The 72,089-nt window shown below is 41.4% G+C and overlaps 1 protein-coding gene and 1 pseudogene across 1 annotated transcript; both read right to left on the bottom strand.

Moving 5' to 3' along the window:
- Positions 1–34,684: 34,684 nt before the first annotated feature.
- LOC109275595 (60S ribosomal protein L30-like) lies at positions 34,685–42,885 on the bottom strand. Its single transcript, XM_019463804.2, has 4 exons — positions 42,882–42,885; positions 41,863–42,273; positions 37,841–37,946; positions 34,685–34,790 (listed from the first exon to the last, which is right to left on the bottom strand). The coding sequence occupies exons 1-4, from the start codon at positions 42,883–42,885 to the stop codon at positions 34,685–34,687; spliced, it is 627 nt and encodes a 208-aa protein (XP_019319349.2).
- Positions 42,886–45,147: 2,262 nt separating this feature from the next.
- LOC109275596 (protein NipSnap homolog 3A-like) lies at positions 45,148–55,330 on the bottom strand (annotated as a pseudogene).
- Between the last annotated feature and the right edge of the window lie 16,759 nt (positions 55,331–72,089).

The following is a 72,089-nucleotide window of genomic DNA, read 5'->3' as shown; positions in this document are numbered from 1 at the left end:
AATGGATGAATAGACTATGGCACATCCAGGCAATGAAATATTATTCAGCACTAAAAAGAAATGAACGGGCCATGAAAAGACATCGAAGAATTTTCAATGCATATTGCTAAGTGAAGGAGGCCAATCTGAGAGGGCTGCATACTATATGGTTTCATCTATATGACATTCTGGAAAAAGAGAAACTATGGAGACAGTAAAAATACCAGTGTTTGCCAGGGATTAGGGTAGGAGAGGGATGAATAGGTGGTATAGGATGGTTTTTAGGGCAGTGAAAATACTCTGTATGATACCATAAGGACAGATACATGTCATTAAACATTTTCCCAAACTCATAGAATGTATAACACCAAGAGTAAACTGTAATATAAGCAATAGATTTTAGATGATTATGATGTGTAAATGTAGGTATATCAATCGTTAAAAAAAAAAAAAAAAGTACCGCTCTGGTGGGGGATGTTGATAATGGGGAAGGTTTTGCATGTATGGGGGCAGGGAGTATGTGGGAAATCTCTGTACCTTCTCCTCAATTTTGCTGTGAACTTTAAACTGCTCTAAAAAAACCAAAGTCAAAATAAATAAAATAAAATAAAATAAAATAAAATAAAATAAAATAAAATAAAATAAAAACACTTTGCTTCATACTCTTGCTGCTGTCTGATTACAAAGATGACCACCTCCCTTTGCATAGCACTAACAATGTGAAGGCCTAGTAAAATAAATACAAGTCTTGGTTCCTATTACTAAGGTTCAGACATGTGATTTAATTTCCTCCGATCAGACCCACATGCGAGAGCTTTTGATCTGGCAGCGAGAAAATGAACAATCATGCAACTTCTACTTTGCGACCTAGGGTAGTGACAGAACCAGGTTTGTATGACCAGAAGTAGAGGCGGAGGCAGCAGAGGCCACTTTCTGATCCTGTTTGGGGCAGAGGGATTCTGAGAGTGGCAGCAGAGGCAGCAGCTCCTTCACCAGGACACATCTGCAGGATATTTCTAGGAATTGCTCTGGAAATCAGCCTAGGGTTTCTCTCTAGCCCTCCCAAGCCCTCTGGGAGTTAGAGAACGCAGCCTGGGCTCCAGCCCCAGCTCCACTGCCGACTGTGTGATCTCAGGCAAGTTACCTAACTGCTATGTGCATCAGCTTCTTTGTCTGAAAAAATGGAGCCACTAGGTAGCTACCTTACAGGGCTGTTGTGAAGTACCAAGGAATTCATATATGTAAAGCATGTAGAATACAGTCTGACATGCAGCAAACACATTAATATTGGTCATTATATGATTGCAGTTGCTGCTGTTATAGAGTGCCTTGTATTATAACTCTAACTACCTAGAGTGGATTCTCTTGCCTATAACTAAGCGCACTGATTACAGAGAATTTATGCATTTTATGTACTTGATTTTCCAGGTAAAGAAGTATTAACACACATATGCATTTGTGCCAGAAAAGGCCAAAAACTCAGGATAAAAATGTGCAGGAAATTAGCAGTATTTTGATAGGTCATGCAGTATTTAAAGTATAAAATTGAATAAAGACAAATTTTTTAAAAACATTAAGGGAGCCGAGAGATCACAGGAGGAAATGCAGAATGTAAAACAAAACAAAACAAAACAAACCTAGCTGTGTTACACCTGTAATGCAACTGTATTACTAAAGGAAGTGGGGGAAAAGTGTGGACTTAGGCAACTTTGGAAGTAAACAAAGATTGTAAGACTAAAGGCAGGAGAAACTGTATGTTATTAAGCATTGTATTGTGGTTAATAAGGTTTTTCCTATGAGTTAACAATTCTGATACTGATTTACATGTGTATTGGAATTGAACAATTCCGTAGACAAATGGCAGATGATGGGAGCCAAGTTTTTCTACTTTTGGAGTACAAGATGATAGATAAGGGGAGATGTCTAGAATGATCCATATGGTAATAGATTAGAGTTGGGGACATCAGTCTGAAGTCATGTTTAGCTAATATAGATACAGAGGATCAAATATAGAAATACTTATAAGTAAATGTGTATACATGGGTTATTATATTTAATATATTTCTTTTTTCTGTCAGCAGAGATGTGCTAAAAGAAACAATACCCCACCAGCATACCTAGTACCCTGATCTTGGTTTATAATACCATTCTGCAATAAATGGAATAAACGCTCCATGGAAAAGTGACTGATTCTAGAACTAGTGAGGGAAATATAGAAGATAAACCTGGAGTGGCTTGTAGTGCCAGAAAATAAGAAAGGACTTTAAAAGAAAACAAAACAAAATGATAGGGGCTCTGTCAATAGGACACGAGAGCCAACTTCAAGAGCTCCCACTGGCCAAAGCTGGAAAAACATAAGCACCAAAATAAAGTCATGTTGATTTATAACCCAAAGTGTAAAATAAATATCCATGAGTCTATACTGACATAAATAAATGATTGAATAATACATAACTGAGGGAAAAAAGGATAATCTGCTGTGTTAAAGAATTCTAAAGAATTTGTGTACATACTCCACCTGAAGAAGATAATGAGTAAATCTCTATTCTTTAAGTATGGGCTACATAGAGTGACTTCCTTCCAAAGAGTACACTACGGAAAGGGGAAGGGAAGAGAGTAACTTTATAGTGGAAATTCTTGACAAGTACCACCTTATCCAGGTGATCAAGGTCAACATCAATAGTCATAAGTCAAATTGATAATATGTACCCTAATATGATGTGATGAGAATGTCGGTTACCTCTGTGGTCTTCTTCCCCAAAACTCATAACTCCATTCTAATCATGAGAGAAACATAATACAAATCCAAATTGAGGGATATTCCAGAAAACATCTGATCAGTACTCCTCAAAATTCTCAAAGTCATCAATATTAAGGAAAATCTGAGTTACTATCATAGTCTATAAGAGCCTAAGAAGACATGACAAGTAAATATAATATGGTATCTGGGGTCCTGGATCAGAAAAATAACATTGATAAAAGACTAAGCAGATCTGAATAAAGTATGGACCTTAATTTTTTTTTAAGTGGATGAATAAATTTTGAAAGAGAGGATAGCCAATGACAAAAGCCTTACTGGTATCGATATTTTAAAATCACAGACCCAGCCACTGGAATGGAGAACTCTGTCAGACAAAGAAGCTCTTTTGGATTCTATACCAGATGCACAGAATTCCAGCTGGTGGTGGACTGTATTCTAGTCACAGCTAAAAGTTGTGATTTGAACTGGCAATAAGATGTAAAAAAAAAAAATCTATGTTGACCAAATCCTCTAGTACAAAAGTGGAGTTAAATCTGCTTTAAAGGACACTCAGGAGTTTGGCAGAATACATCTCATTGATAAAATTAGTAGAACCCTGAAAAAGATTGGTAGCTGAGAAAATGCAATAGCAATCACCTGTAGCACTCGGTCAAGACTATTGTGCTGCCCAATCCCAGCTGAGCAGGATAAGAGAGGATGCCATCTAAGAAATGGAGGAAAAATTGAAGAACCAGAATTCTTTCTAAAATCACAGAAGAGTAAATTAGAAATGGAATAAAACATTAGCAGCATTTCTAATAGTATCATTTTGCCAAATATGAAATAGAAACTCAGTTGAAACAACAATTTAGGAGGGCATTAAACTTCTGGGAGGCAGCTCCAGTCAAAATCTAAGGCACAGGGTCCTGCATATAACAATTATTCCAGAATATGCAATGGATGCTTTTTTAAAATATATTATTACTCTTGCTTCTAAACAGTTGCTCTCTCATGCCAGATATAGCTCATTTTGCTTAGTCTTCAAAAACAATTATACCTCATAGAACTGGCTCAAAGTGTGTAGGAATATATATTTATCTAAATATATATGCACACCTGTATAAACATGCATATTGTATGGCAACTAACAAGATTTAAACTTTTGAGCATTAATCAGGCAATGCTTAATGATATTTTAAAAACATAATAGTTCCTCATTTGATCTTCTAAGGAATGTTGTGATGCAGTAACACCAGGTATTAGAATTCTCATTTTACAGAAGGAGAATTAAGTCCAGAGAGGTTAAGTGACTTGCACAAGGTCACAGAGTTACTTCATTAGAAGAGCTTGCAGCACAGTTAGGCTAATAAAAGACATCCAGGCACATAAAACATCCTGAGAATAATTAGAAGCCTGTGATTCTCTGAATCAAATTCCCAAGCTCAAAAGATGTCCTCCTAACTAAAAAGAGGTCCACACAAACAAATCATCCTTGTCTGCCTAAGAAATACAGTTGGTTCTTTTCGAGGATGAAAAACAAACTTGCTTTCTTCAAGCTTGCAGATGAAGTAGAAATATTGGTGCAAGACTTTTACACTTCATTAACTGTCATCCAGAGCAAGGAAGATTTGTGGCTTGCTTAAGGGATCGTTAGGCAGGGGTATGACAAATATGCCAATAGGGTTAACTCTTTAGTAGCAGGCCATGTCAACAGACCAGGAGGCCACCAGCCCCCAAACAAAGGCAATGAGGATGTCAATCACCCTCAGAGTAAATTTTTTTGAGTCCTCAAATTAAGAACTTTTTTCTAGAAAATTGTGTTTTTGGAATGGTTTTTATATGCTTTTTGGTGGTTTCCATTTTAAAATCAATATTTATAAGCCACCTCTGGAAGACCTATGTTGTTAGTATCAGATGCTATAAATTGAGTATTACAGCCATCAGCTCCACATTCCTAGTTCTCTAGATTTATAACCAGCATTTCGCATGTGCCAGAGTGAAGGACAAAAGCTGAACTAAAATCTATGGCAGAAAAGAACAATTAACACATAAAGTGTCCTTTCAGATTCAACAGAATTGGTATTCTGCCCATGACATGTTGTTTACTCCAAAATAAATTTAAAAAGAATTGACTGATTTGGACCAAATTTATAACCAAAGGGCATTGCATTGAAAGAATACCTGAAATGTGATGTGGGGGTCAATCAGTCATCTTGAAAAGAAATAGTAACTCAAGCTTCTCAAACAAACTTATCTTCAGTTGAGATTTTATCTTATTGGTAGTTGTCCTGGATGGAGTTCTAGTTGACAGGAGCAGTGGTTTAGGTCCACTCTGTTCTTCTGTTGATAACATTTGACTTTTCATTTGGGTGAAATAAAGTCTTCTGTGTCCCTTTAAGTAATCAGTGCTTGATATTAAGTGAATTGTACTAGATTTATTCAGAAGTAAGTCAGGAGAGCTTGTATTTCACAGAAGGGATGTAGACAGTTAATATTTCTCCATGCTGAAAACTGCAACCAAGGCATAAGCTGTTATTTATGGTAACAAACAATTACCCATCACAATAGAACTAAAAACAGAAATCTGATTCATGAATATGCTCTCACTTATTCTTCCCTGCTGTGGACTTTATTAGTCCTTTTCAACCCTGGGACATATTGAGAAAGAGTGTTCTGTACATGCACATGAATGGGTGTGTGTGTGTGTGTGTGTGTGTGTGTGTGTGTGTGTACACATGTGTGTGTGCATGTGAGATAGTCAATAACGTGTAATTCCACTCATTTTTTATAATAAATACGAAGTAACAGCATCTAGTGTGTAGCAAATGAGTATGACAAATGTTCTGAAAACTTTAATCTAGAGCAAAGATTATTCTCAAGATTATTACAGATATACTTTTTTTATAGATAAGATTACAAATATAATCTTTCAATGAGTGATACACAAATTATTATGACAATCCTTTGAGACCATAAGTATGTTGTCAAAGATCAATTATTAGGTAGTTATTCACCTCTGATTCAAACTGGTATAGAGAATATTTGTGTTACTTTCTGCAATACAAGTGCATATATTATACCATCTGCCATTGATATTAACTCTCTATTGCAAAATTCTTTTACATGTCTGACCTTGCAATCAATGGTAAAACTGCCAACCAGGTGGCAGTTGTAATGTAGCTACCATTGCATACTCATTCATGAACTTGGCCATGAATACTCTATTATTATTACTTCAATTAAATTGAATAATTTGTTAGGCCCGAAATGAAAAGCAAGTTGTAAAAGACAAAAAATGTCATACAGGACCTTTTCTTTCATTTTTATGTGGTCTAATTAACCAAACTTTTTTTTAGTACTTCATGAGTATTGAATTATCATTAGAAAGATTTTCCCCAAGCTAAGATTTAAAATGTTCCTACATTTTACTTTTTATTTTTATGGTTTTATTTCTTATTCTTAAATCTTTGATATTTTCAGAGTTTATCTTCATATTCTATCATTTCTCCCACTTATTATATTCTAAATTTGCTCATATTCATTTTAAGCCATTTCTGGTCTTTCAATTATTTTCCTTTCATCCATTCATCAATTTATGCACTGGCATCCCACTATTTTAATAATTGGAACTTAATAATAACATTTTAATACATAGAAAAAACTACTGACACCTCGTTTATCTTTTTTTCAGAGTTTTTCCAGCTATACTTATTTTTTAGTTTTTACAAGAGCTTTAAAGCACCTTGTTTCCAAAAACATTTGTAGTGTTAATTTTCTTAAATTTAAAAATTAACATGGAAGAATTGATATTTTTATAATATTGAGGCTGCCTATACAACAACATGAGTGTCAAAGGTGGTTAGCTGTTCACCAAAATAGTTCCAAAGCTGCTACTAGAAAGAGGAATAGAGTAGAGAGAAACTAATAGAAGGAGAGCAAGTTTGCTGTGTCACTTCTAGATCAGAGTATTTAGTAAGAGTGTGTCTTTGCCAGGCTCTCTTTCTCCTTCTACAAGCTGGAATCAGAAGACCAAGCAACTCTAGCAGATAGGAAATCAAAAAGTTGAAAGGAGCCTGGGTCCCACAGTCACTTGGGCATGGCTATTCTCCAACAATAGATACCTGCCTCAGATTGAGCAAGAAATCAGTTTCAATTATATTATTTAACTTACTATACATTTTAGGCTCAAATTTTACGTCAGGTAACACAACATAATTAATACACTATCATATCTCTTTCCATTTGGTCATTTGTTCTTTTGAGTTTTCCAGGATTGTTTTAAGGTTTTCTTCCTATCAGTCAGCACATTTCTAATTAGTTTTATTCATGGATATTTTACCTTTTTAGTTGCTCTTGTAAATGGGATATTTCCTCCATTATGTTTTCTAACTGGCAATTGTTTGTATATATGAAAACTGTAAATTTCTGTACATTATTTTTTTACTCCACTACCTTGGTGAATTTTCTTATTGTTTATTGCAGATTTCTGTTAATTACCTTAGATTATTCATATCAAATCCAAATTTTATAGGTTTATTTTCCCCCACTTTGAGATTTCTAATTTCTCTATCTTGTTGAATTTCATTGAACAGAACCTGCCATATAAATAGTTATAGTAGGGGCACCTGGGTGGCTCAGTCAGTTAAGCACTTGGCTTTGGCTCAGGTCATGATCTCACAGCTTGTGGGTTGGAGCCCCACATCAGGCTCTGTGCTGACAGCTCAGAGCCTGGAGCCTGTTTCAGATTCTGTCTCCGTCTCTCTCTGCCCCTCCCATGATCACACTCTGTCTCTCTCTTTCTCTCTCAAAAATAAATAAATATTTAAAAAATTTTTAAAAACTAAAATAGTCATAGTAGACAGCCATGTCTAGTTTGTGACTTTGGTGGAAATATCTCATGTGTTTCCCTCATTAAGCATGATGTTGGCTTTGGGCTAAGATAGATATACTTTATCATTTTGAAGATACCATTGACTGATTATTTTATCATTTTGAGCAATAATAAATATTAACTTTTATCAAATATTTTTCAGTGTCTAGTTTTCTCCTTGGGTCAATAACTATGATAGGTTATTAATGTGTTATAATACTGAGGACACTGCATTAATTGCATTACTAGAATAAAATTGATTTGCTCATATCTCTGGGTCTTTTAATGTTGTACTAAATCCTTACTAATGATTAACTTAGGGTATTTACATTAATCTTCACATGTGGAATTTATATAGAAAGTTATTTATAACTTTTTTTTCTGTGCAATCATTATCAGGCTTTGATATCAATGATTTCCTCACTTCATTAAGAATATGTGGATTTATTCCTTCTTATTCTTTATTCTTGAAGAGTTGAAATAATGTTCTTTAATTGTTTCATAGAATTCTTCTATGCAAACAAAAAGAACCTAGTAAGTTTATCTACTTATGTTCAAAATAGCATAATAATATATGCTCTATCTCTTCTAAGGTCAGTTTTGATAAATTTTGCTTTCCTTGAAAATAATGGATACAAGCGAAATTTTCAAAATTATTTGTATAAAGTTAGACAGTCAGATTGAAACTTTCCTATCATTCTGTAGTTAATTTCTTCTATCATTTTCTTATATGTTTATCTGTCCTCCCAAAAAAGATATTTTTCCTCTTTGTTTGAATTACCTAGTGCTTTACTTACTCAATTTTTAAAAATTTTATCCTATTTTTTGGACATAGTTCTCTGGTAATTTTTGGTTTTCCAACTCATTAATTTCTGATTTTATTTATAGTAATTTATTTGTTATGCTTTTCTTCAGTTTATTGCTGTTTTGCTAACTTTCTGAATTGGATAGCTCATTATATCATTCTTTTTATTGATATAAATATTTAAAATTACGAGTTTTTCCTTTGGTCACTCCTTTGGCTATGTTTCATATGTTAGGCAGTCTGAATCAGGGTGTTTTAATTATTATTTAGATATTATACAATTTTGATTATATGTCACAACTGATCCTGAAGTTGTATAAGAGCTTTTATTTTCTTAAATTTTCCAGTTGGACGATATTTTTTATCTAATTTTTTTCTTAGAAATTTATTCTTTTTCTTCTTTCTTTTTTAAAAAATTTTTAATGTTTATTTTGGGGGGGGAGAGAGAGAGAGAGAGAGCGCGTGCGCACACAAGTGGGGGAGGGGCAGAAATAAAGAGGCAGACACAGAATCTGAAACAGGCTCCAGGCTCTGAGCTGTCAGCACAGAGCCCGACGCAGGGCTCTAACCCACGGACAGTCAGATCATGACCTAAGCCAAAGTCAGACGCTTAACTGACTGAGCCACCCAGGTGCCCCTGTTAGAAATTTATTCTTTGCATTATGAAAAATTCGTGTTTGTGGGGCACCTGGGTGGCTCAGTCAGTTGAGCATCCGACTTTGGCTCAGGTCATGATCTCAACGTTCTTGAGTTCAAGCCTCACATCAGGCTCTCTGCTGTCAGGGTGGAGCCTGCTTCAGATTCTGTCTCCCTTTCTCTCTGCCCCACTCTGGCTCAAGCTCTCTCTCTCTCTCTCTCTCTCTCTCTCTCTCAAAAATAAATAAACATTTAAAAATTATGTTTGTAAATTTAGAAATTTTTTTTTCCTTTTGTGTATCTCCTTTACTAATATTACTACCATATTTGCAGCATTTCTAACACTTTTAGTCACCAAATGTGTGAGTTTTTTTCCCCCCAACCAAGCAATTCTCTGCAACAGCAGTTGGGTCTCCTTTGTTTAATTCCATTCTGACACCATCTACCTGGAGACAGAGTCTGATCCCACAGGTTAAGGGTGCAGTCCTGAAAGACTACCCACTCCCCTTCAGATGCCAATCAAATGTCCAGGTTGGCACCTGTGCTTCTGACCAATCAGCTATAAATCAGAGGTTATTACTACCCCTCCTTGGGTTTGGTTTTTTTGCTAGAGTGACTCTCAGAACTCAGGGAAACACTTATTTATGTTTACTAGTTCCTTAAAGGATATGATAAAGGATACAGATGATCATCCAGATGAAGAGATACATAGGGCAAAGTCTTGGAGGGTCCTGAGTGCAGGAGCTTCTGTCCCCGTGGAGTTAGCATGTGTCACCCTCCTTGTATGTGAATGTTTTCCTCAGCCTGGAGATTCTGTGAACACTACTATTAGGATTTTTATGGAGGCTTTATCATGTAGGCAGGATCAATCATTAACTCCATTTCCAACCCTTATCCCTTCACAAGAGGTTGTGGGGGTGGGGGGCGGTGGAGCTGAAAATTCCAAGTTTCTCAATCAAGGTTTGGTCTTTCTGGTGACTAGCTCCCATCCAGGAGCCCAACAAGACTCACCTCATCAGAACACAAGACATTGCTATCATCCAGGAAATTATAAGGTTTCAGGAGTCATCGATGGGTCAAAGACCAAACAAAAGATCCTTGTACTCTTATCACTTAAGAAATTACAAGTGTTTCAGGAGCTCTGTGCCAGAAACCAGGGACAAAGACCAAATATGTATTTTCTATTATCTTACAGTCTGTATTACTTATATTTCCTGGAATATATTGATATTTTTCTATAACCTAGTATATGGTCAATTGTTGTTACTATTCTCTAGGCACAGAAAAAAATGTTTATTCTCTATTTTCAGGGAACAGAAATAATTTGAGATATATCCGTCTCATCTACATGTGAATCATACTATTTTGTTTTTCTCAATGTTTTTGATAACTTGTATTGTCAAAGATTGAAAGAGGTGAACTAAAGTCCCTTGTTACTTATGTTTCTTCTTTTCTTTTTATTCCTTGTGATTTCTACTTTATAAACTACGATACCATGTTATCTGATGTGTAGGTAAACATAACCATTAAAGATTCATGAGTTGCATGCTACATGATAAAACTGCCTTTATTTAACCCCTTGTTTTTGCCTGAATTCTACGATTTCTAATACTAGGATCATGACACTTGCTTATTTACTTCCCTTTTTGTTTATTTAGTTTTGAGTGTTTGTTATTGTTTTGGAGAGTTTGGGGGATTTTTTTTTTGGTTGGTTCACTTTTGTTTTTGGCATTTTTTAGCATACCTTTATGCACCTCTCATTTTCAACTTTACTGAATTATTTCATCTTGGCATATTACCTATACAGCATATAGCTTGGTTTGTTTTTCTGACCCACTCTAAAATTCTTTCCATCAGTGAGTTAAGCCTATTTACATTAATATGAAAAGTATGTTTACCTTAGATCTGCCATATTATGTTTTCTCTCCCTTCACTCTCCCTCATTTTAACTAGTGGTATATTTTCTTTTTCTTTTTTTTTTTTTTCAAGTTTAAGTTTATTTATTTGGAGAGAGAGAGTGCACATGAAAGGAGGAAAGGGAGACAGGGAGGGAGAGAGAGAATCCCAAGCAAGTTTTGACCTGTCAGCACAGAGCCTGACATGGGGCTCGAAGTCAAGAACCATGACATTATGACCTGAGCCAGAATCAAGGGTCAGATGCTTAACTGACTGAGCCACTCAGGCATCCCTTACTAGTGGTATATTTTCTTTGCTTCAATTTTGGGACATGTTTCTTTAGACAGTATATATTAATTCCTCATTCTGAGAAACTATAAAATTAACACATTTCCTCTTCCCTGACCACCTGTTTTTAGTTAATATTGTACTTCCTTATGTTTACCTTTGTACACTTAATTATGTCAATTTTCTAATAGCTTGAAATAATAGCTATTGACTATTATTTGTGAGGCAGTAAGCTGAAATATTCTACTCCCCACCTTCTTTTAACCTTTCTCTAAACTTTTGTTAACTGTAACATTTCTATACTGTCAGGACACATGAGACTTATATTATGGTTCATTGCTCTAGTCTCCAAATGTGTACTAGTGTTAATTCTGGAGTAAAATGTATTTGATGTTCCTTGCCTTTTGTTATAAGTTGCCTAGTTATCTGTTGGCTATCTAGAATTTTCCTCAAAAAGGGCTCCTAATAACTGTTTCCTTAGTTTTTACATACTTATAAATTTATGCACAGCCTTTATACTTAAAAGGACAATTTTGGTGCATAGAAAATTCTTGACTTATACTTTCTTCCCTGGAGTTTTTAAGTTTACTTTTTATGTGAGATAGAGTGCAAGTAGGGAGAGGCAGAAAGAGAGAGGGAGAGAGAGAGAAAATCCCAAGCAGGCTCTGCACTGCCAGCACAGAAACTGATGTAGGGATCAAACTAACAAACCATGAGATCATGACCTGAACTGAAGTGGACACTTAACTGACTGAGCTCCCCAGGTGCCCCTCTTCCCTTGAGTTTTTTTTAAGTGTTGCACCATGACACTTTGTCATGGAATTTTGCTGCAATGGAGTTTGAAACCTGCCTAGATTTTAGTTCTTTATATAGGCTTTGATCTTTTGCCCCAATGCCAAGAGAATGTTTTAAAAGTCTTTACATCTAATGAATTCACTTGACTCGGTCTCAGTATTGATCATTCTAGGTCAGTGTTTCTTATCTCATGGTGTGAACTTTTGACATAAGTAAAATGTCATTAAATCACATGTTTTTTTTTTTTTTTGTTTTTGTTTTTTTTTTTAATTTTTTTTTCAACGTTTTTTATTTATTTTTGGGACAGAGAGAGACAGAGCATGAACGGGGGAGGGGCAGAGAGAGAGGGAGACACAGAATCGGAAACAGGCTCCAGGCTCCGAGCCATCAGCCCAGAGCCTGACGCGGGGCTCGAACCCACGGACCGCGAGATCGTGACCGGCTGAAGTCGGACGCTTAACCGACTGCGCCACCCAGGCGCCCCTAAATCACATGTTTTAAATATTTTTTCCCCCCTCGGGGCACCTGGATGGCTGAGTCAGTTAAGCATCCAACTCTTCATTTCAGCTTAGGTCATGATCTCGCAGTTCCTAATATCAAGCCCCGTGTCAGGCTCTCTGCTGACAGCGTGGAGCCTGCTTGGGATTCTCTCTCTCCCTCTCTCTCTCTGGCCTCCCCCATGTGTTCATACACACACACACACACACACACACACACACACACGCTCGCTCTCAAAATAAATAAATAAATTTTTAAAAATATTTTTTCTCTTCCATTTTTTGCTGTCATCTTAAGAGACTCTGACTATGCCAATGTGGAATCTTTTGAGATTCCTAATTACCTAAACATGCATCTATTTTTCAGAGTTGCACTCATTTTTGTGACTTCTCTAATTTCTTCTTCTGTGTCTATGCTTGTTTTTCATAGGGTATGTTCTCCATTGTGCTTCTTACAGTATTGTCTTCATTTCTGTGATGGCTGTTTGTAAGTTTCCTATTTCTCTCCTGAGATCTGACTTCTCGTGTTCTGTCTTCTCTTCTTATCTGGCCATTTCTAAGTTCTTATATTTTTCATTGAATTCTTGATTTGTAGAAGTGATTGTGTGGGGGTTTTTTTCCTCTTTCTCTTTCTTTTTTAATTTGTAGTGAAATATTGCTCACAATTTTCTTCTACTTTGTGGAAACGTTTTTCTGGTAAATGTTCTTTACGTGTTAGTAAGTTTTGATGTCCTTTTGCTTCTTTTATTCTTAAAGTACCTTTGCATTGACTTATTACTTGCTCCTCTTTGTCTTAGTCCTCATTGAATCCCTGGGCCAGCTGTTTGCAGGAAGTCCCTTCACTGGAGGGAAGAGTGCACTTTAGGGGAAGGGGGACGCTAGCAGACGTTTCTAACACAACCCACGCAAATTCAGCATGTTGGTACAATTCTCTACGAAGCCCCCAACCCCCCATTCTCTCTACTGAATCCATTTTGTGACAGTTTCTGCTAACACTTCTGATTAACCCAGTTCTCACCTGGATTATTGTAAACAAAAGGTAGAGTTTATGCATTTGAGGGATTATCCCTCCCTTCAGGAGGTGCTGGGGCATCTGAAGTAGCTGTCACCTACCCTTCTCCATCCCTCTTCTCTTCACGTCCTGCACCATTTCTCCTGGTTCTCAACTACTTTTGGTGACCCTTGACACATATTTTGGGATCCGTGACTTATACAGTTCTCCTAATCTCACCAAAAATAATTTCTAGGTCTTTGTTCCCTTCATTTTGCTTCTGGAATGTTGGTAATTTCCAGGATGATAAGAATAAATGTCAATTTACAAAACCATATTCCTTCTAGAACTGATAGGATATCCTTTTAACCAGAACTCCATTCTCTTCCCCGCCCCCCACCCCACCAGTCCATTTTATATGTTGGTGCCAAGTGCTAATCTTTTTTAAAAAGATCTATTTATCCATTTACTCAAAAGTCCACAGCAACTTCCTGCTGAATTCAAAGTCTTTAACCTGCTATGCAAGGCTGGGTGCCATGTAACCCCAGCCTAAACTTTGAACATCCTTTCTTATTCTCTCATTCCTGTACGTATGCTCCCCATTCAGGCTTTTCTTTTCAACATCTTTATTTTGTGCCATTTCTCTGTGCAAAATACTCTTTTTCCTTCCTTTATCTTTATATGAGTTTGTCCTACCATGAACCCCCAGCAGAAAATAATTTTTATCTTACTCTTAACTCATGTGATGTTTTTTCTATACTTACCTTTGAGACTCTGTCTTTCTCTCTGACATTATAGTTATTCACATTTCTTGTCTTCCCTCTTAGCACAAAGGCTCCAGAGAAAACAATCCTGCCTGATATATCTTGGTTTCCCACAAAACATCCAGCACAATAAAAAATACCCCATAAATACGTGTTGAATGAATGAGGTCACTCTCAGTACTTGACAAGAATAAAAATAAATATTGCCTTAAAGATGAATAGTTTTTCAGGGCTTTAGGGACATCATCTTCCCACGTGGTAGGGATTGAGAATTATCTGTGGTTTGGTCTTTTCATAAAATAGAATTTTTAAAAGAACCATTTATCATTGAGGATGCCAACTCATTGAGCTCCAACTATCTGTAGTTTGGCGGGTCTACTAGACCTATGCCTCTCCAGTGAGATTCCTCCCTTCTTCCCTGGGTCTGCCTTCTCCACCCTCTCTATTTCCATAATCCCATTAAGATCCAAGTGGGGCCTTTCCTTCACTCAAAGCTTCCTCACCCTCAGGACTCCGGAACAGGCTTTGTTATGAACTCTCAGGGCAAATAGGTTGAAAGTGAGACTCTTAGCAGAGATTACCTTACTCCAATAACACAACTGTAGTAACTAAACTTCTTATCTTCCCAAGTAGACTGGATTCTTTGAGGACAGGGACGGTATCTTACATCTTTTGTCTTGAGCTCTAATAGCTGGATCACATCCAATACTATTACCATGAGGCTTCTAAAAGCCTTAGTCAGATCAGCCCTACAGACAGCTTCCCCAGAGAGAATGGCCATATAAAATTCAGTCACAACATCTCAGGCACATACAGTTCTTGACATCCTCCCTCAAGGACAAGTTTACCATCATCGTTTTCCCCTCTGGCACTTCCTGAGGCTACCAATTCAAGCCTTTAATGGACATGAATACTGAAAAGGTAATCCTGCACTGGGTTCTAGTAAACCAAAGTGTTCCAGTGGGTCATGCCATTCTAACCACGGAGAGGAACAGGAACAGGAAAGGGACAGGGAGGTAGGAGATAGGAAAAGCTGGAAAAGAAAAAAACATGGCAGGATTTATCCCTACAGCAGTTGGGGTGTGTGTGTGTAATGAAAATGACCCTTCCCTTCCCACTCAGGTTATAATGGCTATTCCCCTCCAGTGTCCTTTGCCAAAGTCCCAGAAGGAAAGAATACATTGTAATTGTAGAAGACAATAGAACCCAAAACATGACAATACATGAAATCAGTACATGAATTAAGAAGCGTATGTCATGTGTTCTTGACAGTGACGGTAGGGCAAAATTTTCTGTCGAGAGAAATAGAAATAAAGCTAAACTATGAGTGCCACCTGGTGGAGAGACCTGTCACTGCAATAGTCTCCCCAAAGTGAGAGGTGGGGTGGAATGAGGACTGGACAAGACCCTCAGCCCTTGTGCCCACCCTCTATCTCATCCTCGGCATTATGTCACTGCCCTAGCATGTGAGGAATAGAGGGTAGTTCCCTGAGCCCCCACCCTCTGAAGACTCTTGTTAGGAGTAGCAGGTTACACAGAACAGTGATGCAGGGGACAGGGTTAATGAGGGGGAAGGGGTGATGCCATTAGCTGGCACAGTAAAAGCAACAAACCTGATATTCAGACATCTATGTATGCACACATTCATACACACACACACACACAATCCTAAGTGACCCTTCACCTTTCGCCATCTCCTGCAAAGGGGGAAATTTCCACTCTCCTCCTCTGGCTCCATTGCCCGTCAGGATTTCCCTTTGTCCTTGAAGTCCATTATGAAGAACTTTGTAAACCCTGAGGCATGTGGCTATAAAATCTATGGTAGGGCGAGCATCCAGGGGGATCAGGCCTGTGCCAGCAACTCTGTAAGACTCTCCCTGGAAGAGTTACCACTCATTCATCTTCTTTTCTACGTCAGCCCGCAACAGAGACTTGAAATTGTCGTGCGAGTCTGAATTGCTAGGCAAGACTACAAGAGAGGCTGGAACTGGACTCCTGGGTTCAATCTTCAAAGCGTTTCAGTCTAGCAGCTGCCGTTTCGGACAAGCTCCTTGGTGAGAGAATCAATGAGACAGCATTTATCTTCCTGACAGAACGGCCCCCAAAGAGGCTGTTTGTTTTTGAACTGGCAGTGCAGCTGAGGAAGATAGGACCTGGATCCCAGCCCCACCTCAGTGACTTTGCAAAGGGACAGATTTTTCCTCGCCATGTTGACCAAACTGAGGCCACTCACGGAGCAGGAGCACGGGGGGTCATAGGTCCCGCAGCCGGACAGAGGTCCTCAGCAGAGGCCAGACTTGAGAGACACGCCTGCTGTTCAAGCTGGAGCCTCCGTGGTAGGAGCTGCTGCCGTTGGCTGCCTTCCATCTGTGCTGCTAGAAGAGCAGGTGCCCGGGGCCAGTGCACCAGCTGAGTCAGACAGACCCGGTGGGACCCTGGCCTAGCCGCTAACCAGCCTTGTAATCCTTGTTCAGTCACTTAACCTCTCTGGGTCCCCTAGTTTTCATCTATAAAATGGGGGTAATATTGTTTTCCTCAGGGGATTATTATAAGAACTCATGAATGCAACAGTGTCTGGCACAAGTAGGCTCCCTATGAATCCCCTTTACAGTTGTTCTCTCTCTGGAAAATGAGGCAATAGCTCCTTATGTTTGTGTAGCTGTGTGTTTTCAAACTTTTTGGGTATTTTTTGCATATACATTATAGCAATGAAAACTGCTATTACATCAGAACATTTTTATTCTTATTTACTTTTTTAAATGTTTGTTTATTTCTGAGAGAGAGAGAGAGAAAGAAAGCACGAGCAGGGGAGGGGCAGAGAGAGAGGGAGACACAGAATCCAAAGCAGGCTCCAGGCTCAGCTTCAGCACAGAGCCTGACACGGGGCTCAAACTCATGAACCATGAGATCATGACCCGAGCAGAAGTTGGATGCTTAACCTACTGAACCACCCAGGCACCCCTACATCAGAACATTTTTTAAACTATAATACAATAGTCGTTTCATTTTGGATTGTTTTAAATAATTAGCACACAGTTGCATTATTTTCATAATTTTCTCTTCTGTTTTTTTTAAAGATAAAATGCTGTCCCTACAAAGTATAAATACAATTGGATATTTCACAAACTGGGAAATATTTTTGCAACCAATCTTGTGTTTTGCTTAGATAATACACCATAAGTAAATTATTTTTTTGGCATTGATATATTCCTCATTTTCTACAAAGCAGGCTTTTTTCCCATTAGTAATAGAAATAGTTATTAAACAGTTAAATGTGTTAGTCTGGTTCTGATTTTTTTTTCCTGTAAATTTATTTTCAGCATACAAAGGGTAGAATTCATTGTTCCTGTCATATGGTTTCCATGAATGTTGACAAATGCATGGAATCATAGGTTCACAACCATAGTTGATACAGAGCAGATCCACCACCCCCCAAAATTCCTTCATGCTGTCCCTCTGTGGTCAACACCTTCCTCACCCTCAGCCCTTGGCAACCACTGGTCTACCCTACATCCCTGTTGTTTTGATTTTTCCAGAATATCATAGATATGGAATCATACACTATCCTTTTGGGGTGTGGCTTTTTCACATGAAGCATTTGAAATCCATCCATGCTACTGCGTGCTTCACTAATTCATTCCTCCTCTTGCTAAGTAGTCATCAGAACTACTTTCAAAGACATATCCATCAGTTCTTCTGCCTGATACACAGGCAAATGCAAACATAGGAGATAGAAACTAAGATATGGTCCTCAGCCTTAGGGAAGGTATCATCCCACCGGCTAGCTAGCACCAGACTAGCCCTATCACTCAGCTAAGAGTCCCAGCTTGTTTTGGGGGAGTGAAGAATTGAGTAGAGCCATCAAAAAAATAACATCAGGGAGTCTTCATGGAGGAGGTGAGCCTGAATTGAGCTTTAAAGTAAGAGGAAGCTGGGGTGGTTCAGTTGCTTGAGTATCTGACTTTGGCTCAGTCAAGATCTCCTAATTCATGGGTTCAAGCCCCCCATTAGACTTTGCACTGACAGTGAGGAGCTTGCTTCAGATTCTCTGTCTCCCTCTGCCCTCCCCAACTTGTGTGCTCTCTCTCTCTCAATAATAAATTAGTATTAAAAAAATAAAACAAAGTAAGAGGAAGCTTTCGGCAGACAGAAGGACCCAGGGGAGAGCAATATGAGCCACAATTGGAGGAAAGGGCAGGGAACCCCTGTGTGATACAAGATAGGGATGGAATCTAAGGAAGAAAGGAAGCTAGTGTGGCTATGAAGGAGAGACTGGTAGGAAATGCATCAAGTAAAGGGGCCAGAGACCAGGTTAAGGGGCCATGTGGCCATTATGAGGACTTCAGATTTATTGTGAGTATGACAGTATCTGCTGGGAAGTTCCAAGCAGAGGATGGGTGTGGTCTAACTTATGTAGTAGTAGGATCACTCTGTCTGCTCTGAACATTCTGCAGGTGACAGGGGTAGGAGCAAAGGACCTGGTAGAGGTGTTTTTTGTTTGTTTGTTTGTTTGTTTGTTTGTTTGTTTTAATAATGCAGGTGACAAATAGTAATGACTTGTGCCAGCCATGGAGATGTTGAGTAGAGCAGTGGGTGTATGAATCAGGGAGGAAGTTAGGGCTGGAAATGTAAATTAGGGTGTCATCTGTGCGTAGATAAGTGAACAGGGTATACAAAGGAGGTGTCACAGAGGACAGGACATGAAGGGGAGAAGGGCCATGGAGATAGCATTGGTCCAAGCATGTGGGATAGGGGTCAGGGCATGGAGGAGAAGGAAAGAAACTTAGAGATTGTTTAAAGGATGTCTCTCTGGCCTTGGGGATGAAGACAAAAGGTCCCCAATTAAATCTTGGAATGGCATCAAGACTGGGGTCACCTTACTGGAAATAATTATTAGTGGATCATATTTAAATTTTAGTGCAGAAATACCTTTTACAACTGATGAAAGCACATGCTTTATACTATGAAAAAGGAATCAGTCTATTTTTTTACCTCAGTGGAAAAAATGCAAAATTTTTGTTTTGTGATAGTGTATCATCAAATGGTGGTGTGTGGGGGCGCCTGGGTGGCGCAGTCGGTTAAGCGTCCGACTTCAGCCAGGTCACTATCTCGCGGCCCGTGAGTTCGAGCCCCGCGTCAGGCTCTGGGCTGATGGCTCGGAGCCTGGAGCCTGTTTCCGATTCTGTGTCTCCCTCTCTCTCTGCCCCTCCCCCGTTCATGCTCTGTCTCTCTCTGTCCCAAAACTAAATAAAAAACGTTGAAAAAAAATTAAAAAAAAAAAAACAAATGGTGGTGTGTGTTCAACTCCAGTGCCTGAAAAGCTTCCACTCCTTCTGCTTTCCTCAAAAACATCTTATCTTGAACAGTCCAAATCTATAAAGTATCTCAAATTGTTTCCAAAGTGGGCAGCATGCAGAGTTGGAAGAAATTCAAATTCAAATGCCAGAGTTCAGTTTCCTGCCTTAATGAAAATAATTGAATCTTTCAGGCTTGATAATGACTCACAAGGCCTCAAGGTCATCATCCTAAATATCAGTGGTCTTTGTCCCCCATGGAGAGAGACGATGCCTGAAGAGCACTACTCCGTTGAACCTAGAATTTGCATTCACTGTTGGGAATTGCATGTTTATATATTTAAAAATTCTCTTTTCTTAATACAAGCTAATTCTGGTTTTTAACGTAGTTCCCTGAGGTGATACATATTCTTCTAATATGAGTCTCTCTCCCAAAGGAGGACCCTCTTCAACTTCCCCATCTCAGGGAATGGTCCACTAACCACCCCATCACCAGATTGAAGCCTGAGAACCATCTGGTCTCCAATGTCATGTCAATCATCTGCAGTGACTTTCCTCAGTGACACTCTGGTCCATCTCTTTTCCTATTTATTTATTTATTTATTTATTTATTTATTTTTGAGAGTGGGGAAGGGGCAGAGAGAGAAAGAGAAAGAGAATCTTAAGCAGGCCCCACACTGCCAGCACAGAACTCAATGCAGGGCTCAAGCCCACAAACGGTGAGATCATGACCTGAACCAAAATCAAGAGCTGGATGCTTAACTGACGGAGCCACCCAGGCGCCCCGGTCCATCTCCTTTCTATCCCTGTTTGTCACCATCTTTGCTGAGCCTTTTCTACCTGGACCATAATTGGCCCCCTGATTCTCATCTCTCTTCTAATCCAGCCTCCACTACCATCATGGTGATCTTACCAAAGCGTGCAGTCTTGTTTGAAGTCTGCAGCCATTTTCCATCACTTTAAGGATATGATCCCAACTCCTCGACATGGAATGCCTGGAACCTCCCACTGGGATCCAATTTTCTTCTCCAAACTTCTCCCCTGCCAGAGTCCTGATAGTGCTTCAGACCTCCCAGCTGCAGAACCACTTCGTTTCCATAAGCAGCCTCATTCCCTCTTGCTTTTTGTGCCTTTACACAAATGCTTCTTCTGCTTTGACCACCCTATTTTCTCTCTCTCCCTAAAAAGATTGCCATCATCCTTCCCAACCTAAATCAAGCATCAGTCCCTCTGGCCTATCTCCCCAGCCATCCTGTCCAGTATTGAGTTGGCTGCTTTTATTTACCTCAATCCCCAAACACTCCCACCTTCTTTCTACTCTTGCCCTCATTCCACTGAATCATAACTGTTGGACTAATGCTCTGCAAATGTGTGTACACGTATGTGTGGGGAGGGGTAAACACATACTTCCAATAGGGCCTCTATCCTTCATTTGTTTTATCCCATGCACCTAGCAGAGTGTGGCACAGAATAAATATTTACAATGTTTTAATTTAATTAATGAATTAATGAACCAAAAGTTTTAGGTTCACTGGGCTCTGACAACTTGAAATATTAGTGTGAGGAGCTAAATGCACACAAAAGTATATTTCGCCTTTACATCTTTAAGGGAGCCATTCATTTTTTTCCCTCTAGCATCTAAAACTCGCCACATAAGAACTTCTATAGATGGAACAAAGCCAGAACCTGTGGCAGAGGTGTGTGAACTCTGCCCATCTCCCCTCAGTGGCATAGGCAGCTGCTTTTATTATGCCACTTTGGACCCTTGGAACAAATCAACTTCAATGGTCTTTAGAATCAAACCCACTCATATATAAAAAAGTTTGTCTAGTGCATATCTGTACAGAAGATCCAAAGAGTGAGTGCTTTCCAAAAACCCTACTTTACCCCTGGGGACTATGTAGAATACTACTGCAGAGAAAATGGGACCAGAGGGTCTAGTTGACTTTGTATGGCACAGAGCCTGTGTTACCCATTGGATGGGAAATGGTCGCTTTCTCAAAATGTAGAAGGGATCCAAATCATATGTGCAACATAATTTAGAGAGACTCTAGGAAAGCCATCTTGCCCCCCAAAGTCTCCTCACCCAAGAACTGTAATCCTCTCTCTCTATCAACAGAAATATCCACATTGGAGCTCCACATTAGTCTTTCTAACAATATATATTCCTGGGAGGGGCAATCTGTTCAACTTCTACAACCCAGTGCACGGATCACTTTCTCCAAGACAAGAGGTCCTCGGAGCATGAAGGGAACTTTGAACAGAGAGGACAGACTTAGAAAGGAAGCAGGGCACCAAAGTTACACTTGCCAAACTTTCACATGTCCGTCCCTTTTGCTACTTGTGGGTGTCCTTGGTTTGGGAAAGTTTTCTATAATAGCCTTTCCATTCCCTGCTAAACAAAACAAACTGATGATTTTTTTTTACACCCACAACTCTACCATGATTTTTGCCAGGTGCTGGCCAAAGTCTGGGTCTGAATAATGTTTCAAAACCATACAAATCAAACCTGGCTGAGGACCTCTCTGGCCTGGCTAAAGTATGTGCATTAAATGGCAAATGAAATGGCCGCATGATCTCTTTCAAAGGCATGATTGTTCTCGGCAGTTCCATGAAACTGTCATTTTCCCCCAGAAGGCAGAGCAGGCCCGCTTTTCAGGAAATGATACTATGCAATTTATAAGTACGCAGGACGCTGCTGCAGTCTCTGGGGTGCCCAATAAAGCTGATTTGCACACTGATCTCCAATAATGCCCATGAATAATACATGAATAATGCACATTTCAAACATGTCCTGAATAACAGTTTAAATAGAAATAGATGGTGTTATGTCATGTCTTCCAAGGGAAGGGTTCAAAGTGCACAGCAAACAAATTAAACAGATGAAGAAAGCAGGGCAGGGGGGATCGCATCAGAGAAATGGGGCATTAATGAAGGGATGTGCTCAGTGGGAACAGACTCAAGGTAGCTGAGGCAGTGGTTTTGTGAAAGGTTTTGACAAGAATAAGGTACTAAATGCATCAGTGTGTGGTTTGATAAAGCCACAATTGAAACAGGCAGTTCTTGACAGGGTAGGATCTGGGGAAGTAAGGGAGCACTAGAGGGAGAGTAGAAGGCATATTCTATATCAGAAAGGATTAGACATGACCCCCAGGTGACTTCTGAATCCTAGGAAAAACCTGCCAGCAGCCTAGCATGGTGGGATTTCTACTGACTGCTTATAGAAACCAGTGAAGCCTGCTGGGTAGCTTGGATTATCAAAATTGGCCCATTTGCTCTCTCTGGATGAACAATCACTGCTTCTGGTACTAGAAAAGTAGGTAGAATCATCAGAATCACTAAAGCAGTGCACTGTTACTTAAGTGCATGCATTTGCCCTGTCAGTCACCGCCATGGTTTTCTGCAAGCCTACTGCCAGCCCTTACGAGACACTGGCCACCTTTGGCCTCAGCACTGACTCGCTTAAATGCCACCCAGATGCTGTGTTTAAGAAGGGCGTAAAGGATAGGCAAAAGAAAGAAAAATAATTTAAAGAAAGGGTAAAGCTGAGAGCCAAAATAAATGCAATCACTTTCCCTTTGGTTTTGTGTAATGGAGGACCCAACTTTGAATAGGCTCTGTGATCAGACAAAGGAGATAAGGCTGGGTGGCAAGCAGACGCTGAACACATGCAACATACATGTGTGCAAGCAGCCTCAGTCAGGTGCTGGGAAGGAGTCAGGACCTGGGGGTCGGCAGTGAGTGACCCTCACGTGCTCTCGCCAGGTTCCCTGCCCCGCGTTCAGCAAAGTCCAAAGGGAGGAGAGAATGAGCAGGTACAAGGGCCAGAGGATCATTTGGGGGAAGGAATGATAGATGGTAGTAGATCCTAAGACAAGCCCCCAGGAATCGTGACTCGTCAAACCCCGAATGAAGGAGTGAGCCTTCCTATCATACAACTTCGACACAAACCCTGAGAGAAAGCTGATCACTCTCTTCCCTACTTGAGTTTCTGCTTGGCGTGTCTTGAGGCCCCTGTAGGAAGGTGGCTCCCTCAGGGCTCAGAGCTGGAGATGAGGATCATGCAGAGAAAAACTCCTCTGGAGAAGCAAGTGTTCTTGCTGTAGGCAGCACTCTGCTTGGGCTGGAGACAAAGCACTGTCTCTTAAGGCTTAAAAGTAAGTGAGAGAGAAAACAACAAAATGATACCAAGGACTGGGCTACTTGTATGAGCACCTTGGTCAGCCAGTCACGACACAAGATTTTTATTGCATAACTACCAGCAAGAACTTCAGTATCCAGTGAAACCCCTTGATTACGGGCCCCAAGAAAGTATCACTGTAGTAATGGGTATTTGGACATCTCGAATGACTGTTGGCCCCCGTGCTGTGCCAGTTCTCATTCCCAAACAGGGGCGAGTAGGCTTCTTATCTTCCAGTGGGGAGAGACAGTGGGGAAGTGACAGATATATGACCATTTAATCTTTCCGTGGTTAGCTCCTTGTGACAGCACAGACCAACTAAAAAATACTGTTTTCACTATCTCCCAATGATATGACTCGCATTTTATATCATTGAATATTTAGAGCCCACTCAACTTGTGGCAAGATTTTGGTCAATTCTGGCTGAGGAGGTATCTCACTACTGTACTTGTGAAGAGAAGAATAAGAGAAATTTGATGTCTACCTGACAATATATATCGAATGTGAACTCTGTCAGGCGGAGGGCTAGGCACAGCCATGAGCAAGACACGTAGTTCCTGACTGTTTGGAACGCATAGTCCAGAGAAGAGACAAGCATAAAACAAGTAACGGGAATACAAATGTTATGGAAGGAAAGCACAAGATGCGTAGGGTAACATTTTGAAGGATAAATAATGTTCATCGACCTTTTCTTGTCCCATTTTTGCTAAGAGAAAGAAAAACAAGAAAGAGAAAGAAATAAAAGAAGGAAGGACGGAAGAAGAAATGATTTAAAAATAAGTATAAGTAGGGGCACCTGGGTGGCTCAGTCAGTTAACCGTCCGACTTCGGCACAGGTCATGGTCTCGCGGCTCATGAGTTTGAGCTTTGTGTCAGGCTCTGTGCTGGCAGCTTGGAGCCTGGAGCCTGCTTTGAATTCTGTGTCTCCCTCTCTCTCTGACCCTCACCGCTCATGCTCTCTTTCTCTCTCAAAAATAAACATTAAAAAAATAATAATAAAAATAAGTATAGGTGGCAATTGGCACCTAGCCTTAGGGTCAGGGAGGTAATAGGGAATGGTGAGGACTGTACCAAATTTGGAGCTCACCCCGGATCTAAAGTAAACTCTTCAGGCTAATTGTTTCCAAGTAATTGCAAAGCCATTGTTTTAAAATATTCTACTTTAAAAAAATGTTTATTTTGAGAGGGAGAGAGAGAGAGACAGTGCAAGCAGGGAGTGAGCAGGGAGAAGGGGACAGAGGATCCCAGTGGGCTCCAGACCGACAGCAGTGAACCCAATGTGGGGCTTGACACCATGAACCACAAGATCATGACCTGAACCAAAGTCAGATGCTCAACAGACTGAGCCACCCGGGTGCCCCACAAATCTTCTACTTTTTAAAGAAAAGCAAAAAAAAAAAAAAAAAAAAAAATCTGATTTGTTTTAGCTAAACTCTCCTGCTTTTTAAATGTTCACTCATATAAAAAATTAATAAATTCTACACAGGCGAAACTTGGGAGGTGGGAGACAAACCTTGAGGAGCCAATTTGCAGCTTCTGCTTTAAATGGTCTTATGAAAGGTTATAGATCTCCGAGTGCGGGGCCAGACAGAGCCCATTATTTCAGACCCCGGGCTTTCTCCACAGCATGGCAAATGCCTCACACCAATTCCACATTCCTTATAGGTTTCTGCCTTCACAGACTTAGCATCTTACCTCGGCTTGTAGTAAGCTGAGGGCTGTCTTTTGAGGAGGACATTGGACTACGTGCCCTCAAAGGTCACTCCCAAATCTAATTGACAACCCACATCTTGAAATTATGAGAATAATGACAGCATAACAACGATAAAGCCAATGATGCATGAAGTACCTCATTTCCAGTGAGTTCATTTGTGCTATCTGGTTTAAATGACTCCAACTATTCAATCATCTCATTTATGTAGGAAACATTATCACTGAATCGGGAGCTGTGGATACAATAAAAGTAGGACCTGCTTATCTCTCCATCCAGCTTTCAATACCAAAGCGAGAGGTTACAGACATGCCTCATCCCAGTGGCATTTTACTTTACTACCCACAAATGTTACACACAGGGTGAGCATGTACACACCAGGACAGGTGCTGTGAAAAGATTACCATTTCCACCACGCGTTTCACCAGATTGAATCAGAATGGCTTTGAAGCGGGCAGTAGTTTCTCCAGAAGCTGACGATCTAGGCAGAGAGAGAAGGGATCCTCCCATGTTCGCAGAAAAGCAAGTGCTAACTGAGGCACAGAGGAGGCAGAGGGAGTTAGAACATTTTTCACAACAGAGGTAGCTGGAGTCGGTCCCTGGGGAGGTGAGTCATACTTGAAAATTCTGGGACGAGGAGAGAGGGTGAAATCCAAGTCATTCCTCTCTTTTGATTTCCAGGTCTTATCTCCAGTTGGCAGCCCTGGAGAGTTGGGGTGTGCGGGGAATGGCAACGAAGACATGGGAGGAGAACCCAGGGCAGCCCGAGTCCCTGTTTTCTACCCCCACGTGGGCCCTGCCACCTTTTCCCTCAAGCCCAGACCACCGGGACAGGGGTGCAAAGTGCACAATATTGCGGTAACAAAGGGCAGTGCTGGGCACACGGTCTTTATGTCGGAACCACTGGTTTTGTTTCTCTGGGCTCCAGGCAGGAGCAGCAGGTCTAGAGCAGAGTTCTGAAGACCTCCCTCAGAGGCACAGTCTGTAATGGGCCTCCTGGGTGCACTTGGCACGGGCCATGGGCAGGTGGGAAAGGAGGGCAAAGTGGCGAGGGAACCGGAGCAGGCTTGGAAGCCCCCTCCTTCCGTTTGCCTGAAGGTCTACAGCTAGCTTTCCTGCACCAGTTCATGCAAAACAATTAAAGTTGTCTGCAGGCAGACGAGGCACCATGGGATGCACGGAGAGTTAAGATGGGGAGGCGGAGTGGGGAAGGAAGGGAAAGAAGGCAGGAGAGAAATCCCATTTGGAAATAAGGAGAAGGCTTTGAACTTGCAGATTTCTCCAACTGAGGCAAAACCCACAAGAAACCAGCCTCAGCTGGATGCCAAGGAGTCTGTGAATAGATGCCAGGGTGTGAGTGAAATGATAGCTCCTGTCCTAATGCATTCACCCCAAGGTGCTGCTGGGCATCTGTTCCATAATTAACCAGGCTCTCCCCTCACCCGCCCTTCTCCTCCCCCTTCCCTTCCCCTGTGGCTGCTGAAACATTTGCCATAATCCCTCCCCGGGTCTCTAAGGAGCCCTCTGGAAGGAGTCTGCATTTGGCTCTTTCCCCTCCTTCATCTCTCCCATTTGGGCTGGGTGACACCCTTGGCTAGTGGGGGTTGGGAGAGTCCCATTTCCCAGAGGCCGCTGCAGGAGGTCATCCTCCCCATCCCACTTCGTCAACAGGACATCTGTTCTCCCCTCAGTGAGACTCATGGGGGTAGCGAGGAGGAAGAGGCTGAACAGGTTATCTAAGAGGGACATCTTCCATCATCTATATCATGGTGTCTGAGATGATGATCTGATGTGCCCACGGGTTGACAATCACGGGAGTAATGAAAACTGATGGCACATAGAAAGTGTTGAGAACTTCTTTCCAATAATTACATTACTAATATTGATAATGGCAATAAGAGTATTGTTTATTCTAGATAGAAGAGCAAGGGAAGGGGTTGGTCTGGTTTATTATTTATTCTTCTCAGTATCTGTCACCACTTGTGGTTTCACTTTATATCCTTTGAAGAGATGGATCACTGCTTTGTCACTTTATAAAAGTTGCCGCTGAATATCACAGCATTCATGAGACATAGCTAATATCACCTCCATTTTAAAGTGAAGGAAAATGAGGGGCGCCTGGGTGGCTAGGTAGGTTAAGCGTCACACTCTTGATTTCAGCTCCGGTCATGATCTCACGGTTCATGAGATCAAGCCCTGTGTAGGACTCCATGTTAACAGCATGGAAGCTGTTTGGGATTCTGTCCTTCTCTCTGCTCCTCTCCTGTTCAAGCATAAGCATGCGCTCTCTCCCTGTCTCTCTCTCTCAAAATTAATAAACTTTAAGAAAACAAACAAATAAAGTGAAGAAAAATGATGCACAGAAAGATTGAGTAACTTGCTCAAGGCCCCACAGCCAGTAAGAGACAAAGTCAGGATTTGAATACAGACCTATGACGCCAAGACTGTGGTCTTCTGTTATGGCATGTTGCCTGTCACTTCCCTGCATGACACACTTTAGTAGGTCCCCAAAAGTGGGTTTGCTGTTCCTCCTATCTATAAAGTCTTTATTTAACTAATTCCCCCTTACTGCTCAAGCTTAGACTCAGTGAAGATGCCCCTTAATTTATGAATCCTTTATTGGCACGAATCACGTTTTCTGTAATTCTGTATCATGACTACATTTCACAAATACCTGCACGTGGTAAGCATTCAACGAATATTTTTTGAATTTCTATTTTACAGATAATACTTCTGAGATTCAGACATGGAACTCACTCACTTACAAGCCCTCCAGTCAAGAACTGTAAGAACCACACTTTGATTTTGAGCTTTGACTGTGAGTTCAGAGACCTTTGCACTAACACATCTACCACCGAGTTCCATAGTACATCATTTCATATTGTATAACCACTGAAGTTCTATAATTGTGGTTATTTCCATTTTTTTCTGACAGCTTAATATATACTACCAACTAATAATCATAAACTTGAGTTATTTCCGTCTTTATTATAATGAAAGTAGTGCAAGTTTATTATAGAATATTAGAAGAGAACAAAGAGAAAAGAAATACAATCAATAATCCCAAAACATTTAAAATGAATATTTTCTTCCAATATGCTTATGACTTTTTACATAATTGAGATAATAGTCTTTATATAACTTAGGATTCTGTTCGTCTTAAAGTTAATATTATAATATAAACATTTCCCTATTTAGTTCAATAATTTCCTTGTTTACTATTTAAATGACTTAAAATTGTCCTTTCATATGCTCAATAATCATTTTTTAATGACTAAAAAAGATCCATTGTATAGACTATCAACTAAACATTCCCCCTAATCCAGGATAACTTTTCACTATTAAAAAATTATAGTACAGTGAACGTTTTTTTCTTTCTGAATTTCAGACCACTTTTTAGAGTAGTTTTCTAGGAGAGAAATTATTGATGGGTATGAACATTTTCAAGGCTCTTGACATAGATTGCCAAATTGCTTTCCAAATGAGTTGTGCTAATTTTTTTTTCCTACTAACAATGATTTGGATTTTCCCATCATTTCGAAGTTGATAATTTCTTTAAAACACACACATGCAGGGGCGCCTGGGTGGCTCAGTCGGTTAAGCGTCCGACTTCGGCTCAGGTCAGGATCTCACGGTCCGTGAGTTCAAGCCCCACATCGGGCTCTGTGCTGACAGCTCATAGCCTGGAGTCTGCTTCAGATTCTGTGTCTCCCTCTCTCTGTGACCCTCCCCCATTCATGCTCTGTCTCTCTCTGTCTCAGAAATAAGCATTAAAAAATAAATAAATAAAATAAAATAAAACACACACATGCAGCCATAATGTGTTGAACTGCGCTATGAAATAAATGTTGGAAATGGTTTATTTAGGCACCCCTCCTCCCTCTTTTATGCATTAGGAAACATGTCTGGCAAATTCTACAGCCTGCCCTAGATCCTGGCAATTTGGGGGGATTAACTGGGCTATGAGCCGGATGTGCTGCCCCCACTTCTTCACACTGTCTCCCAGGGATCTAAAAACAATTCTACAATTTATTTATCTTTTCAACGGCAGTGTTACACCGTTGCCATCACTTGACATCTTAATTTTGATTATGCCTTCAAGGGAAACAGCTTTTGAAATATTTGGTCCTGGCAAGTAACAAATTTCCCTCTATGGTGAGAAGAGGATATTTCCTGATAACACTCTTCTACCTGCCAGCGTTCTGCGGGGAACCTTGTATCTACTTATCACTTCCTCCTGGCTCCGGCTCCTGGAACTCTGTTAGTCCTGCTTGACATGCACCTTGGCAGCTTTCATTGCATCCTTCCTGTGGGCCTCTGCTTTCCCATCCCTGCTCAGCGTGATGGCAGCCTACCTCATTTTCAACCTGAGGCCAAGCACAAGTGTTGCTCCTGCCCATCTGCCACGTTGGCCAAATTTCCCTGATTGCTAAATAATTCCAGGCTCTTCCCAGGAGGGCTGAGTGAGCCGCAAGTTAAAGCTTTCCTCCAAGGCTCTGCCTTGTTCTCTGTCACTTCTGCAGATGCACTCTGTCCACCAGGGCCCAGAGGGCCCATCTCTAGGCCCATCCATCACTCAGTGAACATCCTGTGCTGTGCTTTGGGAAGCAGAAAGTCCATCCCCAACAAAGTCTCCTAGGGGACATCCCAAATCCAGCCTCCTCCCTCCAATTCACGTTACATACCATGGCCATGAAAATTATTCTGCAATATTGCTTACATCAACTTGCTTCTCTGCTCAGAAACCTAAGACCAAAAGTTGAAAATGCTTGGCCTTCAAGTCCTTCCCTATAACACCAGTCTTCCACTAGCTACTCACTCAGGTTCATTATATGCTAGCCTAGCTAGTAAGGGATCACAAAAAGGTATTTACAAAGAAGGGGAGTAGCAGACAGAGGCAAGTGGATTATGGGTGAAGGGAAGACATCATTGGGCTTGGGTAGGAGAAAAGCACCTCTTGGATGGTAAAAGCCTGTCCTGTCTGCTCTGCCTAGAATGCTCTTTCCCATTTTCTTCCCAGTAGACCACTGATCCTTCACAACTTGGTTTTCCATAACCTGCCTTGCCTCCAAACTTGAATCTCTTTCCATACTTCTACTCTGCCATTTTTCACACTGAATTAACGTCTTTTAAAAAATGCCTAACTCCTCCACAACTAAATGTGCATGGTATTTTCTTAAAGGGCCTGTGTCTGTGCATCTTTTTTTACCCTCAATGTCGAATATTTTCCTTATACTTGGTGCATGATCAAAATATCTGTTGAAAGAATGCACACAGTATGTAAAGCAGAATTAATGCCGGATGGGATGAATGAATGGATCATGGAAATGTGACTAGAAAAGAATTGTCTGAGAAGCTCCCTAGGGGGTTGTAATAACTATAATACCTGAGACGGGCACACACACAGCTTTGCAACACAAATTGGCACCTTTAAAATCAGGATGTGGGCATGCAGCCATCTAATTGGGCATTTTGCACAACATTGAACATGGGAAATTACCAATAAATATCAATCAATAAATGAACTTGGTAATTTCTTTGAGACTAGCCCCAAGACTAAAATTGCAAAGCCAAGCTCCATGGTCAGAATAATCCATTTAGCATTGGCCAGCCAGAAGCAATCCTACACTATTTCCCATGACAGAACATACATCATGGGCCGTAGGTGGCTGCTGCTAGGGCACCTATGACACCCCCCTAACAGTTTCATATCTATTAAGGAGAGGAAGGCTTGAGTGCAGAGCTAAGTGGTCAGCAACCAAGAGGAAATTCAAAGCGTAAGTTTCCATACATGTCTTGATCACCAAATAATATGCCAGCACTAATAACATTAATGGATGAATTGTGTCTGGTTGGGCATTTGAAGAAGCCTTTGTACATTCTAATTTCAGGATATTTGGGAAAATATGACAGTGTCGTTTACCCATGGTTCTTAAATAGGACGGAGCATTCTTGCCAAGTAGCCTAAGAGCTGCTGGTGAAACATCAGTCACTTTTTACCCTTCTCTTCTTTTCTATGCATGTCTGTGCTTTGTAATTGAATCTAAATATGGCATCGGGGTATTTTTAAAATCTAGAGATTGGAAATACTTATTGGAAGAGGCTGGTTTACAGGTTGGGGGGCTTGGCATTGGCAGCAGCTAAGGGGCTTGGAGAATATGGCGAGATTAAGGCTGGCCAGAAGCACAGGGAGTGTGGAAAAGGCCAGGTTTGGCTTAAGAGACTTAGCGTCAGCTGTTATAACCTGGCAAATGGATAAGTAATTTTTTCACAGCCAGCAGTAAAATGAAACTTATGGAAACAATAAAGTAAATGTTCTGTCTAGCCAGTGAGTCAAATTAGAGAAGAGTAGGTTTTTCCAACCAGGCCTGAAAATCAGTGTGCCTTGGTGGTCTAAGAATAGCCAGGAAGTTAATGGCTTTTCAGATTCTGAGTTAATGATATAGATCACAAGTTGACAAACCAGCCCACTGCTTGTTTTTGTAGGTTCACCAGAGAAGAAAAGTTTTTACAGTTTTTAGTGGATAGGGGAGGGAAAAACCAAAAGAAAAATAATACTTCATGACACATGAAAATCAGATAAAATTTGAATTTCAGTATCCATAAGTAAAGTTTTATTTACCCAGCCATACACATTCATAAACATAATGTCTAAGGCTGCTTTCCTGCTACAACTCAATACAGAGTTGAGTCTAGAAAAAGGAACCACATAGCCTGCAATTCCTAAAATATATATATTTACTATGTGGCCCTTTTTTAGAAGTTTGCTGACTTCTTAACATGCATAGTCAGAGAAAATTAGTTCCGGACCCATTCCTAGGCAACATGAAGCACAGCACAAAAGACAAAGCTTGAACTTGGAAGAGAATGAAGAAGACTCCTGGTCCAGTCTCCCATTCCACTGAGTGTCCCACAGAAGCAATCCAGGCGTGAGGACTCACAATTTCCAAGAAGCCCGGCCCTTTATTGAACACCATGACTCTACCTATTATGTTTCTGATGTTAAGCTAAAACAATTCCCACCCCCACACCAGTATAGGCTTTCTTATCTATAAACTTTGTCTACCTTGAGAAGACATTAACCACAATCTTTCTTAACCAAAGAGTAGACTCCTACCACCCTCCTTGGGTTAGAACTTTGTATGTCTTGGGGAACTTTCACATACACTGTCGCATTTTACCTTCATAACATCTCCTAGGGACAATTATTCATCTCTATACAGGTGAGAAATCTAAGGATTAAAGTTATGGACTGAATTGTGTGTCCCCCAAAAGGCACATATTGAAGCACTCACTGTGACTGTATTTGGAGATACCTTTAGGAAGGTAATTTAGGTTAAATAAGGTCATAAGGGTGGGGTGCTAATCCAAGCAGACTGGCATCCTTATAAGAAGAGAAAGAGACACCAAAGATCCATGATCCATTTTTCTCTCTCCCTCTCTCTCTGTCTCTCTCTCTTTTCACAGAGAAAAGACCATGTAAGAACACAGCAAGAAGGTGGCTATCTGCAAGGCAGGAAAAGAGCTCTCACCAGAAACCAACTCTGACGACCTCTTGATCTTAGACTTTCAGTCTCCACAACTGTGAGAAAATAAGTGTCTTGTTTAAGCCATTCATTCTGCAGACCTTTGTTATGGCAGCTCAACCAGATAAGGTAGTTAATAAGGTTAAATGACATGTTCGAAATGAGGCAGCTCACCAGTGGCAGAGCAGAGACTTGTCACTCATTCCACAAATATTAAGCACTTACTGAGTGTAAGGCATCTTTGGAGGAGACAGGTATCAATCAAAGAATGACATCAATAAAAATAAAATTTCAACTCTGCTACCACAGAGAGAGGTATGTGGTATGAGATATAAATAACATGAACTGACTTAGGGTGGTCAGAGGAGGTTAGCCCAAGACACAGTTGAACTGAGATCTGAATGGTGAAGAGTGAAGGAGAAAGGGAGTGAACTTCCAGAGAGATGGTATATACAAACCCCCTGTGGTAGCAGGAAGTATATGGTGTTCAACAAAATGAGAGAAGGCCAATGTGGCTAGATCAGAAAAGTGGGAAATAACATGAGATGAGGCTAAAGAGGTAAGAATGGGTCAGACTTCTTATGGCCCTCATGGCCATTGTCAGTAACTGAGGCTTTAGGAAGCATAGTGCTTTCAACATGACACTGGCTCTGTAAGTTTTCTAATTAGAAAAAATTACTCCAGCTGCAGTATGGGATACAGATTGGAGAAACTGAAGGGAGCAGCAGGAAGACTAGGTTAGAGACTCGTGGTGGGCAGTAGGTGAGGGGAGAGATGTTTGTCACCTGGAAAACAGAGGTTACTTTGAAGATGTAGAGAAGGAAAGGGTTATGAGAGCTATTATAAGGTAAAAATGATCAGGATTTGTGATCGATGCAGGATGGGGTTACAGGAAGATGTCAGGTATGACTTCATGATCCCATGGGGATACCCATGATCTATTTTAGCAGAATGCTTGAGTGAGGATGTTTGCTGAGATGTGAAATAGCACAAGAGGAGCCCTTCATCCAAAGACCACCATGAACACATCTGCAGCTGAACAAAGGTCAGGGAACTGAGCTTTTGCAACAGGAGAGAATGCACATGATGGGGAGTGGTAGGGTACCTCAGTAAGAGGGTGTTAGAAGGGACTAGGGAATTTGGGCTTCTGGTGGGCAGGTTGCTCTTTTCACAGGGAAATGTGGTTTGCTCTACTTTGGATGCTGTCAGGAAGTAGGGTAATTCTACGGTTGGGTGACTATTATTCTTACCTAGAAGGCCATAAGGATGGAGTGAGCTTGAAGCTGGGATTAGTAAAGACAAATCCTTGCTTATATTATCCAGGATGAGGGTCATTCTGTGGTGGAGACAATGTTTATGTTTTTGTCTGTGTTCAGACATGATTACAGAATGATCTTGTTTGTGCCTTTTCTGAGTGGCCTTGCCTGGCATTGCTGTTCTTTGAAATGGTCTATAATTAAAAGGGGGAACACCAAAGCCTAGCTCTAATTGACAGGAAGCACCTCGTGATGCCACTGCCCCACTGACAGAGCCAGGTGAATTCCTGGCTGTCAGAGCTGCTTTCCTTCCTCAGCTACCCCTTTTGGCCAAGGACAGATAAAGTTAGGCTGCAGGACACTCATCTAAGATATTCAGATTGCCACCATTGCCGAGCTTTTGCTGATCAGGAGGTTGAACAGACCACAGGAACTAGTCTATGGTGGGCCTGGGGTTTACTGCTGGTGCTGTTCCTTTTGTTGCAGAACAAGTAGCTTAACATCTGACAAGACAATGGCCGCACAGTGGCATTTATAACTCTGGACAGGAGGCATCAGCCAACTGCAACACAGGCAATTACCAGAAACAGAAACAAAAATGGGTATCCCTTCTTATAAGAGACCCTGAAGACAGGGACTTAGATTACCAAATCCAGGCAGTGAAAACATGTTCCAAATTCCAAATGGTCTCTTCTTGAGATCCAAATGGTGCTTTCTTTTCTAGACTAATTACAGGCTTCTATTTAGGTGCGCGCGCACACACACACACACACACACACACACACACACACAATGTGTTTGCTATAGCATAAATTTCCCCTTGGCTAGCTAAGAAGAAATAAGGGCTATGTGATTAGCCATGAGAACATCAGTTAAGAATTTAAATTTAAACTGGTTTGTTGGGTTTCCAAAACAGAATTTGTATCATTTGTGATATCGGATAGGGTCAGAGATAAGTTTCAGACCGCCTTTTCCACTGGTGTCATTCTTACCCTGGAAAGTGCAGCTTGCTTAGCAGTGCAACAAGAGTCAGTTCTTCCTCTTGGGAGTTCTCCTGAGTAGACTATATTTGCCTCTTTTTCAAAGTTTCTGGGTATTCTTCTCAGGGATCTCATAAATCCATGGCCTGGCACCTCATTTCCTCTGGTTGGAAAGGAGGATGGGGAGAATTAGGGAGGGAATTGTCAGTGCCAAGAAAAGCAAGCAGTGACCCTCTTGTTGGAGAAGGGCTGACTGGAGCTGTTTCAGTTCAGGGTGAATCTTGCTAAAATTATCCCCTTTAAAATTATGTATTCGAGTTTAATGTTTCAAACCCCTGATTGATTGCTCAAGTTAGAGCTGTGATAACAGTGGTTGGTGTTCTTCAAGAGGTTGAAAATGCCAGCTCTTGGGAAAATGACAGTTCTTTGAGAAATAATCAGGTTCACTGCACATCTCTCTTCAATAGGAGGTTTATCACTGGGTTCACAAAATTGCCTGTGATGGTCTTCCCCTGGCACTGAAGGTCCCTTACTACTACCTAGAGATCCTGTGAAAAAACAGGAGGCATTTCATTTTAACGCCCCATTGGTATCCCTTAGCCTTTCTGTAGCCATCTCGTTGCAGAGAATGTGTTGCTTGAAAATAAATTCCTTCCATATGACTTGAACATTTCTTTGGAAAACTAGAGGACTGAATTATATGACCTCTGGATTTCCTTTTCTGTCCTTGGAATTCTAGGATTCCTGACCTGGAAATTGTAAAAATATATATATAAGCTGATGCCAATTTGGCTACATATGAAATTAAACAACACTGATGGTAATATAACTATGGAGCAGGAAGGCAGTGGGTGATAAGGGAGATGTTGCCTATAACAGCGATAAAGAATTTTATTTTGGCAGGGAGGACAAACGGTAAAAGAATCACTTTAATTCAATTTCCAAAGAACTTGATGAGCTTTGGTTCCTCCTAATAGATATTGGAAATGAAAAAAATCACAAATTCACGGAGAGAGCACAGATGGCTTAATATCAGAGCACTAAGTTTCAACAGTTATAAGACAGAGATTAGAGTCAGGACCTCTGGGGCTAAGATAAAGATAAGGTATTTGAAATCAATTAAAGGATCAATAATTTTTGGCTCCCAGAAAGGCTCACTTTATCCTAAAGAAAAAGGTTGGTAGGCACCTAAAAGCTTAGAAGCTTACCATTTTCTCTAGAATAAGGTGAACATTTACTCCCTCCAAATATGAAGGCTACATCTGTGTTACTGAGTTGACGATTACACATGGGACCATATGGATATATTTATAATTGGTATAACGAACAGCTCCTTGTTTCCGATATTAAAAGCAAGATGATTTCAGCACATGATAAGCGAGCACAAGGAGAGACCTATCTAGCCAAATGATGGAAATAAATTTAATAATAAAAGCCCACCAGAAGAAGCAACTGCTCATCTGAATTTAAAGGAAATTTTCCTGCCATCTGCTGTTGTTAGCATTTTATATCACCATATTTGCCTGCTCTCTTCCAGAGCCCATTGCTGCTAAGCTCTTCATACAGAATAAGCTACCAGGCAGGAGAACAGAGCCATGGAAGGCATGGAAGTGAATACAAAAGGCACTTCATCTCCAGACCTAGGGTGACATTTTTACCAGCAGCATAGGAATCAATGCTGGACTTCTCCAGGAAAGCTTTGTCATGGGAGGAAAGGACAAAAAAAAAGGACCAAGGAGGCCTTTAGGTGGCTCAGAGATCACAAGAGACATCAGGTAAAGCTGCTTGGCCACACCAGCATCCTGTCACCTTCCTCTGTGCCCTCTCACATTCCAGCACCACGTTTCACAAAATGAAACCCAGAGGTAATCAGCTCTAAAGATTGGGACAGAAGATATTTAGAGGAAGAACACATACATGCATCACCAGCAAATAACCTGAGCCATTTGTAGATGTCCCAAAGCCCAGTACATATCAATGGCCATTAGAGGGGAAACAGGATTCCCATGAAAGGCGAATGAGGCATTAGTGGTACTGGTAGTGAAGAGAGGATCTTTGATGTTTCTCTAATAAAAGAAGAGCTTAGGAGACAAGGCACTTAAATGAATACTGGTCCAGGCAGCTCTTACCCCACAGGCGTACAGCAGAGAAAATGGAATCAAAGGGACTATGGGTACAAGCAGAGAGCAAGCTCTCCACCATCTTCCAGGGAGCTGATTTGTTTGGACTGTGTTCCCAGGTAAGGAGAAAGGGAAATCTTACCTTGGGTTAGGCTCAGTGCCCGAGGGAGCTTCAGTGTGGCCAAGTTTCCCAGAGAGAGAGAGAGAGAGAGAGTAACCAGGTTGTCACAGAGGTTCAGACCTTCCCCAGCATAGATAATTTGGATTCCTGTGGAGATACTCCATGAGCAACCTGCAAAACACAGAACTCCTAACATTGGACCTCGGCAGACAATTTTAAACCCAGACAAGGGCTTGCCTTCACTGGGCACCCACACAGAGGCCATAGCAGGCTTTCTCCAAGACTTGTGCTCAGCAGGGGTGTAAGCTGCTGAAGATAAGCCACATAAGCCACATCTGCAGGCTCCACTCCTGCCCATGGCATGCAGCTGTGCCTGGCGAGGAGGACCCACCTGTTGGCCATAAAAAACAATGAGAGTTTGGTGTGGGAGCACTCTGTAGGCGTTGGGGGCGGTGGGTACACTAATTGCTGACACAGCTCTGTCCATGTCCGGTTGGCTATTAGAGACAGATAGACTCTGAGGGCTGGGTGGAAAATGGCCTGGAGCATGAAGATATAGCTCTTAAGGTTTTTTTGTTTTGTTTTAGTTTAGAGGGAACACTGGGATAGAGGGTTTATGAAAGTATATAAAATGAAAGCTAAAGTCAAACATCTCCCCAAAGAAATGTATATACATGTGACTTGCCTTCAATTTCAGAGAGCTCACGGAGTCCCTAAAGTCTGTGCATGCACCCTTGCTTAGAGGCTTTTTTGGATCCACAGATGAGGAGTTTATTTCTAGGGCCTAGAAACCTCGCTAGAAATTTCTCAAAGTGTGTTTCCTACAGCACTTGCATGGGAATCACCTGCAATCACTCAGTGCATGCTGAAAATGCAGAATCCTGAGCCCCTCCTGGCTTTAAGGAATCAAGATCATCCAGGCTGTGGTCCTGGAATTTGCATTCTTACTAAGGATTCAGGATATATTTATCATTATATAGCTTAAGAACTGCTAAGAGTTGAAAATGGCCATAAAAAGTTCCTGGGAGTTCAACCAAAAGCCAGGACTGACAGAAAAAGCTCTCCGAAAGTCATCACTCACTTGGGCTGTCAATTGATCAGGACGCAAGGGGATGGATGGAAGTCAAAGTTGTCTCATTGATCGAGAGGAGAAGATCCACTGACACTGGTTATAAACCAACATTTGTCCAGAACCCGATTTGGTTCAGGCATGTGGCTTATGCCATTTAGTTCTCAATGATTCTATTACAGATGAAGAAATCAAGGTTTGGCGAGTTTAGAGAACTCACATAGGGTCATAGAGCAAAATAAGAGCAACCAGACCTTAAACACAAGCAAACTAACTCGACTCTTTTTTTTTTTTCCATGTTTATTTATTTATTTTGAGAGAGAGAGAGCACAAGCAGGGGAGGGACAGAGAGAGGAGCAAATCTCTGCTGTCAGCACAGAGTCTGACGGGGGCTCAAACCCACAAACTGTGAGATCATGACCTGAGCCCAAACCAAGAGCCAGACATTTAACTGACTGAGCCCCCCAGGTGCCCCTAACTCAACTCTTTTTTGATGATGATTTTTAAATGTCACCACCCAGTTTGCCCTTTGTATGCCAGACTTCTATTATAAAAAAGAAATAAATTCATTCATTATACTTTTGAAAAATGCTGAATATATACTGTCTTCAATTATCTGGAAATACACTTCAGAACAAAAGATTTATTCAGATGAAACAGGAGAAGGAAATAAAAAATGTGATGTCAGCCAATTGACAGCATATGAAGTTTGGGCCACATGTGCACTGAGCAGCCATGAGTGAGACTCACTATATAACTGGGAGTAGTTGGAGAGGCTTCCTAGAGGAAATGGTGTTTTGAATCAACTCTGAGGAGTCAGTAGAATTTTGAATTAATTCAAATAGGTATAAGTAGACTAGAATCTCTCAAAACTCTACCTCAAACTTTACTTTTGATAAACAAGAATGTTTATGGAAGGTGGAGAGAGGAATTCCTGAACAAAGAAATGTTTCTCAGTTTATAACCACCAGTTAGTTACTTAACAGCTTTCAAACATAAAGAAACTCATTGATAACAATACCACAATACTAGGGGGCTTCAATTCTTCACTTACAACGATGAACAGATCATCTAAGCAGAAAATCAACAAGGAAACAGTAACTTTGAATGACACATTGAACCAGATGGACTTAACAGATATATTCAGAACATCTCATCCTGAAGCAGCAGAATACACATTCTTCTCAAGTGCACATGGAACATTCTCCAGAATAGATCACATACTGGATCACAAATCAGCCCTTAACAAGTACAGAAAGATGGAGATCGTACCATGCATATGAAACTTGAAATCAACCACAAGAAAAAAATTGGAAAGACCATGAATACTTGGAGATTAAAGAACATCCTACTAAAGAATGAATGATATAACCAAGAAATTAAAGTGGAAATTAAAAAGAACATGGAAGCCAATGAAAATGAAAACGTGACAGTCCAAAACCTCTGGGATGCAGCAAAGGCAGCCATAAGAGGAAAGTCTATAGCAATCCAGGCCTTCCTAAAGAAGGAAGAAAGGTCTTAAATACATAACTTAATGTTACACCTAAAGGAGCTGGAAAAAGACCATCAAATGGAGCCCAAAACCAGCAGAAGAAGGGAAATAATAAAGATTAGAGCACAAATCAATGATATCGAAATAAAAAAACAACAACAGTAAAACAGATCAACAAAACCAGGAGCTGGTTCTTTGAAAGAATTAACAAAATTGGCAAAACCCTAGCCAGATTAATCAAAAAGAAAAAGGAAAGGACCCAAATAACTAAAATCATGAATGAAAGAAGAGAGATCACAACCAGTATCGCAGAAATACAAACAATAATAAAAGAATATTATAAGCAATTATATGCCAACAAATTGGGCAATCTGGAAGAAATGCGCAAATTCCTAGAAACAGATAAACTGTCAAAACTGAAACAGAAAGAAATAGAAAATTTCAACAGGCCCATTACCAGTAAATAAATTGAATCAGTAATTAAAAATCTCCCCAAAAATAAGAGTCCAGGGCCAATGGCTTTCTAGGGGAAATCTACCTAAAGATTAAGCTAACCAGGCTGAGTGCTCACTGTGTGCCAGGCGCTGTATTAACTCACTTACTCCTTATAAACACACTTGGGGTTACATGTTATTATTACCATGCCCAGTATTAAAAAAATATTTTTATGTTTATTTTTGAGAGAGAGAGAGAGAGGGCATGAGTTGGGGAGGGGCAGAGAGAGAGGGAGACACAGAATCTGAAGCAGGCTCCAGGCTCTGAGCTGTCAACACATAGCCCAAAGTGGGGTTCGAACTCACAAACCATAGGAACATGACCTGAGCCAAAGTTGGAAGCTTAAGAAGAGTTTCTCGCATTTGAAAACACGTTCGTTTTAGCTCTGAGCAGTTTTTTGTTTGCTTAGAGTCTAAAAAATAATCCTGAAGGGCACTGACCTTGTTTCAAATGCTTCTCTTCTTTGCTACTATCCCTGACTTTAATCCCACCATGTAGCCTTTGAGGGCCCATCTTTTTAAAGCTTGATTGACTGACTGCCAAAAAAACAAAGAGGAGGAGAAGGATTTATAAAGATATATAACTGCCTACCCATGGGTTCACCTACAACCCATCTTGGAGAATGGTGCACACCTCTACTCTCCTAAAAGGGTAGGGGGCACTTGGACAGCCCACTCAAATGGAGGCTGTAATTATTCAGCAAGAGATACCCTCAAATTGATGGTAAATGTTCAGCTGCCCTTATAAACTAACCTCGTACAACATCATGACTGAAACCATTACCTCCAGACATGCCTATATGTTTCCCAATGGAAGGACTTATCAACCTAAGCTTTCTTGTGAACATGTTTCAGTACCTTCCTTTTGTTCATTTCCTTAGCCCTGTTTATCTCTGAGGATTTCTCAGTGTTGTTGCAGATTCTCTGGTTGACATGGGAATGCTATTGCTTCTGGCATTCTCAGCTCTGTCTTACATAATGCCGTCCTCAGCAAGGTAATAAGAGCTAACATCATTAAGTGCCATGTGCCAGGTGACATTCTAAACAATTACATGTATTTATACATTTAAATCTTTGTAACAGATAAGTGAGTTAGAAATGGGAACACAAAATATCCCAGCCATTTGCCCAAGATCACAAAGCTAATATGTGGCCCAGAAGGACTTTAAGCATTCAGTTTAGCTTCGGAAACTGTGTGCTCAATCAGTATGCTTGTTGGTCAATATGTCTATATTTCGACCCTAATGATACCTATTGTAGCTTTACTTATTTATGCTACACTACCAACTCACACACACTTTTTTCCTTTTAACAAGCTCTGGCCAGTTTTAGTAAAGAAAAATGTTTGCGTGATGTACCTTTCCCAGTCTGCAGGCTTCTCATGACATTAGAATCACCTGGATCAATGACAACCTGTGTGCATACTCTGTAGTATCTCCCACATGTTGTGCCCAATTCAATTTTATTGCCACTGTAGTGATGGACACCACTTTTGGCCAACATGGTACAATATTCTATTTCAGATTTCCTCAAGCCTGGGCAGTTGTTGGCAAGGAGGATCAGTTTCACTTTGCCATGTCTGATCATTTTCAGAGTCTGCTTGTACCCCAGAGCACACTTTCTACTTTTCATAACAAGTTGGAGCCTAGGGTTGATTGTCTCCAGTGACTTTTTCATCTTCTTTGCGGGGCTACGACCCTCCTGTCTTAGGTGCCAGAAGACCCCAATCAAGAGCAGTCGCCAAGATGGCCTGGAGCGAGGACAGAAAGCTCACGAACATATATCAGCACATATGCTGGAGCAGGAATGTATTCCAAAAGATCATAAACATTACTGAGTGGACAGGTCTGCTGCTAACATTATGGGCCTACCCTTGTATGTTAAGGACCTTTTGTCCCCAGCGGTGTTCAGAATTCTCTTTGTATTATTCAGGCAGTAATAACAATAGCTACCATTCACTGAGCAAATTTTACATTCTTTATGATTTTAAAAACATCCCTGCAAAGTTGTATAATTGACTCAATTTTTAACCTTATGAGTCAGACAGGTCAAGTGGATTGTTTAAGATCATCAGAGGGTCTGTGGAGATTTGAATCCAGATCTGCCAAATTCAGAAGCCCCTGGTTTTGCAGCTACTGTTTGAGCCTTCTTCCTAAGCCTTAGGCACAACCCTTAGGCACTAACCCTAGTGTAGTCAAATAAATAGCCAGATAAAGTGACTATCATCCTTGTGGAACTATTAACAGCCAAAGAATGAAGGAATTGTTGGGGTCCAAGGGCAGGCCACCCCAAGATGGGCCACTTTGGCATAAAGATTATTTTGAGTTAAAAAGCAATCAAAACCCAGCAAATAAAAGAAAAGCTCTTTACTTCTCACTCATGTGCCTAAAAAGAATTTATAGGAAGAGAACTATCATGATAGATAGCTACATTATGATATAAACTAGGTATGGCAGACAGGGAGGAACCTAACAAGACCTGTTTGGGTAAAGTCCTCTATGCCCCACTGTTTCTGAGTAGCCCAGAAAATACTTGTTTCCCAAACCTTTATTCTTTTTCATCTTCCTGTGAATTGCATCCCTTCTTTCAAAAGAAGTCCCAGACCCCTACCCCTTCTCCTTAGTCCAGAATGACATATATACCTTATTTTTCCTGCCTTTGGGATTTCCATGTCTGTGTAGATTCCCTGTACATACACTCTTAAATTTGATTTTCCCATGTTAACCTGTCTCATGTCAATTTGATTCTAAGTCTGGCTAGAAGGACCTTGAAGGGAACAGGACATTCTTGTTCCCCAACATAACCATTGGCCATAATTATACATAAATTCTAGATTTTAGGGAAAAAAATAATTTGTAAAAGTTCAGAGAAAAGGTAGGAATGACTCCTTGGCAACATTCTAAAAGTTAAAATGGCTAAAAGAAGAAATAAGTTTTCACAGGAAAAACGTCTACCTGAACACTAACATTTGTCTTAGTCCATTTGGGCTGCTGTAACAAAGTATCACAGACTGGGGGGCTTATACACAACAGAAATCTATTTCTCACAGTTCCGAAGGCTGGAAGTCAGAGGTCAGGGTCAGCATGGTGGGATTCTTGGGAAAAACCCCTTCTGAGTTGCACACTGCCAACTTCTCCTTGCATCCACACGTGGCACAGAGAAAGAGTGAGACAGCTCCTTCACCTTATTTATCAGTCTACTAATCCCATTCATGAAGGCTCTTCCCTCTGGACCAAATCACCTCCCAAAGGCTCCATCTCCAAATACCATTACACTGGGGATTAGATTTCAGTCTATGAATTTTAGGGCAACATAAACATTCAGACCATAACAACAAATGACATAGATCAAGAAGAAATAAGGGGAAGTGTCTTTGACAAAAAAGAAACCAAAAGCAAATAAAAACAAACAATGCAGAGAGCTTTCTAATGATTACAGATTTTAAAAAGAAACACCTGAAATATGAAAAGAAGCACTTATACACTTATCACCAAGGAATATTAGCCAGTCATAATGATCCTAGGAAAAACAGAGTCCAAATTGCCCCGAGGCTTAAAAATTCAGTGTAGGGGCGCCTGGGTGGCTTGGTCTGTTAAGCGTCTGACTTCGGCTCAGGTCACGATCTCGCGGTCCGTGAGTTCGAGCCCCGCATCGGGCTCTGCGCCGACAGCTAAGAGCCTGGAGCCTGTTTCGGATTCTGTGTTTCCCTCTCTCTGTGACCCTCCCCCGTTCATGCTCTCTCTCTGTCTCAAAAATAAATAAACGTTAAAAAAAAAAAAAATTCAGTGTAAGGGCACTAAAAGGGGGCTTTTGGCTGGGCTCAGAGCAGGAAGAATGAGGAATGAAGAGCCTCTTAGGGGCAAGTGATGTCATGTTGAAAGCTAACAGAGAAAAGCAAGGCAATTCAACTCCTATACTGCTTTCTCTATCGAGGAAAGTGATCTTCAAACTGGGAAGGCTAGAACAAATACGGTTAGTAGGAAACTGAAACCTGTAATAGGCAAGGAGACAAGAAAACACCTTGCCACTCAAATGTGTTCTGGAGAATGACATCCCACTGCACAGAGGAAGGTGTGGGGTATAAGCAGCTGCAGGGAGCGATGGAGTATTGGAGGGGATTTTGAGGAATAGGAACATGCTCCAATTTAAAAAAAAAAAAGAAAAGTAAAGTAAATGGGTGGATTACAGAAAGGTGAAAATTATCCAGACCTGAGAATAATTTTTTTATGGATATGTAGACTTTCATTATGGCAAGCATATCCATAACCATAAAGATCTCCTTAAAACAAAAACGTGTCCCAAGTATCTTTGTTAAGTAGTGATCTAAAATGAAGTAATAATTGGAGTACCTGGTGGCTTAGTCGGTTGAGCGACTGACTCTTGATTTCAGCTCAGGTCCTGATCTCACAGTGGCGAGATAGAGCCCCACCTCGGGCTCCATGCTGGAGGAAAGGGACAGAACTATCTCCTGAAGTGGTGGTGACAAAAGACAGAGGTGGCTTTCAAAAATGCAAGGGACATAGCTAACTAACTTATCACCTCCTTCAAGCTACAGTGAGAATCTATTGGGAGAATCAAAGCCCCATAGCAGACGCATTTTAGGGCAGTTCATGAAATGCCTCATATTTCAGTAGAAAACTATTTCAACAGTGAAATGACATGGGCATCAGAAGCATACTTTGCCGTGACACATGGTAGTTGACATCTTTCCAAACAACCACCACAAGTCTGGAGTCCTCAAGAGACTGATGTCTCCCAGCTACATGACCATCTGTACTCGTATTTCAGTGAAGAACAGGAACTCTGCTGGCTGCTCCATATTCTGGGTGGAGAATGCCAACTGGTTTTACATAGCCTAAATCTACAAGAGTATCAGTTGCCATTTTTAGTGCATCACCCCACAGAGTTGGCATCAGGTTTCATCTGGAAAATAACCAGCTCTTGGACTCATTCCTTTGGAGGTTTTTTGGACCATGGTATGACATAAGTAACCTCAAACTCTTGTTAATCAATGAGAGCCAACTTTGGAATGAGAAGCTGTTCCTGGCCATCCTTATTTTTGGTCAAGCCTTTCTGAACTTCAGTTCCATGAACAAAACTATCATACTTCCAAGGCATCTGGGTGGTTCAGTCGGTGAAGCATCCAACTCTTGATCTCAGTTCAGGTCTTGATCCCAGTGTGGAGAGTTCAAGCCTTGTACTGGGCTCTGCACTGGGCATTGAAGCCTATTTTAAAAAGAGAGAGTTAAAAAAAAAAAACAAACTATCATACTTGCAAACATGAAACACTTTATTCACTCCACCTCCAAATGTTACACTCCAAAATCCAACAAATTCAGAGTCAGCTGTCCAAAGATGAATGGTTTTCTTAATATTTTCTGGAAACTCATTTTTCTTTAAAAGTTTAAGGTAATAAGTATAAAACCCATAGAGTACTTCATCATATTGTCAGCCCCCCCCCCCCTTAGCAAAGGTGAACACACCTGAGGGTGAATGGCTGTGTGGCCAGACCCCTCAGGAATCAAGCCTGGTGGTAGCTTCAAGTGCTGGGAAGGGCAGCCCAGTGGGAAGGGAAGCCAGTCAATAGTCTTTCAAGGGTCTCTCTTCCTATGTCTTCCCTCCTGGAAACCAGGTTCTGGCCAAGTTTTTTAATGTCTATTTATTTTTGAGAGAGAGAGAGAAAGAGCATGAGTAGAGGAGGGGCAGAAAGACAGGGAGACACATAACCCAAAGCAGGCTCCAGGCTCCGAGTCATCAGCACAGAGCCCGACGAAGGGCTTGAACCCACCAGCCGGAGATCATGACCTGAGCTGACGTTGGAAGCTTAACCAACTGAGCCACCCAGGTGCCCCAGGACCTAGCCAATTTTTAAAAGAGTAAATATTTTTTAGTATTTAAAATATAATTATTAAACATAACTACTTGTACCACTCTGATTTTTACAAAACAAGCTTTACCCAACTAACCTTGTTTCTATGCTAAGAAGTTATAAGGGAAGCCAACATTTTCCTGGGTCAAGATCTCGAGAAGTCATAGTCAAACTATCCCTATGGACAATGTGGATAAGCATGAAATGACTGGCAATTACATAAAGAAGAGTTTTCTTAACTAGTTGAGTTACTGAGTATATATGTTACTGATAAACTCAGTTCTGCCCATCTGAAAAGTGGCATGTGATGATGGGGGTGGGGGGAGGTTGCTCTTCTTGAAAAAATGTATATATTGGTACCTTTTTAATGACTTGTATGGATATATGGAAATCAAATACATGGTCTTTTGATGCAATGCTTTGAAGATATTTTGACAGCCATGTAAAACTATTTAATTTTTTAAAGAAATTTTCCTAAAGTGCCAGTTAATATAATTATATACACACTGACTTCCTGACCTTCATCCCATTTCTGAGTGAATTTTAGAGGCATAGTAAGGTCAGACCCAGGGATGGGATGAGGCTTTGAGGTGTTCATTGTTCACATTTCTAGGAAACAAGAAGATTTTTTTTTAATATTTTGATGTTCCCATTTTGATATGATCACATCAAAGTTGTCACATCAAAATGTTTTTTCCAGACCCGATTCCCATACATTCATCTGCATCACAGATTTTTGAAACTCCAGAGCAATAAGGATAGCTTTCTTCAGCACACCCAGAGGAGTTTACTTTCTGGTTGGCAGTAATTCCCTGGGCTTCTAATATTTGTGAAGACAGAAAGTTAGGAGGATTGCTGATGTGCTGGCTTCAGAGTCAGTATTTGATAGCTCTCCACCACGCCAGATGGCTTCTTCCTGTCTATAGGAAATACGGGTAAAGATACACAGCATTCCAGGTTCTTTGGTTGTGAGCAACTGAAATAGACCCTGAGTAACCTGAGCTAGAAAGTACTTTATAGGAGGGATACTGGGAAGCGCTTGCAATAATAGTAAAAAAAGGAGGGGGGGTGAACAACAGAGTCTTGGAAAAACCGAGAATCAGAGCAGCTGCAGGGATGTCAGGAGAAAACCCAAACACTGCTTCTGTAGGGAAGTGCCATCAACGCTTCCGTCCCACCGACCACATGTCCCTCGGCATCTCTGCCCAAGTTGCAAAGCTTGTCTCCTGTGCCGTCCCCTCCTGGGATTGGGCTGTTGGGGGTCACATGTGACCGACAGCCCAGCCACGTGCATACAGGAGGGAGGTTTCCCAAGGGAAAAAAAAAGGGCACAGTCACCAGAGGATAGGGGCAGTCTGCTGAGAAAGAAAGAAAAAAATAGATCCACTGGAGACCTGATCTTCAGTCAAACACTCATTTTGACAAAATTTGGGTTTGATCTCACCTGCTTCATGGAAGTAGGGGCTTAGTTGACTGCAGGCTGCATGAGAGTGCCAACACAGTGCTGGTGGCCCCAGCATCAGTGGCACTGTGCCCCTCAGAGGTTCCACCCCTCATGGCACTGCCACTGTCCCGTGAGTGGCCTCCCGTGCTTCTGGGCTCAGGGACACTCCCCTTCTTCACCCTCTGGCTCTTGGGGTGGTAGCTGCTTCCCACAGTTACTAACATCTCTGCCACATTTGCCTTTTTGTTCCCTTTGCCCTTCCACAGCTACGTAGAAAGCTCCCGTATGAATTTGTCTCTACTGGAAATGTTGCGAGTGTTTCTACCTTCCTTTCTGGATCCTGATAGATGCACATGGTGAGGTTTGCAGCAGGCTGGTGAGGAGTTTCACACCATTTCATACTTAGAACGGGTGCCTTGTGTAAAGGAAGACTTTAAGGAATGTGATAACCAGCTTCTCCTATCTGAAGAGCTTTCATCTGAAAAGGGGATTATATTTATCCCGTGTAGTTCCAGAGGGCAGAAGCAGGATTAGTGAGCAGAAGTTTTAAGGAAGCAGCTTTCAGTTGAAAGTAAGACATGGTCCTCTAAACACCTGAACTGCCCACAATGGAATGCACTGGGCAGCTTTTTTGGGGGGTTAGTCAAGCAGAGGGTTCGTTTCATGTCTCCGAGACACCAGAGAGGTGCCCACCAGAGTGAGAGGGCTGGGCCAAATCAATTCTCAAGGCCCTAAAATCTCCCTGCAGAATCTGTAGGCTTCAATTAAGGATTTGGTAATTTTCTATCGGAGCTTGAGAACAAAGATAGAATGCTTAGTGGCCTGCAGAAAATAGTAACTGTTAACCTCTAGGAATTACCGTGGCCCCCAGAGTAATTTAAAGCAATGTCTCTTACTCTAGGGCTGAAGAAATTATACTTCCCACCAGTCTATACCCAGCTGAGAGCTGACACCCTTTAGTAAAAGGATTCTTCTTATTTGCTTACGTCCCTGGATCCCCTCTGTGTACCTGGGATTTACACCCAGAGGCCCTTTGGAAGGGCCAAAGATGACCACAGCCTATGACTAATGGAATCAAACGATTCTAGTGTTCTGAAGAGAATGGCCCATGCTTGTGAATATTGTTTGATGAATTCACATCTCAGAATCCTTCTACTGCAGTCTGAGGCTTCCCACACCAGCCCTGGGTTCACAAGGGATGGACGGACAGTTATAAGGGAACCAGACAAGACTTCAAAATCCTGCGACTATCTTCCCACCACCCTGAAAATCCCACCACCCATCCAATTCTTGCTTCAACTGTCCTTAATCTGTGTACATCTTGTACAGCCCACCTTTCTGAGGTCTGGGGCACGTAGCACGAGTCTCAAAATGGCTGTTCTCCATACACTCGTTTTCCTTTCCTGGAGCAAAACTGCCTTCAATTGTACTGTGGCTGTTTGGGGACAGGAGAGGAGACAGCCATTCCCTCTTGAGCCCTGTTAAACCAAATACAGAAACGTAAAATTCTAACTTCTAATATGCTCAGAAAATGGTAACTTCTAGCACACTAAAAGAATCATTCTCTTATATTTTCCAATGAGAATATTGGAAGAGAGAGGAAAATGCCATGTTTTACCCATGATCACATACCCCAGATATAACGGCCAGAAATTAAACTAGAGTGAGTTTTGACCTAGTCCAGGGATGCTCCCCTGACTCACCACATTATTGCTTCAAACGATCCTACTTTACAAGAGAGGAAATCCATGGAATTAAGTGTGTCAGTGACTCAGCTCGGTTTTCTAGCAAGTGATGGTTCAAGCCGACAGTGGGACATCAGTGGCCTGGAGGTTGCATCTTCTGCCAACACAATACCTTGTAGCTAATTCTACTTTCCATTCTGCTTCCCCTTAATTTTTCCCGATATTCTTCCCATTCCTCTCATGTCACAGGGTGATTGCCCAGAAGACAAAGGGAAAATGTCTGAGGATGGGTGGGCGGAGTCTGGCTCACCTATTGGCTAAGGCACTGGACACCTGCCATGGTTTAGGGTGCAAAATACCTTAAGACATGGACACACTTGTGTGCCAAAAAGTCCAACAAGAGCAAAGAATAATTGGGAGTTAAACAACATCCTCTTCCAAAAGCTTATCCCCAAAATTAGGGCTCCAAGGCCATGTTCTCCTAAGAAAACACAGTTGGTTAGTACCTGGACTGAAGGAGCAAGGCTGGGTAGAGGCTGGTGCTAAAAGGGAAGCAAAGGGCAGGAATATAGAATATTGTGATGTGGTGGGAGGTGAGGAGGTGGGAGGTGGGATGTGGGGAGGTGGGAGGTGGGGAAGGAGAGGTGGGAGGTGGGAGGAGGGGAGTGGAGAGGGCACAGCAGGTTGTCTCACGGATGGGCCCCCCTTTGGGATCCACTGTCCTGCTGCAGGTCAGGAGACCCCTCCTCATCTTCCAGCTCGGGAGATTTGAACTGCACTGTTCATCCAACTCTGTTCTCTGTTTCTTCTCCCTCTATCCCCTCTCTGCCCACCCCTCATATTGTTCCCCTCCTTGTCCCTTTATGTCCCTCAGCCCTCTCTCTGCCTGCCCCCTTCCAGTCTGAGGCAGCCACTTGGGGACCCTGCTAGCCAATAATTAGCCTGAGCAGCTGCTCAACCAAACAAGCTCCAGAGATCCGCAGCTGGGAGAGTGGAGTCCTGCCTGGAGGAGGGGGAAGTGGGGGGAAGGTCCACCAAGCCTTCTCAGGTGGCCAGATGACGCCTAATTAGGCCCCCTGCTCTGGAGGCCTCACCAGATGGGCAAATGCCTGGAAGCCTTAGGGAGCCAGCAAGACTCTGTGGGAACTCCCAGTGTGTGGTTTCCTTTCCAGCTGCCTCTGGGGCTGTGGGGGGAGGGTGGTTAAAATAGTAATTGGTGCCTCAGGTCAAGGGGCCTCGCTTTTCCCTGCCAGGAGGGGAGATGCTCTGCTTCCCAGTGGTACAAACCCCCAAGCCCTCCCCCCGCAATTGCCAGCCTGGAGTCCGAGTTGTTGACGCTGTTGATTGAAAATGATTTTTTGAGACACACACCAGAGGAGTTGGCACTGGGAACATTTTTCTAAATCTAAACAATGCACACCATCATGCATTCACAAAAGGCAGAATTAAACTAGAAGGGAAACATGAAGAAAATGCGTGGGTTTCATTCTTTCCATCTCCCCAGCCTGCAAAAGTGATCTGTGAACGGCGTGGCAGAGGGAGAATGGAGCAGTAAATGATTTCATTTTGACAGCTTGCGGTTTCTGGGCAAAGGAGAAGTCGGGGCCAGGCAGTAACGGGAGGGGGACCTCTGCGGAAGGTGCACATTTTAGATTGCAGAGTGAGGCCACTGCCTGCCAGGGAGAGCTGCCCTCTCTGATCCACACGGCCGTGGCACCACCCCCTGCCCCTCGATATGGCCATATCTACAAGAAAAGATGCAGGGAAGCAGAAAATGTGCCACCCTCCTCCCCCAAAGTTCTGTTACCAAAAGGAGTTTGCCATTCAGGAACCCAGCCGGGAATCATTGGAAATACTGGTGATGAAGGTGACGAACGTTAAGGGAGAAAAAATTACAAGGAGCAGAGCTGAGGATGGACCAAATGACCTCTTTGTCCTTCCCTCTTTTGGACTTCCCTAACTCCTTGTGTGACAGAGAACATCTTTGCCTTTGGGTGAAGACAGTGATATCTGTAGTGCTTAAATCCTTAACTCAAATGGCCTTAACTCAAATGGCCTAGTAAAGTAAAGGTCAGGAAAACCAAGAAATCTTTTCTACCTGACACTATAGCCCTTACATCCCTGTTTGCAATACCCTAGAAGCAACCATACAAATTCAGAGCAGATACTCACTCACTTGGTGCTTTCCTTTTTCAAGCTGTGAGACAGTGAACTCACATCAGAATTGGTTTTACCTTACAATCACCTTCTAGCCCAGGGATGATTATTTTCTGTTATATGTGGAATAAAACCTCCAAAATAAAATAATAATACTGAGAAAATTAGTATAAGAATTATTCATTTTGATATTTCCTCTTTACTCTTGTTATTAATGTCCCTAATTTGTGGGACCAATTTGTGGATGGGATGGGCTATATGTATGATTACATTTTTGGCCAGCAGAGGACCAGGCTGGCAGAAGAATGTCTTTGACAAAGCTCAGTTCTCCGTAGTTTCTGGAGTATAGCATATTCTGCCAGTTCAGGCTGATACAGTGGACATTAATTGTTAATTCTCCTACAAGAGCCATCTGCTAAACCTTGATGCCTTGGAAATCTGGGGAAACAGTGCCATCTAGCAGCCCTTGCTCTAAGTGCTTTGAAGCTGGGTTTATCTGTCGTTAAGTGACCAGTGGAAAAGGCCACCATTCTTTTGAGGTTGACCAAGTTGGTAAGATGCTCTTCACAAGTCCACCTTGGCTATCAATGAGCACAATCGTTTTGCAACCACTTGGAGTCCATTTTGCTTTAGGTAAGTAGCTCAGCTTAAAATTCTGGATGGATAAGCCAGGTTTCATAAAATTACATTAGCATAGAGCATTTCAGAATATACGAGAGGGAAAAGGCAGTCTTTTCAATAAACGGGGCTGGGAAAACTGGACAGCTACAGGTGAAATAATGAAACTGGATGATTTTCTTTACACCACACACAAAATCAAAGTCAAAATAGAATAGAGACCTGAAACAAAACAGGAAAGCATAGAGCACTTCATCCATGAAACACGAAAGTATAGAGCATTTCATCCATGAGACGCTTTAGAGCTAAGCATTTAAAAGATAAGGAAATTTGGGGTGCCTGGGTGGCTCAGCCAGTTAAGCATACCACTGTTGATCTCAGCTCAGGTCATGATCTCACCGTTCATGGTTTTGAGCCCCACATCAGGCTCTGCACTGATGGCACAGGGCCTGCTTGGGATTCTGTCTCTTCTTCTCCCTGCCCCTCACCTGCTTCTTCTCCCCCTCTCTATCTCAAAATAAATAAATAAAATTTATAAATAAATAAATAAATAATAAGGAAACATGGGCCCAGGGAGAAAAAGATACCTACCTCTTCAAGGTCACTCAGTTAGTTTGTGGTTGAGTCAGGCTCATGAACTAAAACCAATACTACTATTCACAGAATAGGAGCAACCCTTTTTCAAAGGCAGGCCAGAGATGAAGATAGGAATAAGACACAGAAGTGAGAGCAGCCCTCGGTAAGCGAAAGTGTGGGTCTCTTTCTGAATCCACATAATAACCGTGGTATGACAAGGCAGATATTAAACATAAGGACAGATTTTGGCCCGTGTCTAGGACACACGCAAAAAACAGTAGACAGATCTTTGATCAGCCCTCCAAAATGTCATTGAAATGGCTGGAACAAATATTTGGGCTATTCCCCAACCCAGCCTCTCTGTAGTCTAGCCAGTCAAAGTTCTTCTCCCTCAAAGGAGAAATACTACAGATTTTAATTTGGGGAATAGGGGTTTTCAGGTTTTTCTCCTTCAAAAGCCCTCTAGAGCTGTGACTTCAAATATGTCAGAGTCTCTTTCTCTCCCTTGGTGAAGAATGTTGTGGAGGCTTTTCCTGTCAGAGCTGGAAGGGAGGGGCCTTCAGGATGAGCTCGCGCAGCCTGCACATTTGAATTGCCTGGAGGAGACGTTCAAAATGTCAGTGCTACCCCAATGTAGGTCCCTACCCCAAACCAATGAATCAAAGTCTCTAGTATAGAGCCTAGGTATTAGTAATGTTTAAGTTCCCTGAGTGATTCTAATATGCAACCGAGGCTGAGAATCACTAGCTTCTAGCCCAACCTTTCTTCTTCAAGATGAGAAAACCAAGGCTCAGAAAGATAAAGTGACCTGCCCAGCAACACACAGGAAAGTCACGGCAGAACTGAGACCTGTTTTCTCTTCCCTGTCCTTCACGGTCTGCTACAGTTTACTACGTCATGCTCAGCAAATGCAGCATGCTAGACCTCACCAGCCACCAGCCAGAGTTGTCACCCCATGCAGACACTGCCCCAAGGGACAACCATCTGGGAGTAACTGTCTATGGATGGGAAGTGCTCCGAGCGCTGGGCAAACTCAGCCTTCAGGAACCTGAAAGAAGAGATGCTTTCTCATCTAACCAATGCTAACCAATGTGGGGGTGCTGCCACTTGGTAATATATTTTTTCCAGCTATGATTTTCGGAACCGCAGAAATAACCACACGGTGGGTTTGGGGACTTTGAGGTGGACCAGAACCAAGATCCATCGATCATCTGATTGGTGGATGGTAGTGGCACTTTGGGTCTACAGGTTACACTAGTTTCCAAAAGTCTGGTTCCATCCCTTTCCTCATGCACCGTCACCCTGATGAGCAGCCGTGGGCTCTTTAGGGAAGGTTGGGAGGAAGACTGACAATGAACACTGTTGGCTGTGCAGCAGGATTTCCTCAACGGGACTTTTCCTCCCTACCACTCGAGGGACTCTGGGTCTAAGAACTAGCCCAAGTCTGGGAATTGGTTTCAGGTCCATGACCTTCTATTGACCTTTACCACATCTAGAGTTTTTCCATTCATGCAAATCATGTAAGCCTTTAGTAGCCTGCCCATCTGTTTCAGCCCAAGGAATATCACTATCAACTACCTGGGCAAAGCAACGTTCTGATGGTTATACTATTCTGGTTACTGCTTTGGCTCTGCTAATCTTTCAGCAACCTCACCCACCTTGTCTTTGGCAGTTAAATACCACCTCTTGCTCCCAGGTTCCATCATCCCCACTTAAGTCAGGGAGTCTAGTCTAAAGATAGCAGCCCCCACCGTCACTCTTGGCCCATAGAGAAGAGCCACCACGGTGCTTTTCAAGGATATTGGGCCTCTCCCCCGACAAATGCATCTCTCCCAAGTTTGGTGAAAGGATTACCCCCTGGACCCTCGGGGAGAATACAGTCAGGAGATGGGTGAGGTGGTGTCATATTATACACCTACTCTAGCATTCCCATCTCCCGAAGCCTTCGGATACCTTCTTCCTCTGCCTCACGGAGGCCTTCCAAATAGGTCTTCCTGCCCATCCCACTTGTCAGAAAGACCTGGCCAGGACTCATTATCTTTTTGTCTTCATGACAAATCAAAACCCCAGTGATTCCAATATTAAAATTTTGCTTCCAAACATCTCCCAGGCTGTTTCTCAAACCTTAAAATAGCTTTAAAAAAATCCTGTTAGACAAAGTGCCCCTGGTTTTACAGAAATAGCGGATCGTGAACCATGAAATGAACAAGTGCATTAATACCAAACACTTAGAAGAGAAGAATGATTCAGGAAATCTTAGCATAAGATTCTCTAGATGAGGTTTGCTCTGACCAGGAATATACCATCAGGCCATTGGCATGAATATCCCAGGCTAAGCCTCCCTGCCCTACTTCCTAGTATCACCCCCTGCCTTCAACCAGACATGCAAAAGTGGGGGGTGAAGAATCTTGACCTTGTGGAGCCAAAATTGTTCCAGAGCTCATAACTCTATTGTTCTTGCTTTTGACCTTTAGCATTCCTGAGGTAAAATAGAAGCTTTTCTAGGGTGGTGGGTGTTAGCAGCACATGTAGAGATTTGCATCAGGCTCCACACTGTACCCAGGGATGACTTGGTCTGCAGCTTTTTTTTTTTTTTTTTTTGGATTTGGATGTTGTGACCAAAATAACACAGGCTGTCAAAGAATTCAATTCAGGAATGCTTTCACACTGCGGGCCTGTCATGTCACTCCTCGGTGAAACCCTGGATTGGCTTCACCTTCCAATGGAACCCCCTTTCCTCTCTGGCTCACTTTCTATCCTGCTCCCTTGCTAGCTGTGGTCCAGACACAGCAATTTCCTTGCTGTTCTTCAAACATGCTTAGGCCCTCCCCCTGGCCATTTCCTCCACTTATCATGCCCCTCCACCAGTTAGCCCTCTGACTTCCCTTAACCTTTGCTCAAATGTCACTCGAGAGCCACCCTGACAATCCCATTTTCTACTACATCCCCCATTTCCCTCTTCTGCATTTTTTCCTCAGTACGACATACACTATACTTCATTTATTTTGATATTGTCTGTCTCCCCGACTAGAACGAAAGTTCCACGAGGGCACACATGCTGGTCTCATTTGTCACTGCTGAATCCTCTGGAAAACCTTGGCACATGGTAGGCGATGAGTAAATATTTCGAGAGTGGATGAATAAACTACGAGGTTCCTGGCTCTGTGGTTGAGACGATTACAGCTCAATAAACAGGATCCATGAATGAACTAGATATGGCCCGTTTGCCTGCTTTTTCTCTCCAACAAAGTGGAACAATCTCACAGTGATCAATTCAATTAGTTAGGAATTGCCCGACTGTGATACAATGTACAGACACAACGATTGACATTTCTACAGCATTTCTTTTTTTAAATTCTTTAGTTAAAAATACACATACATAACTAAAGCAAAATGTTTCCATTCTACCTAAGCTTGCTATATGCCTGTAGTTTAAAAAAAAAAAGTGCCTCTTGTCCCAGTAAAAATGGTCTTCATCATTTTGTTTGGAGAAGGAGGTTTAAAGTATAAGGGAAATCATAATTGTGATTCCTTTCACCCTGGATTCATAATGACTCTACAAAGACAGCAGCCTGTGTTTAACTCCATAGACCTGGAGGAAGTGAGAGGAAATCCTCAAACACCTGAAGGTGAATAGCATCAGTTCACTGCAAGAGGAGGCCACTCTTGTCAGTCCTCATCTGAGTAGTTTTCCTTTGGGCCGAACGAGAGGTTCAGCCAATGAATTGCTTAGTTATTAAGGTTTATTCTGAATTCAGACAGCTATCTTATATCCTGGAAATTTACCACCAAGAAATACATTCAGCAGTTGGGGAACTCCTGGTAAAATATTCACTCTTATATTTGTCAAATATTAACTTAGAACTTCATAGGCAAGTTGAATAAACCAAGTAGAATGTCCGGAGACAATATTTCAGCATTCTGAGAGACAGGAGCTCCAGGAAGGCCTCCCAGATAGTGTGTCCTTTGGACAAGCCCTGAACAAGATGACAAAGAAGCCATACAGATGTAGGAGAGAGAACATTCCAGGGAAAGAACTTGCAAAGGTTCTAAGATGGAAATGAGTTTGACATGTCAGGACACAGGAGACTCTCCTTTTGGCTTTTCTCCTTTCTCCCTTTGGGTGGAATCCCAATCCCTCATCCTGGCCCAGAGGCCTGCCTCCCCTTCTCTGGTAGATCCAGGGCCTTCCCAGCTCTTAGCTTGAATTAGACATCTCAGAGTAACTCCACTCCAAAACTTCTGTTGCCAGGGGCTCTAAGACTAGTTCTCCCAGGTAAACAAAACCCCTTTGTCCACCCACAGACAGGCAGCTGTGGATTCCTGGCCTTTCCACACAGGTTTTCTGTTGCTGACAAACTCTATAATCAAGCAGAGGGGTTGGCCAGATTCCATGTGTCCCTGGGCTGTCCCCCCTCCCACCCCACCCCCACACTCCCTCAACAGAGCTCAAAACATGAAAGGTAAGGTTGAGCTGAGCTGCACAAAGGACACACTCACAGTGTGTCCCATTTCCCACAGGTCTGACACATGTCATCATCACGAGTGAGCTGGATTCCCCATCCCCTCCTAGACCCTGCAGGGAAGGAGGGGAGTCAGCAGCAAGGAAGAGGAGGGAGCCACCTCCCCCAGAGTCAGGCTGGGGGTTCCAGTTAGGGACACGCAGTCCAGACCAGACCTTCTTCCTGGAGGGAAATCACAGTGGGCAAGGGGAGAAGGAAACCCGGCCATGGGTTCAGAGCTCCTCTAGCCCGTGGGTATGGGCACTGCAAACAATATACGGGCTGTGGTCACTGCTGAAATGGGCCCAGGTTTATGGATGTATTAATGTTTTCACTGTTGTCCATTTGTCTCAGCCTCATTTCTAGCAGCTCCCAGTTCCATGCTTAGATGCAAGATGGGCCATTTATTTGAACAGAAATATAGAAAGAGTGAATTTAAAGGATGCTAGAAAGGCAGAGTCAGCCAAGGTACCCATGAGTTGTCCACTGCCTGCTTGCTACCGTCTTTTCCTACTCTGACGCCATTGTGCTAGGTGCCTTCTGCACGTCACCTCATCTAACTGCCATCTCAACGTGATGCGGGTCTACTGTCCCCAGGTTGCAGATGAAAGAACTGAGGCTCAGAAAAGTAGAGACACCTGCCCAGGCTCACACAGCTAGAAAAGAGCCGGAGTTGGACAGAAGTGTTAGAGTCCAAGGAGACTGCTCTTGGAAGCAGTGTTTCCCAAGACACTTGGAAGAGGATTAACTATATGCTGAATACCTGTGGATATGTTAAATTTTCTAATTCACTTTCTTAGAATTTCAGGATTTCAGGATTCCATCAAGTTTCTGGTAGGGGGAGTGGCAACAGGGGGGTAAGGTGTAGGAAAGATGCAAACCCAGAGGAGAGCGTTGCTGACTTCATGTGTGTTTGCCCCTGTGGCCTGAGCTGGCTTTTCTTTCCAGGGGTGAGGGGAGAGACGCCTGTGTTAGTCATCACCTTCCCCTAGTCCAGCTTCCTATCCTGCCTGGCAACAGGCTTCTCTGGTATATAAACAAAGTACCAAGCCACCAAAACAGTGTGGAAGGGAGGAAGCCAACAGGTCTGTCCTTGAAAATCTCCCCACTCCCAGGCTTGACACCTCCCTTCATTTCACAAATGCAAACAGAGAGGCACAGAGTGTGGACGAAAATGGCCAAGAAGACATCAGCAGTCACACAGAATCAGGATGAGAAAGAAAAAGCAACTTGCCCATAGTTTGTGTGTTCATTCACTCCCTCGTTCATTCATTGGGATTCATTACAACAGCAAAGCCCTGGCCCTCACGGAGCTGATGTTAAAGTGAGGATAGACCATAAATGAATAAATACACACTGCAGTGTAAGGAGATCGAGAAGAATATATAGGAGCTGAGGACAGGCCTCCTGGGATGACTTTGAGCAGAGACGTGAATGAAGTGAGCCATGCATACAAGGTTACTGAGAAGGGAACATACGTGGTGTTTACAACAGTGGTGGGGGCCAGAATACCTCGATAGGAATGAATGAGGGATAGCGGGGTAGAAATTATGTTGAGAGGGAACTAGTGCTCTATCATAAAGCATCCTGTGTGAGAACAGGATTTTGGATGTTTTTAATAGTGATGCAAAGCCATGGGAGAGCTGAAAAGAAAGGAACATCATGATCTCTTTTATGTTAAAAAAAACAACAAAACCTCCCTCTTGTTACCCTATAGAGAAGAACCCACAACCTGCAAAGCAGGACAGGTGGAAGGTGCTGGTGGCATGAGCTAGAGCAGGAGGAGCCGGAGTGAGAGGTGGGGAGGTGTTGAGGCCAGGAAGTGTTGCCCAGGTGGAGGGAAAGTAACCTGCTGATGTATTGCATGTGGAGCGTGTGCAAAAGACAGGATTCAAGAACAACCACATAGTTTTCATCCTGAGTCTGTGCTCAAATGGTGACACCACTAAAAAAATCTTGTACACGTCCTAATCTGTGTCAAATTTAGCTTTGTATCTCTAGCCCTCAGAATGGTGGATCCCACATAACAGGGGCTTAATAAATTTAAATGATCAGATGAATGTGGTGATTAATACATGTACATATACACAAATGCCAGCATTCAACTACCCTGCTTCCCTTTGGCTTTGCTGTGGTTTTTCAATTATTTTAGCTTTTTTTTTCAGATAAAATCTTGGTTGGAATACGGATATATAAAACAGACCGATTGCACGATGTTATTAATGGTTGTTTACAATTTTAGTTTAATTATGACATTTACTTATGATAAAGTCAGTCAATGAGGCCAAATGGTTCTGATAAACACAGACATTTGGAATCAGATGATACAGATGACGACTGCAGGTTTTTATGTGCTCTAACTTCCAATTTATTTGTTTTGTTTCGTTGAACTTTATGAAGAAGTGCTTACAGCTGGCAAACGTTTTCAATGTGCTACGTGCCAGTTAGTAATGCTTTAGGCTGCATGTAAGAAAAGAGTTAAATGTCAGAGGATATTTACTATTGATTAACAAAAGCTAGGAATATAGAAAAGGATACCAGTTAGATGTGGTGGCTTATAAGACTTGAACAAGTACCCCCAAAGGTAGGCAACATAGAACTAGTTCAATGGTTCAACAGTGTCCTAAAGGATCCAAATCTCTCCATCCTTCCTTTCTGCCCTCCCTTGGCTGACCTTTCATCCCTAGGATGCCACTTCATGGTCATGAGCCATAAAAAAGCCACCAAAAAACTAGAGCAAATGGTGGCCGGGACAGAGAGAGATCTCTTTGTGACATGCTCCCTATGTGAGGGAAACATCTTTTCCAGACACCACCAACAGAGTTCTCTTGTGTCCAGTTGGCCAGATCCAGGCTGCATGCCCTCTCGTAGACCTTCACTAAGCTACAGGACTTTCTACCTGATAGCTGAACAAGACCAAGGAATAATTTCAAGAAACCTTTCAATAACCAATCTGGAAGCTTGAAAGTGGTGGAAACATTTTGCATAAAGTGAAATAAATAATCATACATAATGTAAAACTGGACCATCTCCCATTGTTCTCAGTGGCAAAAGGCAATTGTGACCAGATCCATTCTGAAGATTTCAGAAAGTAGAAATAAACTGACACAAAGAAAGACATACTAAATACTACACTTTTTCTATTTATCAGTATCCCATTCACTGTGGCCTCTGTTCCCCAGAATCTCTCTTCTCTTTCCCATAAACCCCTAAGAACTTCATTCTTCCCAGACTCCGGTCTGCCATCTTTCTTCATCCATAGTCCCTATGATCATCACCAGTCCAATCTCTTGATTTCTCCATTTGCACCTCTTCCCACTACCATGATGAGCACAGAGTCATGAAGACAAACTTGTTCCCCTAAGAGTGAAGAAGGGAAAAGGCCATAGTACCAATGCTTCAATATTTTCACCTCTGTGAAACATACACTTAAAATCTATGCATTTTTTATTTGCAAATTATTCCTCACTAAAAAACAATATATAAATGCATGAATACATGAGTACTAAATTTTAAGTTGCATTTTTCTTTTGTCTATATTTTAAGATTTCTTAAATTATGAAGTCTATTTTGATTATGGATTGTAGAAAGTTTCCAGTCATCTGGCATTGAATTCTTTAAAATGACATAGATATTTATGATTTATTTATTTATTTAGTAAATTTTTTAACTGAAGTCTAAAATATATGCAAAGATCCCAAGTATACAGCTTGATATTTTTTTAAAAAAATAAATACCCCCATACAACTAGATGGAAAACATCACCAATACCATGGAAGTTTCCTACTGCCCCCTTATTGCTATATAGTGCTCCACCGTATAAATACACCACAGCTGATTCTGCTACCAATTTCTGGGTATTATAAATAAAGCTGCCAAGAACATCCTTGTACATTTTTGGTGCAAATATGCATCTATTTATGGATCATAATGTAAGCATATGTTCAGCTTTCCTAGATATTGCCAAAATGGTGGTGCTAATTTACATTCCCACCAGCAGTGTATAAGAATTCCAGTTATTCAACATCCTTGTCAGAACCTGGTATCACCAGATTTGTTTTTGGTTTTTGGTTTTTGGTTTTTGGTTTGTTTGGTTGGTATTGTGTATGTGGGGGGGGGGGGGGTATGATTTGGCATTTTGGTGTTTCTTGGGTTGTTTTCTTCTGGTTTTTTTGTTTGGATGGTTTTTTTATATTCTGTTGGTATCTCATTATGGTTTTAACCTACAGTAAAATTTAACTTAAACTTGGATTATTAATTATTGCTTAAAACGTCTTCAAAAAGATTATATAAAGAAGTAATTATATGCTAGAGAGCATAGAAACAGAGCAGCAGGAAATGTGGAGATGTCACAATTCAACATTTTCTTACAAAGCAACAACCCAACAACTAAGTGCCATAAATGACCTATAAAAGAGTTGATGAAGCTGCATCTGCCACTGACTCACACAGGGAGGAAAAGATATTAGGAAAAGATTGCTTGTCACAATGCCAGGTAATACAATTACAAGCAGCAGAATCAGTCAAATCTTCTAGATAACCCTATGCAATAGATGTCACTATCTCTATTTTATAGATGAGGAAACTGAGTAATTAGCAAAACCAGAATTCAAATTCAGGTGGGTCCAATTCTAATATCCATGCTCTTCCCACATTAAGCCAAGCAGAATATAAAAGAAGCAGAGAAAAAGCTATGCCCCTTGACCATATAAATCATCATAGTCTAACTTTCAAGCTCATTATCTCAATAGAATACCTCCCAGTATTATGCGTATCCAAGCAAGGCCGAGATAAATCCCCACTTTGCTATAAGAGAACTGAAAGATTGACTGATCCCCATGATCACAGGGCTGGTTTGAGAAACAGAGCCTGGATCAGGATTGGAATCCCCAGCTCCCCAAGGACAGGTCATTAGGCTTCACCATCATAGGAGAAATCAGCCAAACATACCCATCTTTCATCAGATGTGTCTCCCATCAAACCTGAGCTACAGAGCGTGGGTTTGTGAGATGCATGGATGTCTTGGTCTCCTCCCCACCCCTTACTATATACTATATTATCTTTTTTCAAACAGCTAGCATAAGATGCCCTGGAAAAGAATATTCACTGTCAAGGTTTAGTATTTTAATCAGCCCCTCCTCCCCCCTGAATTTATAAGTTTACAAAAGGGCATTGATCACCCATCTACCATCCAAAAACAGTCATCAAGGATATGAAGTTCTACTTAATGAGGAGCCGAAGAAATATTTTAGAAGTGATCGTCTTCCAGGGGCATGTAAACAAGACTGTTGGTTAGGTCTGGAGATTAAAATGTCCAGCAATCCAGTAGAAACTACCTTGCACTGAAAGAACATCTCCATTTAAAGTTGAGACTTTCAACTACATCACTCATGATAAGGATAAAGACTTCCCAGTCCATTGACTAGCAAAGGTAAGCATTTAAGTGGCCTAATTATGCCTGAACTGGCAAATCACCCTCACAAGAAAACTAATGCTTTTTGCCAACATAGCAACAATCCAACCGTTCCTTTGTCTTCATAATGATTGGGTTAACAAGGCAGGAAACCCCTTCAAAATCAAGTTTGTATACACTTTGATTTACTGTAACTATCTAAAGTAGAAACCCTTTTCCCAACCAAGGGAAGAGAAGTCTCAGCAACTTGAACAGCTGGCAAAATAGAACACATATTTCAGATGCATGCTATAAAAATGATATCCAAAGACTTATTTTCTATGGAGGATGATAATTTCCACAATAAGTCTTCAAGCTACAAGACTAGAAAAATGGACAATGAGGTTACAGCTGAGAGCTTATCTATCTTGTTAATACCAGCAGTCCCCTGCTAGTGAGTAAGTCCTCCCTGACTAGCAGGAAGTTCTGGGAGTGGGCCACTAGGCAGAATGAGAGAGGAGGTGTGCCATTTCTAAGTTTAGATATGCTAAATCAACCCACTCATGTCCAGTGGAGTGAGGGAAGGGACTCAAGTTCTCAATCTTAATGGCAGGGTAAACACAGGCATCAAAAAAATACTTTTAAAGGTTAAGGTTACTAAAAAACAAATATTATAGAACTTAGAGAAAACTGTCAGACCATTGAAGTTCCTTCAGCGTCTACAACTTTCTTTCTCTTTAAAATAGACTCAGAAAAATCATTTTTAAATGAATAATTCTTTTGTATGAATAGCTTTTCTCTAATTTTTAATTTTTCATATGTTCAGATTTTCATGTACCGACTTTTACCTTAGGCTGTAGTTCAGAAAATGGAGGGAAAATCATTATATGAAAGTGAGGGAGTCAATAAAAGTCAAAGAAACTTGCATCAAATTATTTGGAAGCACTTTATTTGATAATTTTCTTTTCAGTTGGTCTCTCCATTGAGGGGAGTAGAAGATTCCTCTTGGAAAACAGTAAAATACAGAATGGATTCCCAAAAATGAACATCTTCATTGGGGTCCTAAGGGAATTGGGTTTAATGGACATTCTTATCCTTCTTCTATAATAATTAGTGCACTCTTTTATGATGGTATTCACAAAGCTGAAAGAAGTTTGGTGAACACTAATGTCATAAGATGCTCTTCCAAAAGAAAAAAAAATCGTTTTCAACTAAATTTGGGGAAAGCTTAATTTTAACTCCCTTATTAGAGGGTCAAAAGCACATCTGCATAGTAGAGACCAGTTGTAAAATAAAATAAAATAAAATAAAATAAAATAAAATAAAATAAAATAAAATAAATAATAAACAAACAAAAACACCCCAAACTGTCAATAGTGTTTCATGCACCATTTCCCATTTAACCATGGAAGTCTTTTTTCTTGCAACAACTTACAGCTCTTCAAGCATAACACTCTTTGGAAAATGTTGTTCTAGTTAGGAAAATGTTGAAATACGCTTCAATTCCTCATTTACTTGATGGGAAAACAAACATACCACCTTGGGCACAGGCATGAGAAGGGGGTTTTTCAAGTTGATCCATCAATTAGGATGGGATCTGATCTAACTTCCAGCCAAGGTCTCTCTCCTCTAACTGTTTCTGAAAATCACACTCCTCAAAAAAGCCTACCTGGTTTCTTGCCATTGGTAAATGATATTATGGAAGAAAATAGGGCAATGTTTTCTCCTCTGGGAGGAGTACATGTCACAAATCTAATCTGTTGATTTATCTTCCAACATGGTGCATCTCCTCTGGAAGATATGCCCTTGCCCCAGTGTCATCACAGGTTAAACCAGTAAGTGGGAAAGAATGACACAAGTGTCTGGCTATCCTGGCTTTCATTGTCACAAGAGATTAATTCTAGGGGCCCCTGGGTGGCTCAGTCGGTTAAGCGTCCGACTTCAGCTCAGGTCACGATCTCACGGTCCGTGAGTTCGAGCCCTGCGTCGGGCTCTGGGCTGATGATGGCCCGGAGCCTGGAGCCTGCTTCCGATTCTGTGTCTCCCTCTCTCTCTGACCCTCCCCCGTTCATGCTCTGCCTCTCTCTGTCTCAAAAATAAATAAACGTTAAAAAAAATATTTAAAAAAAAAAAAGATGAATTCTAGAAGCTGATACCTAACACAAGAGCCACTTGGGGTATACAAGGCTTTGGGCAAAAGAACAGAACTAGACTGTCTGGCTAGCTTTAAGAAAGTCCTAAGCAGCTAATGACTCCACAGTTTCACCTCCATTCACATGGCAAAGCATCATGCCTGATCAGATACTATCCAAGTCAAGGGTTATGTGAAATCAAAAGGACATATCCTAGCTAAGAAGTTTTGCTCAATGGAAATTAAATTGATGGGTTAAATACAACTAAGTATTTAAACAAAATTAAACATAGTACCTTTTCAAATTTTATGTTGTAATTTTAAATCCAAAAGGAATTGTCTGGATTTTTGTATGTGAAAAAGAGAAAGGTGTTCCTGTAGTCCCATCATTTCACAAACAAAGAAGTTAAGACTCATAAAATGATAGATCACACAACTGGTTAGGAAGGCATGACACAACCAATGGACTTAAAGCGCAGAATTCTTTTTACCTGTAAACACTGCGTCCTGAGAGTCATTGAGAGTGAAAATATACCCTCACAACAGGACCCATATTACTGGTCTTGGATTTAACATGTTGCTACCCCCTTTAAATTTAAAAAAAAAAAATTTATTTTAGATGTAGTTGACATACAATAATATATTAGTTTCAGGTGTACAACATTGTGATTCGACAATTAATACACTACGAAATGCTTACCAGAAGCATAGTTTTCATCTGCCACCTTACAAAGTTACTACAATATTATTGACTATATTTCCTACATTGTACTTTTCATACTCATGACTTATTTTTAACCGGAAGTTTGTACCTTTTAATTCCCTTCACCTATTTTGCTGTCCCTTTTTGTTCCTTTTTTTTTCTCCCTTGATCCTTAGTATGTTCACTTTTTTCTCAGAACTAAACTTTCAGAAGTTGAAAATTAATGTATAATTTTTAAGAGAATCCCTGAGTTTGAAAACATAAGCTTTTGGAGACTCACAAAATTGGTAAAAATGATGCTCAAAAATAAATGTTATGTTTGCCAAGAAGTTAAACAAAAAATGGTGTACAAGTAATTTTTTCTGTTTATATTAAATTTATTGTAGAATTCAAGTATTTGCTGAAGCCACAGTCGTTTCTCCTCAGGCACTATAGGAGAGAAGCTTCCTGGTATGGGCCCAGAAAAGTGCCAATTTGCCATTATCACCTCCATCTCTCCAATCTACCTTTAGGTCCCATGCATCCATCATAGACATCAGTCAACAGGAAGCTTAGCTCTGTTCCCCTCATGTGCCCTGTCCCACCCACCCAGTCTGGAATCTCTAACTGTTCTGATGGATTGAGTCCTGGTTGTGGTTGACCAGGAAATGAATGGGACAGAATCCTAATTGCAAATTCTGAATAAGCCCGGCATCCCTGACATCATCTGGGGTCTCTGCAGAAATACCTTACCCCACCAGTGCTTTCCAAGACAGAGTTTTTGTCCCACTCCCAGATGGCTGAGGTCCTGCCTTCTTTTCCACAGGGAACTGAACAGTGATGAGGTTTCACCAATAGGATTTATGGCTTCTAATACTTTTATGGGCTGGGAATCTTGGGGCCTATGCTCTGGAGTGTCTGAGACTCTCACTATTGGCGTTTTCCCCTGCATGCCCCACCCCCCACCCGGGAGACCAAGCTGTGTGTCTCCTAGAGCAGACCCAGCCTCATATAGTTATAGGAAATTCTCAGCATAAAATCATGTTCTGTCAAAACCTACAAGATCTGCTAGGATCTAAATAAAAGCAATGTTATTACTAGAAATCCTATTCCCTGGTTGAGATGCTGGTAAGAAATCAGAATTCACTTCTTCATCACCCTCAGTCACGAATTTGAAAGGGAAAAACTTGCTTTCTGAACCCACTAAGGGAAAGAGAGAAGTGTTAAAACTACATCAAGAATATTTTGAGGGACCAATGCAACTCTACATTTGTGATGTGATTGCAGATTAAAGTCATAATGATAACTTGTGGTGACAGCATCAACAAGGGAGCAATCAGGTTAATGGCCCTCAGTCCTTTCTGTGTCACTGTCCTCTCTTCCTTCTAACTCACTATAAAGAAAGGGTAAAATAGATGAATTAACACGGGGGAGTAAGTGACTGTTCAGACTTACTAACCATCTCCAAAGTGTCCAGGGTATTTGTTCATTATCTCATAGACTGGTCTCTTTTGGTAGCACTTTCAATTTAACTACACTTTAAGCCAAACTTGGAACCAAACAGAGCTGAGATCCAGTCCAGTTTTGAGATTTACTTTTTGCATAGAACGAAGGAATAAAAAGGATAAATTATATTTTCACAACTGTAATTCAAAAAGAGCGTTTGCCTGCCAAAATATCTGTCAGGTTGAACAACCGTGGAACCGTAGACTGATCAATCATAGCCTGGGGGACTAGACTACAAAATGAATCTTGAGTTATGACAACGATATAATTTCAAATAGAGAAAATCACTTTTAATTCTTTTAGAACAATTTTATTTTTCAGAGGTTATAATGTTTGGATCTTCAGATAAATTCTCTTTCACTGTAGCTCTGGGTGTTTGAGTAATATTCTTGTTTTTTTATTTTTATTTTAGCATAAAACTGTTGGGCTTCTTTTAGGTTCCAAGAGATATCCTGAATACAGGGAGTGTGGCATTGGAATGTTAAGGTCATTCATTGCTTTAGTCTCAACAGATCTGCTGTAAATAGGGAAAAGGGAATGCTCTTTAGAGACAGAACTTCCTTGTGACCACATAATCCTAGACAGATAACAGCAGGGTGGGAGACTGCTTCCTTGACTCTGAGGGATCAAGGGGCCCAGGCAGCAGACAGAACCCACACTATTAGATCTGCGAGCCATTTGATGGATCCTTGAATTTGGAGACAAGATGGCACTGAGCGGGGAGGCAGCCTTGGCGTCTAGATGGTGGCAAACTCCATTTCCTAGGATAGGACTGGGGACATAAAAGAGCCTTGGAGCTTGAAAGTGAGCTAGAAAAGGCAGTTTCAGAAACCTGCATTTGCAAACCTGTTTTCTGGTTTCTAGTATTTCCCCTGTGTGTCCTTGTTTGTTTCATTTGTGAATAAATGGTCCATTTTGAAAAGTGATGTGCCTCAGTTGTGATAAAAGGAACATACAAGACGAGACTCCTCTCTGACTACAACTCTAAGTGATGTTGCCCTCTTCATGGAGGCCAGCGAGAGAAGGGGAACAGTAATGGATGCAAGAGCATCCCAAAGAGAAGTTGAAAACTCAGCACAAACAAAGCTGGGAAGGAGATTTCATCACTTTTTAGCAGTGCCCTTAGCAGGATGTCCTCGCTAAAGATCACCAATACTAAGTAGAACCCAGGTGTGAGGCCTGGCCCCTAGAGATTGACACTTGAGCTGAACATTTCTCTGCAGGTAAAAATGGGGATATTTCTGTGAGAGGATCCCTGTCACTCTCACTCAGAGACCTTATCTATTCTGGGCTGGACAGACTTCTTCAACCAGGAAAGGAAAGACTCTGACCTATTGATTGCCTGTATCCTGGAAACGAATTAGTACAACTGAATACTGGGTAAGACCTCTGACTGGCATGAGTCTGATTGGGCAATCCCATCCTATGTGTACATTCAAAGGCCATGGGCATTATTAGAGCCCTACAATTTGCAAAGTTTGGGATTAATTTTGTCTAGATCCTGAGAGAAGAGGCCTAAGCTGGCATCTGGGCCATTCTATGAGTGATGTAGATTCTAGAACTGAGTAGGAACATGATAAAAGGTACATTTTAGGAAAATGTATCTAAGAGTTTTCCTCCAATGGAGAATTGTTTCTTTCTGGAATCCTACCATCTCTTATTTCAAAGGAGGCTAGAAAATCACCATCACTCTTTCTCAGACACTAAGTCAATCCATGCCATGACCTGTGTGGTGGAATTTTTCAGTCCTCACCAATAGGAATGCACTAAGTGTCATCACCAGATATACTTGGTATTTAGGAGACATGCACTGGCATGAAACATCTAAAGGGGTGAAAATAGGGAAAAGGTGGCCATTTTTCCCCAGGGAAATCTCTACACACATGAACTATTAAATTCCAAGTTGCCATGGCTGTAACTTTTTAAATTGAGTTTTAAAGTACCTCCCACCGCAGCAGAATAAGACTGAAAATATGTTCTCTCTCAATCTTTGTAGCTCATGTTATTGCCTCTCCAGTTTAGTGGTATTTCTGAGTCAAAATCTGAAGTTTCTTGTGTTGAATCAAACGTCACGTACAAAGGACTTGTAGGATGACTCCCCACTCCGCGCCTAAATTAGTCATCCCTGACCCACCAGCCCACATTCATTCTAGTCTCAACAAGCTTTTTTTCCTCTTTTCTTCAAATTATCTAAATCAGATCATGACCACCAGTGACATTTTTAGAGTCCACAGAGAAAGTAAAAAACTGGAAGGGAACTAGTGGCTGGCAATAAATAAATAAATAAATAAATAAATAAATAAATAAATAAAGTAGATGTTCTCCTGGGGTGAAAGGAAAGAAAATACAAATCTACACAGATTTAAATTCCCAAAGAAATCAAGGGAAGACTGATGAGTATCTTCTGTTTAGAAGAAGCTCTTCCCCAATAAAGTGAAAAAGCCATTTTCTTTAACTTGATCCCAATAGGGAAACGCCACTGAGGTCACTTTCAACAGACAGAAACACTCCACTGCCCAGAGGATATACTACAGTACAAATAGCTACTGTTTCTCATGTGTCTTGTTAATGTTTTCTGTAAACTCAAGTCCTATGCAATTACGTGGTATATTTCCTTCTAGGAGCTTAAGGCCCTTTATAAAGAGCTTAATGCTTTCAAGAGGGATTTCCTGGCCTCCTCCATGAAGTTCAGGTATTGAAAGAGCTGTCATGATCTAAACTGGCCTTTTGTTGTTCTCCTCTCCTGGATCAGACATCTCTTGTGTCACATTCTCTTGGAACCCTTCTGCTCCAGCAATTGCTGAAAACTAGCACCCTATGAACGTTCGAGACAGACTTTGCCTCAGCTGTACTGAAAACCTCTACTTTCTACCATGGGCTTCTCTGACAGGTGGTAAAGGATGCATGAGCACGTGAGCAACCTTAAAGTAGAAGGGACTTAACCCCTCATGATTTGTCCACTGGGGGATGTGAGCTGACTGATAAGTGTTCTCTCTGTACAGCAGACCTCTGGTTCTCAAATGTGAACATGCATAAGAGTCACCTGAAGAGTTTATTAGTACAATATCCTGGATCCCTCCCCACTAAACATTCTGATTCAGAACCTTGGGAGACCTGGGGAAATGGATTTACATGACTAACACAGTCAAGGTGATGTCAGTGCAGTCGGTTCCAGGGCCACACTTAGAGACCAATTCTGCCATGTATTCTATATAGTTCCTCAGAGACTCCTAGCCAATCAAGGGCCAGCCACCCACAGAAATGACCAATGTTTACTGTGCTTTTACATTGCCTTCCCTTTTCTATATGACACTTTCCCAGTCCCTCACTCCTTCCTGGGATCACTTCCCAAATACACTTCCTAAAATGTCCTTGCCTCAGGGTCTACTTTCAGAGGAAACTGAGACAAAGGCATGGACCCTTAACCCCTACTTGCTCTCAGCACTCCTATTAGACCTCACTGGGCCTTGTTCCCCTGGACAATGTAGTGATGAATCCAGTCTTCCTCTTGCAGCAATAAAATATGACCACAACTAACAACCTGATTCAGCTCTTCATGCAATAGGGCTTCTCTGAGATCAGATATTTAATGAGAGTTTGTGTTGTTACTGTTGTTTTGTGCATTTAAGTCAAAAGACTTGGTTTTCTAATTTTTTGGCTTTCTAATTTTTTTTCTGACACTATGTTGTCTATAAGCTTACCAAGGTCTCTCAGAATTTTCCAAAGGATCCCTCACTACAGGAACATATAGCTTTGTTTTAATAGTGACACCTTAGGTGCCTACTCAAAAGCTATTCCTCTCTTCTAACTAACAGTGCCTGTGTTCATGCAGTGTGCCCAGCCCCAGGGCACAAATCATGATCGGGGCTGATCCAGTCATGGCTATAGGGTAGCATACCATTGTCTAATGCTTATTTTCCCTTTTGCTGGTATGTATGTCAAATACTTAGTTATGGCCAATAAGAAATAAATAGAAGCTTGAGAGAACTTCTGAGAAACAATTTTTCTCCCCATTGAAAGAAGGAGATATAAGGACCTCTTCATATTGCCTCCCTGGGTGCTCCCACTGTTCCCTGCCTTCCAAGGCAGGCATGGTGCTTGAAGCAGTGGCAGCCATTTTGCAACCAAGTTGTTACAAGCTTAGGCATGAGGAGCCAACCTGCTAAGGATGACAGATCCGTTCAGTAAGGCACACACCACCTGCCTCTAGACTTTTTGCTTTGTCAGATAATTGATGCTGCTATTGCTTGCATTACCACGAGTCAAGTTCCGTTATTTGCCTTCAGAAGTGTTCCTGGCTTATATGTGATGAAGGATGTGTATCCAGGATATATAAAGAGCCCCTGCAAATCAATAGTAAGAAGACAAACAACCCAATCAAAAAATAGGCAAAAGATTTTAACAGGCACTTCACCAAAGAAGCTATACAAAAGACCAGTAAACCTACGAAGAAGATACTCAATGTAACTGCTCCTCGGGGAATTGCAAATCAAAACCACAATAAGATCCTGCCACATATCCATCCAAATGGCTAAAATCATAAAGGCTGACAATACAAGTGCTGACAAGGAGGTAGGACAAGTGAAACTCTCTTCCTTTGCTCGCGGGAGTGTAAAATGGTGCAGCCACTTCGGAGGACCAATGTCAGCTTCTAACAAAGCTGATGCCTGCCTACAGTGCAGAACAATTTTAACCAGACCACAGCCCTTTAATCAAAACCACCCACTGCTTAGCACTGGCTACCCTCAGGACTGGACAGGAGAATCTCAGCCTCTCCAGGAGAACCAGAATTTTCTAACTCAAGTCTTAGCCATTCAGGTGGTACTGTCTCTTCATGTTGCATCTTTAATTCTTAGCATTTTATGCATGATACTCCCAAATGAACTGCATTAGTTCTTATGTGATTTAACTATTTTTGAACCTAAAATTGATTACTCAGGCTGGCGGGGATGGATGTAGTTATGCAGATAGTGAGTAAAAGTCTTTAATACCAGAACTTCTCTGGATAACCTAGGACTGTGAT

This window comes from Panthera pardus, unplaced genomic scaffold (genome assembly GCF_024362965.1).
Source record: "Panthera pardus isolate Hobbes unplaced genomic scaffold, ASM2436296v1 HiC_scaffold_15, whole genome shotgun sequence".
Lineage (NCBI taxonomy): Eukaryota > Metazoa > Chordata > Mammalia > Carnivora > Felidae > Panthera > Panthera pardus.
This window is presented reverse-complemented; position numbering and strand designations above follow the sequence as displayed.

Bases quoted from the DNA above. Each gene is read 5' to 3' on its own strand.
- LOC109275595 (XM_019463804.2), bottom strand. The intron at 37,947-41,862 runs GTACATCACGCA...TGTCTCTAATAG, and splicing joins AAGCCTGCAGACTGGGAAAG to CCAACCGGACATGGACAGAG. The intron at 34,791-37,840 runs GTGGGTCCTCCT...CCTGTGTTGCAG, and splicing joins TTGTTTTTTATGGCCAACAG to TTGGCTGATGCCTCCTGTCC.